This window comes from Oncorhynchus tshawytscha, linkage group LG19, assembly GCF_018296145.1.
Source record: "Oncorhynchus tshawytscha isolate Ot180627B linkage group LG19, Otsh_v2.0, whole genome shotgun sequence".
NCBI lineage: Eukaryota > Metazoa > Chordata > Actinopteri > Salmoniformes > Salmonidae > Oncorhynchus > Oncorhynchus tshawytscha.
The window spans coordinates 43,263,479-43,315,914 of record NC_056447.1 but is presented as its reverse complement, the minus strand read 5'-3'; the positions used below and the strand labels follow the sequence as shown (position 1 = coordinate 43,315,914).

At 42.0% G+C, this 52,436-nt stretch overlaps 1 protein-coding gene across 4 annotated transcripts; it reads left to right on the top strand.

Annotated features, from left to right (window-relative positions):
* Positions 1–5,914: 5,914 nt before the first annotated feature.
* Positions 5,915–52,155, top strand: hipk3a (homeodomain interacting protein kinase 3a). 4 transcript variants are annotated; one of them, XM_024379993.2, is made up of 15 exons: positions 5,915–6,019; positions 8,435–9,602; positions 38,639–38,762; positions 43,229–43,348; positions 43,483–43,569; positions 43,733–43,917; positions 44,085–44,238; positions 46,984–47,104; positions 47,216–47,325; positions 47,503–47,621; positions 47,722–47,880; positions 48,775–49,224; positions 49,352–49,608; positions 51,199–51,317; positions 51,473–52,155. In XM_024379993.2, the coding sequence occupies exons 2-15, from the start codon at positions 8,911–8,913 to the stop codon at positions 51,893–51,895; spliced, it is 3,120 nt and encodes a 1,039-aa protein (XP_024235761.1). In that variant the 5' UTR covers positions 5,915–6,019; positions 8,435–8,910; the 3' UTR covers positions 51,896–52,155. The 4 variants fall into 4 exon arrangements, with proteins under 4 accessions (XP_024235761.1, XP_024235763.1, XP_024235760.1 ...); XM_024379995.2 differs by having other exon boundaries at positions 5,945–6,135; positions 48,778–49,224; XM_024379992.2 differs by having other exon boundaries at positions 5,945–6,135.
* The last annotated feature ends 281 nt before the right edge of the window (positions 52,156–52,436 follow it).

The window sequence follows — 52,436 nt, the reverse complement described above, 5'->3', positions numbered from 1 at the left end:
TGTAATGAGGGCCAGCCAACGAGCGCATACAGGTTGGGGTGTTGGGTAGTATATGGGACTTTGGTGACAAAACGGATGGCACTGTAATAGACTTCATCCAGTATGCTGAGTAGAGTGTTGGAGGCTATTTTTGTTAATGACATCGCCGAAGTCAAGGACCGGTAGAATAGTTTTACAAGGGTATGTTTGGCAGCATGAGTGAAGGACACTTTCTTGCAAAATAGGAAGCAGATTCTAGATTTAATTTTGGATTGGAGATGCTTAATGTGCGTCTGGAAGGAGAGTGTACAGTCTAACCAGACACCTAGGTATTTGTAGTTGTCCAGAGTAGTGATGCTGGACGGGAAGGCAGGTGCGGGCAGCGATCGGTTGAAGAGCATGCATTTAGTTTTACTTGCATTTAAAAGCAGTTGGAGGCCACGGAAGGAGAGTTGTATGGCATTGAAGCTCGTCTGGAGGTGACTTAACACAGTGTCCAAAGAAGGGCCAGAGGTATACAGAATGGAGTCGTATGCGTAGAGGTGGATCAGAGAATCACCAGCAGCAAGAGCGACATCATTGATGTATACAGAGAAGAGAGTCGGCCCGAGAATTGAACCCTGTGGCACTCCCATAGAGACTTCCAGAGGTCCGGACAACAGGCCCTCCGATTTTACACACTGAACTCTATCAGAGAAGTAGTTGGTGAACCAGGCGAGGCAATCATTTGAGAAACCAAGGCTGTTGAGTCTGCCGAAAATGATGTGGTGATTGACAGAATCGAAAGCCTTGGCTAGGTTGATGAATACGGCTGCACAGTAATGTCTCTTATCGATGGCGGTTATGATATCGTTTAGGATCTTGAGTGTGGCTGAGGTGCACCCATGACCAGCTCTGAAACCAGATTGCATAGCGGAGAAGGTGTGGTGGGATTCGAAATGGTCAGTGATCTGTTTGTTAACTTGGCTTTCGAAGACCTTAGAAAGGCAGGGTAGGATAGATATAGGTCTGTAGCAGTTTGGGTCTAGAGTGTCTCCCCTTTTGAAGAGGGGGATGACCGCTGCAGCTTTCCAATCTTTGGGAATCTCAGACGATACGAAAGAGAGGTTGAACAGGCTAGTAATAGTGGTTGCAACAATTTCGGCAGATAATTTTAGAAAGAGAGGGTCCATATTGTCTAGCCCGGCAGATATGTAGGGGTCCAGATTTTGCAGCTCTTTCAGAACATCAGCTGTCTGGATTTGGGTGAAGGAGAAATGGGGAGGCTTGGGCGAGTTGCTGTATTTAGTGTAATGTGTGATGCTGTAATCACATATCAGTAAAGCGATTATCAGCACCCAGCATTAAGCACTTCAATCCTGAGAATATTTTTTGCTTTTACATTTATGTAAAATTTGCTTACTGCCCCAATAGGTCCACAGACAACGCAATCACACTGCACACTGCCCTAACCCATCTGTACAAGATGAATACCTATGTAATAATGCTGTGCATCGATTACAGCTCAGCATTTAACATCATAGTACCCTCCAAAGTTGTTATTAAGCTCGAGACCCTGGGTCTTGACCCACCCTGTGCAACTGGGTCCTGGACTTTCTGACGGGCCGCCTCCAGGTGGTGAGGGTAGGAAACAACATCTCCACCCCGCTGATCCTCAACACTGGGGCCCCACAAGGGTGCGTTCACAGCCCCCTCCTGTACTCCCTGTTCAACCATGACTGCGTGGCCATGCACGCCTCCAACTCAATCATCAAGTTTACAGACGACACAACAGTGGTAGGCTTGATTACCAACAACGACGAGGTGGCCTACAGGGAGGAGGTGAGGGCCCTCGGAGTGTGGTGTCAGGAAAATAACCTCACACTCAATATAAACAAAACAAAGGAGATGATTGTGGACTTCAGGAAACAGCAGAGGGAACACCCTCCTATCCACATCGACCGGACAGTAGTGGAGAAGGTGGAAAGTTTTAAGTTCCTCGGCATACACATTACGGACAAACTGAATTGGTCCACCCACACAGACAGCGTGGTGAAGAAGGTGCAGCAGCGCCTCTTCAACCTCAGGAGGCTGAAGAAATTTGGCTTGTCACCAAAAACACTCACAAACTTTTACAGATGCACAATCGAGAGCATCCTGTTGGGCTGTATCACCGCCTGGTACAGCAACTGCTCCGCCCACAACCGTAAGGCTCTCCAGAGGGTAGTGAGGTCTGCACAACGCATCACCAGGGGTAAACTACCTGCCCTCCAGGACACCTACACCACCCGATGTCACAGGAAGGCCAAAAAGATCATCAAGGAGAACAACCACCCGAGCCACTTCCTGTTCACCCCGCTATTGTCCAGAAGGCGAGGTCAGTACAGGTGCATCAAAGCTGGGACCGAGACTGAAAAACAGCTTCTATCTCAAGGCCATCAGACTGTTAAACAGCAATCACTAACATTGAGTGGCTGCTGCCAACATACTGACTCAAATCTCTAGCCACTTTAATAATTAAAAATTGGATGCAATAAATGTATCACTAGTCACTTTAAACAATGACACTTTATAAAATGTTTACATACCCTACATTACTCATCTCGTATATACTTTACCATCTACTGCATCTTGCCTATGCCGTTCAGCCATCATCTTCCATATATTCTTATTCATTCCTTTACACTTATTACTGCACGGTCGGAACTAGAAGCACAAGCCTTTAATGTGAGTGTAGCATTTCGCTACACTCGCATTAACATCTGCTAACCATGTATGTGACCAATAAAATTGATGTTGGTTGCCAAGCCTTTGCTGAATTTAATTCACTGCCTTTTTGTGACTTTGAAGGTGAGAATGGTAAAAAATATATATATTTAGAGGAATTAAATACTATGTATAAAACCAAAACGTGTATAAAACCTAAATATATATATACTGAATAAGTAAGATCTGTGTTGTGTAGGCTTGCCCTGGTGTGACATTTTGATAACTGTGTAAATCTCTCTAGGACAAGGTGACTTGTATCAATATATTCTGCTCTATTATCTCCGATTCGAAAATGCTAATTAGCATCAAAGTAGACATCATGCAAAGCTATAAATCTCTGCATGTCATCGCTAGCTGGCACATTTGCTAACAGGTATTGTGTCAATTTAAAATTTGCAGAAGACAGTTCAAAGAATTGTCCATTTAAATAAATTTTGCCAATTTATGAATTTCTACATTTAGCTATCATAGTTAATCCAGAGATTCTTACATTTTCCTCGATTCGGCAGCCTCAGTAAGATCATCACGGCATTTGTAGTACTTCATGATAGCCACTTTAGCAGCTAATTAGCATTTCATTTTTCGAGGGTAAATACAGGCGAATATATTGATAAAGGTCACCTTGTCCGAGTGGGATTTACGTTATCAAAATGTCAGACCAGGGCAAGCATACACAGACCTTATTTGAAGTGTTTTAATAGAAAACTATGTGGAAAAATGAATGTTGGAAAAACTATTGGAACTATTTCCCTGTTTGACCGCTAGCTTTTATAGGTATAATGACACTTCCACTGTGTGGCTCTATTAATTTTGAGTTTCACATATCTAACAGCAGAGGGAAACAGAACACTTTCAATATTGGCCCAGACATTGGCTATGTTCGAGAGGATCAAAACCGCAATGTATGGGTAAATTGTGACTGACTGATGTACAAATAATAATGAGTCTTTATTTATATATTAGTTAATCGTCAGTCATCTGGATGCTCTCGGACACGGCTATTAACTTCAAGTTACTGTGGGAAAATTATCAAGTTTCGGAGACCTTCTGAGGGTCTTGGAGAGTTATTTCCCCTGGTGCTTCACAACTGTTAGTTACCACATCACTAGACAGCTACAACCCAGTTATTCTACACTGCACCTTACTATTTATTTGACTAGGCAAGTCAGTTAAGAACAAATTCTTATTTTCAATGACAGCCTAGGAACAATGGGTTAACTGCCTTGTTCAGGGGCAGAACAACAGATTTGTTTTTACCTTGTCAGCTTAGGGATTTGATCTTGCAACCTTTCAGTTACTAGTCCAACTCTCTAACCACTAGGCTGCCTGCCACCCCTACAAGTGGCTGCTTCACTATATACAGACATGGAATCACTGGCCACTTTAATAATGTTTACATGCTGCTTTACTCATCTCATATGTATATACTGTATTCTACTCTATTGTATTTTAGTCAATGCCACTCCGACATTGCTCGTACTAATATTTATATATTTATTATTTCCATTCTTTTACTTTCAGATTTGTGTGTATTGTTGTGAATTGTTAGATATTACTGCACTGTTAGAGCTAGGAACACAAGCATTTTGCTACACCCACAATAACATCTGCTAAAAATGTGTATGTGACCAATACAATTTGATTTGATCAGATGAATAAAGTTATTGTTTATTGCCAGTCGCATGCAGGTTTAGGCTGTCAATGCCCTGTCTAGTGTCTATCAATGTTTATTTGTGAAAAGTATTTCTTGCTGTCCTTTGGAAGCATGAAGACAAGGTCCTTATGCTTCCAAAACCGTACCGCAAGCGATGCGTTTTAATGTTCAGACCTGATCGTTAACAATATACCCCGACAGAACAATATCCCCTACAGAAGACGCCTTCATCCAATGACTTATGCCTTGAAAACACCTACAGTGTTTTTGCGCAAATATACGCAGCATCATCTGGATATGTGTGCAACAAAAGTTCAACTTTCACCTAACGCCTAGATGACACCGACATCGTTGCATTTTGGTACACCAGAAGTACATTAATTTCCAATGGAATGCTGCATTTGCCGTGCAGCATTGGGGTGCAGAGGCAGTTTCAGTGCGTTCTGTGGTGCATATGCTGGATTTATCGAACTTCTGCATCAAATTGTATGCATAGACAGCTTGACATAAATAGTAGCAGATGGTGAATGTTTAACTGTTGTTGCACATATATGCTGCATACCATTTTGTGTAATGATGCTGTAGGTGTGATCAAGGCATCTGCTACCATTTCAGTCAAGCCATCTATGCAGACAATGTGATAAATCCAATGTATGCACCACACAGAATGCACAGCAACTGCCTCTACAAAACAATGCTGCAAGGCAAATGCAGTGTTCCATCGGAAATGAATGTACTTCTGGTGTACCAAAACGCAACCGCGGTGTCGGTGTATTCGAGACTTTATGTGTAACGTATTGTAACACCTTGATCACACCGATAGTGTAAGGGGGCAAAATAGTATGCAGCATCATCTGGATATGTGTGCAACAAATGTTCAACACTCACCTTCTGCTACTATTTCTGTCAAGCCGTCTACACATACAGTTTGACGCATACGTTCGATAAATACAACGTATGTACCACACAGAACGCACTGCAACTGCCTCTGGCAATGCTGCAAGGCAAACGCAGCGTTTCATTGGAAAATAATGTAATTCTGGGGTACCAAAATGCCTTCCCTGTCGGTGTGATTGAAGCGTAATGAGAGCCATGATCAAAGGCTAGCTTGCAGGCAGCTCTTGATTTAAAAAAAATTGTGTACATTTTAGAATTGCCCAGAATATAAAATTAATTGTTATGGATAGAATGCAGAGTCCTTATCAATTGTGTCTAAAAACAGATTCAATTTATATTTTATGTGGTGGGGTCACCCCCATGACATTGAAAATACATTTGATAGAATTGCATTAGAGTTCAATTAAGGATATTGGTGGTAAATTAAATTCATTTTGAAATTGGTACTATAATTGGATTGCTGTAACTGATCACATGAGGCTATGGGGAATGTCCACATTTGCACAAATCTGTCATAGTTTTTTGTTTTTATCTTTAATAAATGTTAATGGTTGTAGTTTAAATGTAGTTTTGATGATGTTACGCACATTTCTCAAAAATCAGCTCATGGTGAGTCGATTTCTCTGCTCTTGTTCCATGACTCTCAAACATTCCACACGCAACAGGGGTGGGGAGGGACTCAGCAACAACGAGCAAAGTGCTGGAACAGTGCGGTCTCTGGAACAACTGGTCCCCACAAAGGTTAGAAATATGGGTTTCGTGGCCCTTGAAACGAAAACAAGAGCCAATTTTTCCCGAAACTGGCAGTTGTTAACTACGCAGTGGACGAAGACTGGTTTCATTTAATGGTGTAATACGTGAGTTATTTGGAGTTTGACATGTGGGAGATGGTGGGTTTGTCGAGATCCTCGTTGTCTAAGAGAACAAGATGGCAGCATTGCAGGCAAACCGAGCATGGTGTGGGTACTTGTTAACTCGTTAGCATGTTCAGAGAAGCCCCGGATTCTGTCATTTACTATTGTTTATAAAGATGTGTGCGCTACAATAATATCAAGCCCAATTTATATCTTTATGCATTTCGTCGGTAGTTAGATATCTAGCAAACAGTTCGTTTCACGTTAGCTAGCAAATATGTCAAGCTAGCTAACGTTAGCAAAAAGTTTGTTCGTCAGCCTGGGTTGACTTTTTGATTTTTGATTCGTCCTTTGGTTTTTAACTACATTTCGTTAATTGTTTTTTTTTTTTGAGGGGGGTTAGCTAATTATTGCCATCTCCATTCTCCTACCCATACTGTACATCGTTTAGTTAGCGAGCTAATCTTTAATTTAGATACCAATATTTGCTGTTTAGCAAACGTTAGCTAGCTAATGTTACAACTTTAACTTACTAGCTACAACTTGAATTTACAAGCTAACTAGCCAACGTTCATGTTTAATAGCTAGCTACATTTTGTGGACTAGCCACATACCAAATATACTGTGACAGTACTGCACACTATCAGTGAGGGGGGGGGGGCGTTTAATCCCATGTCCTTCCTATAGCTATACCATTTCTGACAAGCTAACATTAAACGCTTAGCTAGCTAACGTTACATTCACCAGCCAGATAGCTTATAATAACCATATTTTATAACTCGGTCATATAACTAGATAAAATATTCGCTGCATAATATACATACTAGTGGATTTCTGCCTTGACACTACTAGTTACTTCCTTGAAGCCACGTAGTCAGGTGTTTTATCAATCACCCATACCCCTCAGTCTACTCTGCAACTCACCCATTTGTTGATGATTTACACGTGGCCTTTTATAGCAGGCAGCCTTCTAATCCAGAAATGGTGAGGAGTGTAATTCAATACTGGGCCAGGGTCTCCTACCATTGCTGGGGTGTGGTGTAGGGACAGCAGGCATTGCAGCTGGCTCTGTTTTGGTACTTAGTGTGGTAGCTACTAAGTGTCTGACAAGCATATGAAAATAATGATAAAGAAAGGGGGAACCCCGGAGTGTGAACCTTTTTTTAATGGGGGTTTTGTTTTGCACAGTTCCTTTCGGTAGGATGACATGCTTTAGTTATAGTGTTATACAACTAGCCATGTTTTATATTTTGTTTTCAATATTACTTCAATTAGGAACTGAAGTAATGTAGATCCTTTTGATACAGAAGACACCCATTAGCCTGCCTGAACTTGGCATATTTGTACCCTAAGGTGTAACTACTTTATCTGGCTGATGTGACTCACAGTGAGGGAGTTGTAAGTGCAGTACTTGCACAGAAGTGTGCTCCTGAATGTGGTCATTTTTGTTTGATTCTATCAATGTTTTTTTCCCCCTTGGGGTTGAGACCACCGGTCATTTGGATTTGAAAATCCAGTTATATTGGCTGGGGCTTTGTGGTTTTCCATGTGGGCGTTTGAGTGGGAACGAGACAGAATAAACAATCAGTAAAAAAACATCCCCTTCATTATTGGTGCATCGTGCCTATATCAAAATAGCCTTTCCATACATGCCAGGAGGACTTTGAGTTAGGTGTTAGTAACTCTAGTTGTAACTAGTGCAATGTCAGCATAAAACCTTCCCATACTTTGAAGCAAACACTAACTATAATCAGCAGGACAGCTAAACCTGTCATATTTCGCAACTTTGCTGGTACTCCAACAGAGACTATAGAGGCAAGCTTACATTTTAAACAGTTTATGCTGAATGCTTATCTTTTGACGTGCAAGCAATGGTCTGTCTCTGTTTGCCTGTGGTCTATAGTGTCACAGTTTGCTGGTTGAATAAAGCTGCTCTTATCTGCTGTAGTTACCTTTTTGCTTTCTCTGCTTTTCCTGCCTGAGTGACAGGCAGCATAGCTCGCCCACAGAGTTATGCGATCCCCCTCATTACGTTTAGTTTTGAGTTTTTTGCTGAATGCCCCAGTATAGCTTGCTATTGAACAAATAGCATGCCTGCCTTTCCCCCAATTTCTATCTGATCTAACTGAAATGTTTGAGTGCATCCTCATTAACATGCTTTGTTATCCTTCTCAATACAACTTCCACCAATCACCCACATAACAACAACGTGGCTGGCTAAATTGCATTTAACTCCCTAAAGATGAATTTACAGAAATGAAGTAGTTCAAGTAAACTAATCATTCCCCTTTCTTTCTTACAGGTATGACCTCACACGTTTTGGTCTACCCACCACACGTTTATCAAACCCAAACAAGTGCCTTTTGCAGTGTGAAGAAACCCACAGTTGAGCTCAATCGCTGTGTTTTTCATAGGAGGACCCTGCAGACCTATATAATTGGAGTAAACCTTGGCATTGCTAAGCCTACCAATATCCTCCTTTCAATTAAGACGAAAGTGTCTTGTAGACCCCAGAGTGGGCAGGACTTATCTTTGCAGGCAGCTACATCCCTGAAAGAAGTACCCCCCCCCCCCTGTCAAGGCAAGGGTCCAGAGAAGCTGAGGCTGCAGGGGGACAGCAGTGTAGGTGCAGTCACCCTGGGTTTCGGGGACTGTGGCTAGAGAAGCAGCAGTGAACAAGGTGAAGGAGGTAGTTCAAACCTCCACTGTGCTCTAATTGGACAGCTTCCTGCGATGTGGGCTGAACTGTAAGGGTGAGTGGAGAACAGTGGGAAAGCCATGCAGATAGTGGAGGACATTTCCATGATACCTGCCATGTTGCAAACTAATGTAGGGAACAAGAACACCATGGGGGCAGTGTCCCCCAAACAGAATGTTGTTGGGACTGGGGCTCGTAATGCGGCAGGGGATGGGGACTACCAGTTGGTGCAGCACGAGGTCTTGTGCTCCATGAAGAACACTTATGAGGTGCTGGAGTTCCTAGGTCGTGGCACCTTCGGACAGGTGGTGAAGTGTTGGAAGCGAGGCACAGGGGAGGTTGTGGCTATCAAGATCTTGAAGAACCACCCATCGTATGCAAGGCAGGGCCAGATTGAGGTGGGCATCCTTGCCCGTCTGAGTGGGGAGAACGCTGATGAGCACAACCTGGTGCGGGCATTCGAGTGCTTCCAGCACCGCAGCCACACTTGCCTGGTGTTTGAAATGCTGGAGCAAAACCTCTATGACTTTCTCAAGCAGAACAAGTTCAGCCCGCTGCCATTGAAGGTGATCAGACCGGTCTTACAGCAGGTGGCCACTGCGCTGAAGAAGCTCAAGAGCTTGGGCCTGATCCACGCTGACCTGAAGCCGGAGAACATTATGCTGGTGGACCCGGTGCGACAGCCTTACCGGGTGAAAGTGATCGACTTTGGCTCTGCCAGCCACGTGTCCAAAGCCGTGTGCTCCACGTACCTGCAGTCACGCTACTACAGGTAGGTCGGGCCTGCTCCTTTACTAATAGGGTCTTCTTCATGCCTTTATCTTGCTAGAAACACATTTTAAAAGTTAACAGAATTCAGGACAACCCCAGTAAGGCTACTAAGTAAGCACTAACCAGTTTGAGATACAGGGGCAGCATTTCACAAGGGTTAGCATCTTTTCCAGAGCTTTAAGGTATTTAGGCTATTATGTTATGTAATGTGAACAAATGGCCCTGTAATAATCTACAGGTTTTTGATGGAGCTTGACAGCATTCAAACACTTCTTCTGCACTGCCTCTGTTAACCATCAGTCACACCCAAATGAGCCTGGATTACGTAACCTGCTGAAGGAACAGAAATTACGTGCACGAGAATGCCTTATGTCTTGCGTGTTTCTGGATGAGACAAATGGAACATTCTCAGGAAGTATAACCCTTTTGGTCACTGCCCTATGTATACACAGGCATAAGCTTCCACTTGAACAATTATGTGAAATGTTTAACCAGTGTTGCATAACTTACAGCCGTGAGTGACCGCTTCCATGTTATGGTGTAGAGTTTCTCAGAAACTGTCCTGGTCTGAGGTGCTTACAAGACCAGTTTCCTCTCATGCAGGGCTCTACGCTGACCTTTTTTTACAAGGAGCACATGTGCGCCTAAGTAAAAAAATGTAGGCGCACAAAGTAATTTAGGAGCAAATATTTTAGATATCAAGGATTCTTTCTAGGCACACTGGTGCTCCTAAATTCCATTTACAGGTGGCACAGTAAAGTATTTAGGAACAAATGCAAGTAAAATGGTCGCACTACACAGCCCTGTCATGGCGAGGCTGCATGTAGCCAGAGAGGTCAGTCAGGCGGGGGCATGAATGTTGCGTGTAAATGTGCATTTAAACACCGGAAATCAGGTGTTCGGGCATTCCTCTGTTTAGTGTACAGCACATGGCACCCAGAAGTGTTTTTAGAACTCTGTATGCTTCATGGTATTGGGAACAACATCCACGTGTCTTTAAAAATATATATTTTTTATTTATGTATTTTTATTTAACCTTTATTTAACCAGGTAGGCAAGTTGAGAACAAGTTCTCATTTACAATTGCGACCTGGCCAAGATAAAGCAAAGCAGTTCGACACATACGACACAGTTACACATGAAGTAAAACAAACATACAGTCAATAATACAGTATAAACAAGTCTATATACAATGTGAGCAAATGAGGTGAGATAAGGGAGGTAAAGGCAAAAAAAGGCCATGGTGGCAAAGTAAATACAATATAGCAAGTAAAACACTGGAATGGTAGATTTGCAGTGGAAGGTGCAAAGTAGAAATAAAAATAATGGGGTGCAGAGGAGCAAAATAAATACTGTAGGGAAAGAGGTAGTTGTTTGGGCTAAATTATAGGTGGGCTATGTACAGGTGCAGTAATCTGTGAGCTGCTCTGACAGTTGGTGCTTAAAGCTAGTGAGGGAGATAAGTGTTTCCAGTTTCAGAGATTTTTGTAGTTCGTTCCAGTCATTGGCAGCAGAGAACTGTAAGGAGAGGCGGCCAAAGAAATAATTGGTTTTGGGGGTGACCAGAGAGATATACCTGCTGGAGCGCGTGCTACAGGTGGGTGATGCTATGGTGACAAAATATAATAATTTATAATATAATAATTTATCAATCCTACAAGCAATACAAAAATCTTATTATTGTGGGATATTATAACAGTTTTAAATACCTCAATGGACCGTAAAGGAAATCAAATTATCACTTAAGGAAATCACGAATGTCATGGATATACAGTTTAGGTCGGAAGTTTACATACACTTAGGTTGGAGTCATTAAACCTCTTAAGCCTACCCCCTACTTTTTTGAACATTCTGTTAAAAATCGCGCAACATTTCAGCGTCCTGCTACTCATGCCAGGAATATAGTATATGCATATGATTAGTATGTGTGGATAGAAAACACTCTCACGTTTCTAAAACTGGTTAAATCACGGCTGTGACTATAACAGAGCGTGTGTTTCATCGAAAGGCGCAAGAAAAACTGATCACTGAAAACTGGAAAAAATATCAATGCGCCACTTGCATGTATTGTTTAAGGGACACCAAATTAAATGGGGCCGAGATTGCAAGTCCTACAGCTTCCACACGATGTCGCTAGTCTTGTCAATTGCCTGCCCGTTGTTTCTTGGTCAAACGAAGAAGAGAGACCACTTTCCATCCGGTCTCCGACAGGAAGTTTTGGAAGAGAGATTTCGGAACATGATTTGAAAACGTGGAGCTATTGAATACACATTGCCCCGTGATCAATTTGATAGATTATTAACATTTACTAATACCTAAAGTTGGATTACAAAAGTGTTTCGAAGTGTTTTGTGAAAGTTTATCGTCAACTTTTTTAATTTAAAAAAATGACGTAGCGTTTTGAAACAGTGTTTTTTTCTGAATCACACAGTTTCCATAGATTGATATTTTGGGTATATATGGACCGATTTAATCGAAAAAAAAAGACCCAATAGTGATGTTTATGGGACATATAGGAGTGCCAACAAAGAAGCTCGTCAAAGGTAATGAAAGTTTTATATTTTATTTCTGCTATTTGTGTAGCGCCGGCTACGCTAATTATTTTGTTTACGTCGCATTCAGGTATTTCGGGGTGTTGCATGCTATCAGATAATAGCTTCTCATGCTTTCGCCGAAAAGCATTTTAATAATCTGACTTGTTGGCTAGATTCACAACGAGTGTAGCTTTAATTCAGTACCCTGCATGTGTGTTTTAATTAACGTTTGAGTTTTAACGAGTGCTATTAAGCATTAGGCGTAGCGCATTTGCATTTGCTGATGGCTAGATGAGACGATTGCGTCTCGGGTGGGCTTAAGAGGTTTTAAAACACGGTTTTCAAACACTCCACAAATTTCTTGTTAACTTCTTGCGTCGAGCAATCCCGTATCCGGGAGCGTAATCATAGCCTCAAGCTCATTACCATAACGCAACGTTAACTATTTATGAAAATCGCAAATGAAATGAAATAAATATATTGGCTCACAAGCTTACTTTTATGGCTGCTGTCCCTGTACAGGGATCAACATCAGCGGAAATTTCAGAGTGACAACTAATAGTACTCGATACAACTCAAACTTTCATTAAAACACACATGCAGGGTACTCAATTAAAGCTACACTCGTTGTGAATCTAGCCAACATGTCAGATTTTTAAAATGCTTTTCGGTGAAAGCATGAGAAGCTATTATCTGATAGCATGCAACCCCCCGAAATACCTAAAGGGGACGTAAACAAAAGAATTAGCGTAGCCGGCGCTACACAAAACGCAGAAATAAAATATAAAACATTAATTACCTTTGACGAGCTTCTTTGTTGGCACTCCTATATGTCCCATAAACATCACAATTGGGTCTTTTTTTTCGATTAAATCCGTCCATGTATACCCAAAATGTCCATTTATGAAGCCCGTCTGATCCAGGAAAAAACTGCTTTCCAAAACGCAACATCATTTTTTAAAATTAAAAAAGTTGCCTATAAACTTTGACAAAACACTTCAAACTACTTTTGTAATCCAACTTTAGGTATTAGTAAACGTTAATAATCAATCAAATTGATCACGGGGCGATCTGTATTCAATAGCAGCAAGTCTTGAAATCATGGTCCATATTCTCTCTTTCATAACTTCCCCCGGTGTACTCGATGACAGGAAGTGCCTATTTCTCATTTCACCAAGGATTAACTTCAACCCAATTGCCAAGACTGGTGACATCGTGTGGAAGCTGTAGGAACTGTAAACTGGGCCCTATCTATTTTCCCTTGCCATAGACAATACAGAGACTGGCGGAGGGATATTTTTTGTTTGTTTTTTGTGAACAGTTTTCCTTGGGATTTTGCCTGCTACACACGTTCTGTTATAGTCACAGACATGATTTAACCAGTTTTAGAAACTTCAGAGTGTTTTCTATCCACACATACTAATCTTATGCATATACTATATTCCTGGCATGAGTAGCAGGACGTTGAAATTTTGCGCGATTTAACAAAAAGCTGAAAAAATTCACAGCCTCTTTAAGAGGTTTTAACAACACTGTCATCTCAGATTTTCAAAATATGCTTTTCAACCATAGCTACACAAACATTTGTGTAAGAGTATTGATAGCTAGCATAGCATTAAGCCTAGCATTCAGCAGGCAACATTTTCACAAGAAAAGCATTAAAATAAAATCATTTACCTTTTGAAGAACTTTGGATGTTTTCAATGAGGAGACTCTCAGTTAGATAGCAAATGTTCAGTTTTTCCAAAAATATTATTTGTGTAGGAGAAATCGCTCCGTTTTGTTCATCATGTTTGGCTAAGAAAAAATCCAGAAAATTCAGTCATTACAACGCCAAACTTTTTTCCAAATTAACTCCATAATATCGACAAACATGACAAACGTTGTTTAGAATCGATCCTGAAGGTGTTTTTCACATATCTATTCGATGATAAATCATTCGTGGCAGTTTGGTTTCTCCTCTGAACCAAATGGAAAAATGCACGCAGCTGGAGATTACGCAATAAATTTGACGGAGGACACCAAGCGGGCACCTGGTAAATGTAGTCTCTTATGGTCAATCTTCCAATGATATGCCTACAAATGCGTCACAATGCTGCAGACACCTTGGAGAAACGACAGAAGGTGTAGGCTCATTCCTGGCGCATTCACAGCCATATAAGGAGACATTGGAACACAGCGCCTTCAGAATCTGGGGCATTTCCTGTTTGAAATTTCATCTTGGTTTCGCCTGTAGCATCAGTTCTGTGGCACTCACAGATAATATCTTTGCAGTTTTGGAAACGTCAGTGTTTTCTTTCCAAAGCTGTCAATTATATACATAGTCGAGCATCTTTTCGTGACAAAATATCTTGTTTAAAACGGGAACATTTTTTTATCCAAAAATTAAAAGAGCGCCCCCTATATCGAAGAAGTTAACAAACTATAGTTTTGTCAAGTTGGTTAAGACATCTACTTTGTGCATGACAAAAGTGTTTTTTTCCCAGCAATTGTTTAGACAGATTATTTCACTCATAATTAACTGTATCACAATTCTAGTGGGTCAGAGGTTTACATACACTAAGTTGACTGTGCCTTTAAACAGCTTGGAAAATTCCAGAAAATGATGTCATGGCTTTAGAAGCTTCTGATAGGCTAATTGACAATTTGAGTCAATTGGAGGTGTGCCTGTGGATGTATTTCAAGGCCTACCTTCAAACTCATTGCCTGTTTGCTTGACATCATGGGAAAATCTAAAGAAATCTGCCAAGACCTCAGGAAAAAATTGTAGACCTTCACAAGTCAATTTCCAAACGCCTGAAGATATCACGTTCATCTGTACAAACAGTAGTTCGCAAGTATAAACACCATTGGACCACGCAGCCGTCATACCACTCAAGAAGGAGACGTGTCCTGTCTCCTAGAGATGAATATACTTTGGTGCAGAAAGTGCTGATCAACAGCAAAGAACCTTGTGAAGATGCAGTAGAAAACGGGTACAAAAGTATCTATATCCACAGTAAAACGAGTCATATATCGACATAACCTGAAAGGCCGTTCAGCAAGGAAGAAGCCACTTCTCTAAAACCCCCATTAAAAAAGGCAGACTACGGTTTGAAACTGCACATGGGGACAAAGATCATACTTTTTGTAGAAATTCCTCTGGTCTGATGAAACAAAAATAGAACCGTTTGGCCTTAATGACCAACGTTATGTTTAAAGGAAAAAGGGGGAGGCTTGCAAGCTGAAGAACACCATCCCAACCGTGAATCACGGGGGTGGCAGCATCATGTTGTGGGGATGCTTTGCTGCAGGGGGGACTGGTGCACTTCACAAAATAGTTGGCATCATGAGGAAAGGAGAAGTGTGTACAGTCGTGGCCAAAAGTTTTGAATTACACAAATATGAATTTTCACAAAGTTTGCTGCTTCACTGTCTTTAGATATATGTCAGATGTTACTATGGAATACTGAAGTATATTTACAAGCATTTCCTAAGTGTCAAAGGCTTTTATTGACAATTACATGAAGTTGATGCAAAGAGTCAATATGTGCAGTGTTGACCCTTCATTTTCAAGACCTCTGCAATCTGCCCTGGCATGCTGTCAATTAACTTCTGGGCCACATCCTGACTGGTGGCAGCCCATTCTTGCATAATCGATGCTTGGAGTTTGTCAGAATTTGTCAGAGTTTTTGTTTGTCCATCCGTCTCTTGAGGATTGACCACAAGTTCTCAATGGGATTAAGGTCTGGGGAGTTTCCTGGCCATGGACCCAAAATATCGATGTTTTGTTCCCCGAGCCACTTAGTTATCACTTTTGCCTTATGGCAAGGTGCTCCATCATGTGGAAAGGCATTGTTCTTCACCAAACTGTTCCTGGATGGTTGGGAGTAGTTGCTCTTGGAGGATGTGTTGGTACCATTCTTTATTTATGGTTGTGTTCTTAGGCAAAATTGAGTGAGCCCACTCCCTTGGCTGAGAAACAACCCCACACATGAATGGTCTCAGGGTGCTTTACTGTTGGCATGACACAGGACTGATGGTAGCGCTCACCTTGTCTTCTCTGGACAAGCTTTTTTCCAGATGCCCCAAACAATCGGGAAAGGGGATTCATCAGAGAAAATGACTTCACCCCAGTCCTCAGCAGTCCAATTCCTGTACCTTTTGCAGAATATCAGTCTGTCCCTGATGTTTTTCCTGGAGAGAAGTGGCTTCTTTGCTGCCCTTCTTGACACCAAGCCATCCTCCAAAAGTCTTTGCCTCACTGTGCGTGCAGATGCACTCACATCTGCCTGCTGCCATTCCTGAGCAAGCTCTGTACTGGTGCCCCGATCCTGCAGCTGAATCAACTTTAGGAAACGGTCCTGGCGCTTGCTGGACTTTCTTGGTCGCCCTGAAGCCTTCTTCACAACACTTGAACCTCTCTCCTCTCCATCTTACTGGCAGCAATATCCTTGCCTGTGAAACCCTTTTTGTGCAAAGCAATGATGACGGCACGTGTTTCCTTGCAGGTAACCATGATTGACAGAGTAAGAACAATGATTCCAAGCACCACCCTCCTTTTAAAGCTTCCAGTCTGTTATTTGAACTCAATCTGCATGATCAGATTGCTCTCCAGCCTTGTCCTCGTCAACTCTCACACCTGTGTTAATGAGAGAATCAGTGACATGATGTCAGCTGGTCCTTTTGTGACCGGGCTGAAACGTAGTGGAAATGTTTATTTTGGGATTCAGTTCATTTGCATGGCAAAGAGGGACTTTGCAATTAATTGCAATTCATCTGATCACTCTTAATAACATCCTTGAGTATATGCAAATTGCCATCATACAAACTGAGGCAGCAGACTTTTGGCCACGACTGTATATATTGAAGCAACATGTCAAGACATCAGTCAGGAAGTTAAAGCTTGGTCGCAAATGGGTCTTCCAAAGTTGTGGCAAAATTGCTTAAGGACAACAAAGTCAAGGTATTGGAGTTGCCATCACAAAGCCCTTACCTCAATCCTATAGAAAATGTGTGAGCAGAACTGAAAAAGCGTGCGAGCAAGGAGGCCTACAAACCTGACTCAGTTACACCAGCTCTGTCAGGAGAAATGGGCCAAAATTCACCCAACTTATTGGGGGAAGCTTGTGGAAGGCTACCCAAAACATTTGACCCATGTTAAACAATTTAAAGGCAATGCTACCAAATACTAATTGGGTGTATGTGTAACTTCTGACCCATCTGGGAATGTGATGAAAGAAATAAAAGCTGAAAGAAATAATTCTCTCTATTATTATTCTGACATTTCACATTCTTAAAATAAAGTGGTGATCCTAAGAATTTTTACTTGGATTAAATGTCAGGAATTGTGAAACTGAGTTTAAATGGATTCGGCCAACACGGAACCCAAACTGTCTTGCGTGCACCATGCATACATTTATTTTGTCCCACTACACAACTTGATCGCGACTCGTAGGTTAAAATATCAATAGCTAGTACTTGCTAGCTAATTTGTCCTATTTAGCTAGCTTGCTGCTGCTAGTTAATTTGTCCTGGGATATAAACGTTAGGTTGTTATTTTATCTGAAATGCACAAGGTCCTCTACTGCGACAATTAATCCACACACAAAACGGTCAACCAAATAGTTTCTAGTAATTTCTCCTCTTTCCAGGCGTTTTCTTCTTTGGACTTATATGGTGATTGGAATCTAAACTTTAATAGTATTACTACACCGACCGGCAACACAGTTCGTCATTCAATCACCCACGTGGGTATAACCAATGAGGAGATGGCACGTGCTTCTATAAACCAATTATGAGATGGGAGAGGCAGAACTTTCATCGCAATCTACGTCAGAAATAGGAATTACTTAAATTTGAGCTCTTGTCAACGCAGACGCTCAATAATTGAATAACACAGATTCCTCAATGTATTTTGCAATGCTCGAGCACAAGATGCTGAGCGGTGTGGTCAGCCTATAAGGTATATGTAAACTTCCGACTTCAACTGTATTGGAACTAGTGGCGGCTTAAATATATTATATATGGAGGCTTAAATATCCTGACCTAGTGAGATATACATGGCAGAGGCTCAATCAAGCTTGTCGTCTTGACTACTTTTAAGTAATTCTCGCTGTCACCAAATGTTCATGGGGGACAGAATGCGGTCGGCCCATCAAATAACAACATTACTGTTACAGAATTTCCACATGGGCGAGGATATTGGAAATTTAATCGAGCCTATTGGATGACAACTTGTTTTAAACAAGGACAGAAGACTTTATAACTGACTTTTTCCAGCATAATATACAGTGCACTCAAAGTATGCAGATCCCTTTTTCCACATTTTGTTACATTACAGCCTTATTCTAAAATGTTTTAAATTCCCCCCCCCCAAATCAATCTACACACACTACTCCACATGACAAAGCAAACACACAGAAATATCACATTTACAAAAGTATTCAGACCCTTTGCTCAGTACTTTTTTGAAGCACCTTTGGCAGCAATTACAGCCTAGTGTCTTCTTGGGTATGATGCTACTATCTTGGCACACCTGTATTTGGGGAGCTATTCCCATTCTTCTATGCAGATCCTCTCAAGCTCTGTCAGGTTGGATGGGGAGCGTAGCTGCACAGCTATTTTCAGGTCTGTCCAGAGTAGAGGTCGACCGATTTAATCGGAATGGCCAATTAATTAGGGCCGATTTCAAGTTTTCAAAACAATCGGAAATCTGTATTTTTGGACGCCGATTTTAAATTTTTTAATTTATTTAAATGTATTTTAATTTTATTTGAGAACATATATAGATTTAAACGTTTACTTACCTAGGCAAGTCAGTTAACTTCTTGACGCACCCATCCCTTTAGCGGGATCATTTTCATCAACACCCGCTGAATTGCAGCGCGCCAAATTCAAATTAAATTACAAAAAATATTAAATTTTTATGAAATCACAAGTGCAATATAACAAAACACAGCTTAACTTGTTGTTAATCCACCTGGCGTGTCAGATTTCAATACAGCTTTTCAGCGAAAGCATAACAAGCGTTTTATGTAAGAACATCTCTCTCAGTAAAACAAAATATTACAAACACTAGCAGCCAAGTAGACTGGTCACGAAAGTCAGAAAAGCAATAGATTAAATTGCTTACCTTTGATCTTCGGATGTTTGCACTCACGAGACTCAGTTACACAATAAATGTTCCTTTTGTTCCATAAAGATTATTTTTATATCCAAAATACCTCCATTTGTTTGGCACGTTATGTTCAGTAATCCACAGGCTCGAGCGGTCATGACATCGCAGACGAAAATTCCAAAAAGTGTCCGTAATGTCCACAGAAACACGTCAAGCGTTTATTTATAATCAGGTTCAACCGGGACTGTCGCTTTTTCAATAGGAGAGGGAGAAACAATGGCTGCCCCACTCTGCGCAAGCAAAACTCTGCGAACACCCAGCTATCCACTGATGCAATGCTATCTTTCTCGCTCATTTTTCAAAATAAAAGCCTGAAACTATGTCTAAAGACTGACACCTTGAGGAAGCCATAGGAAAAGGAATCTGGTTGATATCCCTTTTAAATTGAGGCAAGGCATCCAATGGAACAGAGCTTTCAGGAAAAACAGCACTTCCTGGTTTGATTTTCCTCAGGTTTTCGCCTGCAATATCAGTTCTCTTACACTCACAGACAATATTTTGACAGTTTTGGAAACTTTGAGTGTTTTCTATCCTAATCTGACAAATATATGCATATTCTAGTATCTGGGCCTGAGAAATAGGCCGTTTCAAATGGGTACGGTTTTTAGCCAAAAATGAAAATCCTGCCCCCTACACTCAAGAAATTAAGAACACATTCTTATTTTCAATGACGGCCTAGGAACAGTGGGTTAACTGCCTTGTTCAGGCGCAGAACGACAGATTTTTACCTTCTCAGCTCTGGGATTCAATCTCGCAACCTTACGGTTAACTAGTCCAACGCTCTAACCACCTGCCTCTCATTGCACTCCACGAGGAGCCTGCCTGTTACGCGAATGCAGTTGAAGCCAAGGTAAGTTGCTAGCTAGCATTAAACTTATCTTATAAAAAATTATCAATCAATCATAATCATTAGTTAACTGCACATGGTTTATGATATTACTAGTTTATATAGCGTGTCCTGCGTTGCATATAATCGATGCAACACTGGGGGATGATTTAACAAAAGTGCATTTGAGAATAAAGCATAATTGAAGCACGACTGTACCTAACCATAAACACCAATGCCTTTCTTAATATCAATACACAGAAGTATATATTTTTAAACCTGCATATTTAGCTAAAAGAAATCCAGGTTAGCAGGCAATTTTAACTCTGTGAAATTGTGTCACTTCTCTTGCGTTCATTTTACTCAGAGTCGGGGTATATGCAACAGTTTGGGCAGCCTGGCTCATTGCGAACTAATTTGCCAGAATTTTGCGTAATTATGACATGACATTTGAAGGTTGCACAATGTAACAAGAATATTTAGACTTAGAGATGCCACCCGTTAGATAAAATACGGAACGGTTCCGTATTTCACTGAAAGAATAAACGTTTTGTTTTCGAAATGATAGTTTCCGGATTCGACCATATTAATGACCAAAGGCTCGTACTTCTGTGTGTTATAATTAAGTCTATGATTTGATATTTGATAGAGCAGTCTGACTGAGCGATGGTAGGCAGCAGCAGGCTCGTAATCATTAATTCAAACAGCACTTTAGTGTGTTTTGCCAGCAGCTCTTTGCAAGCACAGCGCTGTTTGACTTCAAGCCTATCAATGGCAGGTGTAACCAATGTGAAATGGCTAGCTAGTTAGCGGGGTGCGTGCTAATAGCGTTTCACTCGCTCAGAGATTTGGAGTAGTTATTCCCCTTGCTCTGCAAGGGCCGCGGCTTTTGTGGAGCGATTGGGTAATGCTGCTTCGAGCGTGGCTGTTGATATGTTCCTGGTTCGGGCCCAGGGAGGAGCGAGGAGGGGGACGGAAGCTATACTGTTACACTGGCAATACTACATCTGCATTGTTTGGGGTTTTAGGCTGGGTTTCTGTACAGCACTTTGAGATATCAGCTGATGTACGCAGGGCTATATAAATAAATTTGATTTGAATACTAAAGTGCCTATTAGAACATTAATTCGACAAAGGTTAATGAAATACAAATGGTATAGAGAGAAATAGTCCTATAAATACTATATTAACTACAACCTAAAGCCTCTTACCTGGGAATATTGAAGTCTCATGTTAAAAGGAACCACCAACTTTCATATGTTCTCATGTTCTGAGCAAGGAACTCAAACTTGAGCTTTTTTACATGGCACATATTGCACTTTTACTTCTCCAACACTTTGTTTTTGCATTATTTAAACCAATTTGAACATGTTTCATTATTTATTTGAGGCTAAATAGATTTTATTGGGGTACTATATTAAGTTAAAATAAGTGTTCATTCAGTATTGTTGTAATTGTCATTATTACAAATTGTAAAAAATCGGCAGATTAACCTGTCTGGGAACGGAACCCCGTTCCGCTAGAGGAACCCCTCGCCAACAGCCAATGAAATTGCAGGGCGCCAAATTCAATCAACAGAAATCTCATAAATCAAACACATAAGTATTAGGCACCATTTTAAAGATGACATTCTCGTTAATCCAGCCACAGTGTCTGATTTCAAAAAGGCTTTACAGCGAAAGCTCTACAAACGATTGTTAGGTCACCACCAAGTCACAGAAAAACACAGCCATTTTTCCAGCCAAAGAGAGGAGTCCCAAAAAGCAGAAATATAGATAGAATTCATCACTAACCTTTGATAATCTTCATCAGATGACACTCATAGGACTTAATGTTACACAAAACATGTATGTTTTGTTCGATAAAGTGAATATTTATATCCAAAAATCTATGTTCAGTAGTTCCAAAACATGCGGTGATTTTGCAGAGAGCCACATCAATTCACAGAAATACTCATAATAGACATTGATAATAGATACAACTATTATACATGGAACTTTAGATAAAATTATCCTTAATGCAACCGCTGTGTCAGATTTCAAATTTTTTTAACTGAAAAAGCAAAACGTGCAGTAATCTGCGTACGGCGCTCAGACACACAAACCTGCCATGCAGATACCCGCCATGTTGTGGAGTCAACAGAAGTCAGAAATAGCATTATAAATATTCACTTTGATGATCTTCATCAGAATGTACTCCCCAGGAATCCCAGTTCTACAATAAATGTTTGTTTTGTTCTATAAAGTCCATCATTTATGTCCAAATACCTCCTTTTTGTTCTCGCGTTTAGTACACAAATCCAAACTCAGGAGGCGCGGGCAAGTCCAGGCGAAAGTTCAGATGTAAAGTCATATTGCAGTTCGTAGAAACATGTCAAACGAAGTATAGAATCAATCTTTAGGATGTTTTTATCATAAATCTTCAATAATGTTTCGACCGGAAAGTTCCTTTGTCTGTAGAAATGCAATGGAATGCAGCTAACTCTCATCGGAGCGAGCGAGACTGAGCTCATGGCACTCTGCCAGACACCTGACTCAATCAGCTCTCAATCCCCCCTCCTTCACAGTAGAAGTCTCAAACGAGGTTCTATTGACTGTTGACATCTATTGGAAGCTTTAGGAAGTGCATATGACCCCATAGACACTGTATATTCGATAGGCAATGACTTAAACTACAAACCTCAGATTTCCCACTTCCTGGTTGGATTTTTCTCAGGTTTTTGCCTGCCATATGAGTTCTGTTATACTCCGACATCCTTCAGTTTTAGAAACTTCAGAGTGTTTTCTATCCAAATCTGCTAATTATATGCCTATTCTAGCTTTTAGGCCTGAGTAGCAGGCAGTTTACTCTGGGCACCTTTTTATCCAAGCTACTCAATACTGCCCCCCCAGTCCCAAAGAAGTTGAGGCAAACTTAAATCAGTTTTACCACATTTTTACCAGCATGTCGCATGTGCAAGCAGGGGGGGAAAAAATCCTAGACCACCTTTACTCCACACACACCGATGAATACAAAGCTCTCCCCCACCCTCCATTTGGCAAATCCGAACTTAATTCAATTTTCCTGATTCCTGCTTACAAGCAAAAACTAAAGCAGGACGTACCAGTGACTCGCCAGACGCGAGCCTACCAGGTGAGCTAAATGCCTTTTATGCTCGCTTCGAGGCAAGCAACACTGAAGCATGGATGTAAGCACCAGCTGTTCTGGATGACTGTGTGATAACGCTCTCGGTAGCCGATGAGAGCAAGACCTTTAAACAGGTCGACATTCACAAAGCTGCTGGGCCAGATGGATTACCAGGATGTGTACTCAAAGCATGTGCGCACCAACTGTCAAGTGTCTTCACTGACATTTTCAACCTCTCCCTGACCAAGTCTGTAATACCTACATGTTTCAAGCAGACCATCATAGTCCCTGTGCCCAAGGAAGCAAAGGTAACCTGCCTAAATGATTACTGCCCCGTGGTACTCATGTCAGTAGCCATGAGGTGCTTTGAAAGGCTGGTCATGGCTCACATCAACAGCATCCTCCCGGACACCCTAGACCCACTCCAATTTGCGTACCGCCCCAACAGATCCACAGATGACGCAATCTCAATGGTACTCCACACTGCCCTTTCCCACCTGGACAAAAGGAACACCTATATGAAAATGCTATTCATTGACTACAGCTCAGCATTCAACACCATAGTGCCCTCAAAGCTCATCAGTAAGCCAAGGATCCTGGGACTAAACACCTCCCTCTGCAACTGGATCCTGGACTTCCTTACGGGCTGCCCCCAGCTGGTAAGGGTAGGCAACAACACATCTGCCATGCTGATCCTCAACACTGGGGCCCCTCAGGGGTGTGTACTTAGTCCCCTCCTGTATTCCCTGTTCACCCATGACTGCGTGGCCAAACACGACTCCAACGCCACCATTAAGTTTGCTGACGACACAACAGTGGTAGGCCTGATCACCGACAATGATGAGATGGCCTATAGGGAGGTCAGAGATCTGGCAGCGTGGTGCCAGGACCACAACCTCTCCCTCAATGTGAGCAAGACAAAGGAGCTGATCGTGGACTGCAGGAATAGGTGGGCCGATCAGGCCCCTCATCGATTGAGTTGTAGTGGAGCAGGTTGAGAGCTTCAAGTTCCTTGGCATCCACATCACCAACGAACTATCATGGTCCGAACATACCAAGATGGTTGTGAAGAGGGTGCAACAAAACCTTTTCCCTCTCAGGAGACTGAAAACATTTGGCATGGGCCCCCAGATCCTCAAAAGGTTCTACAGCTGCACCCTCGAGAGCATCCTGACCGGTTGCATCACCGCCTGGTATGGCAACTGCTCGGCATCTGACCATAAGACGGTACAGAGGGTAGTGCGAACGGCCCAGTACATCACTGGGGCCAAGCTTCCTGCCATCCAGGACCTATATACTAGGTGGTGTCAGAGGAAAGCCCTAAATATTGTCAGAGACTCCAGTCACCTGAGTTATTGACTGTTTTCTCTTCTACCACACCGCAAGCGGTACTAGAGTGCCAAGTCTATGACCAAAAGGCTCCTCAACAGCTTCTACCCCCAAGCCATTAGACTGCTAAAAATGGCCACCGGACAATTTACATTGACCCCCCTCCTCTTGTACATTTGTACACTGCTGCTTCTCACTGTTTGCTTGTTACCTATGCATAGTCACTTCGCCCCCACCTACATGTAGAGTTTACCTCAAATAGCCTGTACCCCTGCACACTGACTCGTTACCGATACCCCCTGTATATAGCGTCGTTATTCTTATTGTGTTACTTTTTTATTTTAGCCTACTTGGTAAATATTTTCTTCTTGAACTGCACCATTGGTTAAGAGCTTGTAAGCATTTCGCGGTAAAGTCTGCACTTGTTTTATTCGGCGCATGTGGCAAAGTTTGATTTGATTCTAGGTTTAACTTCAAGAAAATTATTAAGAAATGTAGCCAGTTACATTCTTTCTATGACAATCATTAGAAATATGATGGCCATGCATAATTTTTGCAATAAAGACTGCAATTTCATTGTAAGCAATAGAAAATGCAGGTTTATATGGTCTGTGTTTTGGAAATTGATATTTTTTTTCAACTTTAAAGTGACCCCTGTAAAGAGGGAGAGGTTGTAACGGAGGGTGTTTCATGAGAGATTTTACCTCTTTCATGGTGTTTCTTATTGGTGACTAAAGCTTAGCTTTTATCTACTAGGCCTAAATGTAGTCAAACTGCTTTGTGAATCCAGTCAAGTGTGCAGCCCATGACTATTACTGTTGGATTAGATCAGAAATGTGTTCAAATTATACTGCTGCCTGTGACATGTATTTTAGGCCTTATTGTTTTATAGGAACATGTAAAGTGATTTCTCTGGAGAACCATACTTTGCCTAAAAGCTCTTTTTTCAAAGTCACTACCCTGACTTTTGTCTCTACTCTCAATTGTTGTTCCTGCTGTGTACAGGCTGCTTCACTTCACCTGCCATAAAGCTTACCTATATTCCTGGCATGTTTCTAAACTTATGGTAACCCCGGTTCTGACATCAATGATTGTTAATCCAAGGACTGCAGGAAAACCCTAGTTTTAAGAGCTTGGCTGGCTGGGCTGATGGGACAGTGGATGAGCAGTGCTCTCTCAGCTGGAACAGAAAACAATATTCCAATTTTTGCGTCAAAGGCTTACCCATGCTAAACGTGTTTTTAGTATGGCTTAGAGCACGTCTCAACCAATCACAATGCTTTCTTTTGACCAACCCGTTGTAGAATTTCTCCCTTTAAATGTGGTCAATACCATAAACACACAGACACGATCAAGAACAATTATTAGAGGGAAAACACAGGAACAGATTTTGTAAATTATTTTCTAGCTGACGTCCTGGTAACTTGTCTTTTTTTTTTTTAAACAAAAAAAGTAAAACTTCCCAGTTGTATCTATCTTTTGTTGTTGCATTAGTAAAACCATAAGGGTGGCATATATTTCAAAATATATAGTGCGAACGGCCCAGTACATCAAGGTATAAAAATTATTATATTTTAAAATCTATTTTTGGGCTTAGTTGTGGTCAATTTGCAGTGTACAAATGTATTATTTATCTTCCAACCATCTACTGTAGTTGCCTACCCTCCCTTGTTATTGATTGCCCTCAGTTTGTTAGATTGACCACGGTGGAGATCCTAGTGAAGAGCAGGCTTTATTCATAGTCATGCTCGTATGCTGGGTTGTCATGACAAAGCACACTTTGGTAGGGTATTTACAAAGTAATGCCCTTACGAAGATGACCTGTGTTTTCCTTTCTCCAACATTTTAAAGCTAGATTTATATTGCCAAGTTTGAACGACAGTTCCAGCATCCATCCGACGCGCGGTCACACTGCTCCTAACTCTAATTCACATATGAGACGATACCTGTTAGGTGTTAACTAGCTTACAGGTTTGCACTCTCCTTTCCTTTCTTCAACTATGGTTTGAGGTACATTACAGTTTGGATGAAGGAGTGTGTAAGAGATGAAGCATGATCCACTGCTGCTAGAAATAGCCCTCTGGTGTTGGACAGTGTTGTCTGACTCCCGTAGATGGTGAGCTGCTGGCAGGGGCCTCAGTAAGACATGCCAGAAGTTTATCCCTGTGAGGTCACTGTCTCTTCTGGCTGATTTCAGATCAGTTTCTAGATTAAAAGATATGTTCCAGGCCACACTTTTTTTTGTGGGGGTGTTTTTGTTCTCTTAAAAGTAGAATAATTTGCCTGTCACCAGACCTTTGAGGAATTTAGTCACTGGGTGTGTTTTCACTGCCCTGCATTTCAGGTTTGGATGTTCTTTGGGCATGTGTGCTCTTGATCAGTTCCCACATGTAGTGAAAGTTCTTATGAGAAAATAAAATGTAACCCATTGAGATGGGAGAAAATGGAAACAATTGCATAAAAATGTGGATACATTTCCTAATTTAGATCTAATCATGAACACTGGTAACATGTACATATTTTCAAACTATATATTTTGAAATATATGCCACCCCTATGGTTTTACTAATGCAACAACAACAACAGGCCTGATCCTATATAGATACAACACAACTGGGAAGTTAGACTTTTTTTGTAAAAAAAAAAGACAAGTCACCAGGACGTCAGCTAGAAAATAATTTACTTTAGGAAATCTGTTCCTGTGTTTTCCCTCTAATAATTGTTCTTGATCGTGTCTGTGTAATCAAGGTATAAAATGATTATATTTGAACATCTATTTTTGGGCTTAGTTGTGGTCAATTTGCAGTGTACAAATGTATTATAATTATCTTCCAACTATCTACTGTAGTTGCCTATGCTTGCAGTAGGAACATTAGGATACCTGTAAATATGACATTATAAAGGTACTCCAGTAATGCAGGGTTTGCTCGTCAGTTAACCATTCTCTTGTGAGATTTAAGTTTTGAATTGTGTGGTTAGGATTTGGTTTAGGTGTAGTGTTTTTAGCGTACATTCCCTTTTGGATGTAGCGGTAGTTGCCTGTGTTCCTCCTGAGGTGCTTATTCCTATAATGCCTCAGAGTAAATGGAGCACTGTACTCTTTGAATAATTCAGCCAGCAGCTTGTGTGTGTGTGTGTGTGTGTGTGTGTTGATTAGGTTTCCTGGACAAGAGGAGAGGTCTGGAGTTACACAGCCCAAAAGTTTCCCTCCATGCAAGGATCTAAAGCAGCAGGCTATAACAGGCATCGTAGTGTACGTTCTGTTAACCTACTCGCCTGAATTTTCTTTGTATTTTTTTCTTCTTTTTTTTTGGTAGAGCATGGCACTTGTAACTCTGGGGCAGTGGGTTTGATTGTTGGGACCACCCATAAAATAGGCACGCATGACTAAGGCTGTGTCTACACTTGACAGTTCATGCAGCTTTTGTATTCTGAACACATCATGCGTCTACAGTATTCAGAGCCCCTCTTTCCACATTTTGTTACTTTACAGCCTTGTTCTACAACTGATTAAGTGTCCCCCCTATCTAAATACAATACCTCATAATGACAAAGCAAAATCAGGTTTCATAGAAATTGTTTAAAATTTTTATTCATATATAAGTATTCAAACCCTTTACTCAGTACTTTGTTAAAACACCTTTGGCCGCGATTACAGCCTCGAGTCTTGGGTTTGACGCTACAAGCTTGGTACACCTGTAGTTTGGGAGTTTCTCCCATTCTCTGCATATCCTCTTAAGCTCTGTCAGGTTGGATGGGGAGCATCACTGCACAGCTATTTTCAGCTCTCTCCAGAGATGTTCAAGTCCAGGCTCTGGCTGGGCCACTCAAAGAGTTGTCCCGAAGCCACTTCTGTGTTGTCTTGGCTGTGTGCTTAGGGTCATTGTCATGTTGGAAGGTGAACCTTCGCTCCAGTCTGAGGTCCTGAGCGCAGGTTTTCATCAAGGATCTCTGTACTTTGCTCTGTTCATCTTTCCCTCGATCCTGACTAGTCTCCCAGTCCCTGCTGATGAAAAAACATCCCCACAGCATGATGCTGCCACCACCATGCTTCACCGTAGGGATGGTGCTAGGATTCCTCCAGATGTGACTTTTGGCATTCATGCCAAAGAATTCAATCAGGGTTTCATCAGGACAGAGAATTGTGTTTCTCATGGTCTGAGTCATTTGGGCTATTAGGTGCCTTTTGGCAAACTCCAAGCTGGCTGTCATGTGCCTTCTACTAAGGAGAGATTTCCATCTGGCCACTCTACCATAAAGGCCTGATTGGTGGGATACTGCAGAGATGGTTGTCCTTCTGGAAGGTTCTCCCATCTCCACAGCAGAACTTTGGAGCTCTGTCAGAGTGACCATTGGGTTCTTTGATTGCTCAAGGCCCTTCTCCCCTGATTTCTCAGTTTGGCCAGCTCGAGGAAGAGTCTTGGTGGTTCCAAACTTCTTCCATTAAAGAATGATGGAGGCCACTATGTTCTTGGAGCTTCAATGCTGCATAAATGTTTTGGTATCTTTCCCCAGATCTGTGCCTCGACACAATCCTGTCTCTGAGCTCTACGGACAATTTCTTCTACCTCATGGCTTGGTTTATGCTTTGACATGCACTGTCAACTGTGGGAACTTTTATATAGAATGGTATATGCCTTTTCAAATCATGTCCAATCAATTGAATTTACCGCAGGTGGACTCCGATAAAGTTGAAGAAACTTCTCAAGGATGATCAATGGAAAAAGGATGCATCCTAGCTCAATTTCGAGTCTCATAGCAAAGGTTCTGAATACTTAAGTAAATAAGGTATTTCTGTATTTTTTGTATACATTTGTCTAAATGTCTAAATCTGTTCGCTTTGTCATTATTTTAGAACAAGGCTAACAAAATGTGGAAAAGTCAACGGGTCTGAATACTTTTGGAATGCATTGTACATTCAAATGTCTACCGTGTCCTGTTTTTCTTTTCTTGTGCTATATTCAAATGTCTGTATGCATTTTGCAAATGGTGGAACAGTCTCTAAGTCTGTCAGTAGCCAACTACTGTAGCCAACTAGCCAGCTAATCTCTGTATCTATCCAGCTAGCTAGCAAAGCTAATGGGATTGCAAACTGGCTAGCATTTATGAAGCCAGCAAACACGTTCCTAACCTGCTAGTATTCATTATTATAATATTTTTGAGCGCAAGGCTATTTTTGGATGGTAGATTTGTGGTCCAGCCCACAGGGCTGTCAAATGCACGGTTTGCTGTGTCCGTGATGTTATTTTACAGCTGTTGTTGTTAGCAGTGCACTAAGCCCTGGCCCACTGAGGTTAGTGAGCAGGATATGAGCTGTGTACTTTTGGAGTGTTACGTCATGCCCATTTAAGGCTGGCACAATTACAGTATAATTATGTAACGTGATTATGGATGAAGGACCGTCATAACCGTTATTTAAATAATTCCTGTTTTTTGTGTATGGAACGAACCGCTGACTGAAGATGGGGCGGCTGGGCATTTGTGTGGTTAAGACCGTTTCCGCAGTTACATGGCCACTTTACAACATGATGAAACTTTGCTCATTTTTGAAACAACAAGGTGTTGTAGAAAACTAGTCATGTTGCCTAGGCAACACCCCCCTCCCTACAGCAGCAGCAGCACATGCAGTCTGGAGTGGAGAAGAGAAAAAATGGGTTTACCCTTTTTTTTTTTCCCCATGTATGTTATAATGCAGCCATTTGTCTGAACAAAAACGGTCATCCATAATTCCATTACGGTCACAGCCCTGCCATTAAGCTAATGCTATGTATCATGTACTTATGCACTCATTCCTGATGGTGAACCACTTTTAATCTGCCGCTTCACTGCTAAGGCCTCCTGGAGGACTACCACAAGGGGCATCACTGCTCAGTCTCTCTTTTTTGTTGTTTGATATGACAAAAATATCTTTGTCATGTTAGTGAAAAGGTAAACTGATGAATTTTGGCCAACGTCTACTATTGGCTTTGTATCGGCTCCTAGATCACATCTTGATAATGCTGTATCTGAAATAAAATGCACCCCACACCATATTGTGAAATACAATTGATTCCTTTTATTTCCATGACTTTGGAGTTGTGTAACAGTTAGGCTAGCACCACTGACAGCTAATTAGACTATTAGAACAAAGCTGAAACGGCAAGAAAAATGATATTTACAGGGGAGTGCATAACGGGCCACTCACATTTGCGAGTGCAGAGAGATGAAGCCCAGGTCTCTTATGCCTGAATGGATCGTGTGTGTGCTTTCCACATAACCAGCTTCTTGTGCCTGCTCAGAAAACCTTGCTGTTGCCTCTGGAGGATTCCTCCCAAATGATGGAATACTTCTGTCCTGTCGTCTAGCCGTTTCTGCATTCCTAGTTTAGACCTTGGAGAATCGTATTGTACCATGTGCCTTTTTCATTGATAAAACACAGATTTCTTACATCATGCTTATTGGTCTAGTGCTGATAGCTGTGATATAGGCCTATTGGTGCAGTTTTTCTAATCTAGGCCTAATGCTATTCTTGAACTGGAAAGCTAGGCTAAATTCTATTGGCTATGAAACTAGTCAACAATGTTTTCTTGCTTTGAGCCAGATGGTAAAATGTTGATAGTCCAGTCCTCAATTCTGTATTGTTAACCAGGAGGCACTGGTGTCTTATTGCCAAGTATCCTATAGGGTACTAGGGATATTGGTTCTGTACCATTTTGTAGTATTTTTAAAGCCATAAGCTTCCTAGAAAAACACATTCGGGGCAGTCTTCTTTGGGTACATAGATGCCTTGTGAAATGCTTGCATGCAGGCCTAGGCAGGATCAGTGTGGGTGCTGCTAGACAAAATGATAGGCCTAGCATTCACCAGAGAGATTTGCCTTTGCCACAGTAAAAAAACTGAAATCCCTCACCATTATGCAACAGCACTGTTTTTCTTTCTCCTCCTCCCTCTGGTTCACAAAGCTCATTTTAATTTCTGCAGCTCATGCTCTCTCATGGCATACTTGATTGGTCTTAACATGTGCTGTTTTAGGTTGGACCTCATTCCATAGATCCAGGAATTTGAATGCTGCATCCTTAAAATCTGTACATTATGTACTTGTACTTCATGTTTGCAGTTTGTTGGCCATTTTGTTTTTACTTCAGCTCCAGTAAATTTTAAAATGTTCAGGGTATAATGTTTTACCACTTTCCCATGTGCCTACTAAACACTTCATTTGATTTCAATGCAAACTACTTTTCATGACCTAAGTTTTGGTTTGTATCTAATCCACGGCCTGCATACATATTTCTTCTGATCTTATGTCAACAGATCTCAGAACTGTGGGATAACAAGCTGCCTCCGATGACCTAATCATGGGTTCAGCATCCTTTGACCAGAGGCCAGTCTGTCTAGCCAAGGCCTGGTAAATGACTTGAGGCTTGGTGTAATGAAATGCCTGGCGGGAATGAGAGCAATTGATTTGGCATGGCGTTGATGATCAAACCGTGAAGACCAAACAGAAGATTTACACCAAAGTGTGTAGTAGAAACCATCCATGTAGCCACCAATTAGTTACTAATAGTGCACCTCATCTTGGTGTAGAGCTCTCGACCCATTTGCTCTACTTTGCATTTAGTGGTTCGTGTGATTTTGGCCCAGTAAGCATGTTGGCTGTCATGGTACTGTTGCTGGTATTATTTATTTCTGTGATAAACCGTGCGTATTGCCTACATTCATATCCCTTGGATTCATTCCCTTTCGGTACCTATGCCGCTTAGAAAAGCTGCTGTCCTCTGATGACCCAGGCTATGTTTTGAAAACCAAGCTGATCTTTTTTTGTGCTGGTATCCTTTGATGTCTGCTACAGATCCTAGCCGATGTTGTTGCTGTGTGGCTTCCTGTAATGCTGGAAACATGGGATGCTATTGCCCGCATTAAAGGGATACTTTGGGATTTTAGCATGCTAGCAGATACCCATAGACTTCAAGTCAGTGCTAACGCTAGTTAGCGAAACTACCTCTAACTTCCTTCATACTGGACACAGAGACAACAATGATAACCACATATTAATCTAACACTGGGAAGTAGATAAAGGGCCTCATTGCCAAAATCCTGAAGTATCCTTTTAAACCCTGGAGATTGTTAGTACTCTACCCTCCTGTTTGATGTTTGAGCTGGGGTTTAGTTTTACAGGTATGAAGTGGGTTTGTATGCTTAGTTGTCAGGGTCAATCAGACCAGTGGCACACTTACCGACGTGCTTATATTTACTCTACCACATTGTTTTAATGCATTGCCTAACTCCCTTTTAGATAAAGATGGAAGTTTCTATGGCTGTCTGAACCCACAGTAGAACGAAGGCTGTGTGGTCAGATCAACCAGGGCTGCTGTTTGATCAGCGAAACATGCCCTTGGCGGTATACATCATTAAAGTAGAAATGATCAGGAACACAATGGTATGTGGCTGCATGATTAGGACCTTTTTTAAATTGGCACGTTAAATCAGGTCTTGTGATCATGGTTGGGCTGATGCCCTTCTGAAGTTAGTCTGAATGTCCTGTGTTGACAGACAGCAGATGGGGTCAATGGAGTGCTATTCTACAGTCTGAATGCTGCCTTAGGGCTGATCCTCAGGCTGGAATGCATCTTCCATGCCTTACCGCTCTCAACGAGATGTCATGTGACTTGAGTCTTAGGCACAGCCCTATAAAAGCTCTGACACACCAGTAGGATTGTCAAATGTTTGCCTGCCAACAGTAGATAGCACCTCTGAACAGTGTTGGCAGTCACTCTTGTGTTCATCCTTGTTTGCCATATCTGTGCTCTTTGCTTATGGTCTAGATTCCAAGTTATCTGTGCTAATGTTGCTATTTTGTAGAAAGCCCTTGTTGATACTAGCCAAGAAACAATTGAATTCACACTTCATAATCCCATACTGCCAGCCTATAGCCAAATGTTTAGCTAGCTGACGTTAGCATATTCGCTATCTACCACAATATAGAATCGCTAAGGACACTGCATTAACTCGGCAGCTAACACGCCTGTTTCAGGGAAACTAGAGAATTCATTGTGATTTTTAAATATGCCAATACTAGCTACAGTGATTTGCTAGCTTGGAGGAACTATTTGGTGTTGTGTGCATTGTCTGTGCATTTGGCTAGCTACCCATCCCATAGCTACATTGCATATGTAGTGTGACTGGCTCATCTGTGGATGTACGTAGAAAATGCCCCCCCCCGTGCTCTCTGATTGGCAAAAAGTCCAGTTGTTGGCCACTGACGAGCATTACAATGCTACAAGTAGAATCGTTAGGTTTGTTGCTACCGGGTTGGCACTCAGCAGGTACCATTTTTTTGTTCTAGCAAGAGAAGGAACGGCCTCCCACTATGATAAGTATCTATCGGCATTTATAGGTTCTCGGTGTGTTTCATGCTCAAGACCGACTTACATTAGGATGTGACGGGGAGCAGGTGTCACGTGCAATGACAGTTCCTTTCTCATCCCCTCCAGCTTGATGACCAGGCTGTGTATTTATCTTCACAATCTGCAGACCAATATAAGTCAGACACAGGAAAAAATAAATCAAGGCATTTCCTCGTTGCGTGATTAGAAATAGAAACCCATTTCCTTCTGTTCTGTTGATTTTAGCCCCGACTTTCTAATGGAACCGCGTTGCTCTGAGGTTATGTTTGTGGTTCTGCCCTTCATTTGAATGGGTGGTCACAGCCCGACTCCCAGGCCCCAGACCAGCAGTTCATTATAATTAGGGCTGGGAATTGCCAGGGACCTCGTGATAAGATACTTTGGTGCCGTTGCAAGATGTTTTGCGATTCTCACGATTCTATATGTATTGTGATTAGGGCTGGGTCGTATACCGTATTTACTATATACCGGTATTGATGCACGGACTGGTTTGGATTTTTACTAAAACGGTATTTGATTTTTTTAGTTTGTTAAATGTGATATGCGGTGTGTAACTATACAAATGGACGTTTTCTCTCACGCTCTCTCATATATGTGAGTGTGATGCTTTCCACATTGACCTAGTCCCACCCCCTGTCACTCAAGGATCGCATTTGTTGCTTGACCATGACACTTTCATTAAGTGTGCATGGTCAATGCAGCACATGCAATGTTGTTTCCACTTTGATCTTACTATAATTCCACAAGTGTTCTATAATTACAATATTAGTTTGTTTCTTACATCTGCAAATGGCTAGTTTGTATTTTCTTAGTAAGTTAAGCTAAATCTTATTAGCCACTAATGCTAATGGCTTGTTAGCTGGCTAGCTAATAAAAGTACTGAGTCAGAGCAAACGTAGCCAGCTAATACAGCCTGACACCAGTACTGGTGGAGGCTTAAATCAGCATGTTTGTGCAACAGTATCTTCTAAATCAAAGAGGAATAGGGGAAGCATGAATATATTGGCTACGTGAATAAAGATTTAATGAAGACAAAGATTATAGGGTCCACTAGGAAACACTGAACATCACTTTGGTTCCTACCCTGTCACAATAACTCATCCATGGCATTTTCATTTGTTGTCATGTCAAACACTGTATTCAAAGTGTCCACTGTAATTTATATTATAACTAGAATTATAAAAAAACATATTTCCATGATTCAAAAAGTTCACCCAAGTGTTTTGATCTAAATTGTAATTGCAATATTTGGTCAAATTAGGGCCTACTAGTTTTGCCCATATCAAGGCAGTATGGAAATTATCTCAAATTGAGTGCAGGAAATGCAGATATTGATGGAAATGCAGGAAATTATTTTTGGTTGAAGTTAAATTGAACAGTATAAACCAATCAGAATGGAGAAACTCATTGAAATAATTTAGACTTGTGTGTTGCCACCCTAGGATCACTTACTACTCAGAAAGCAAATGTAGAACCTTTGTTATTCAAAAACATAACATATTTTGGCCATATCGCCCAGCCCTATATGCGATTTATTTTTTTAATGTGCCAAACATTGCTTGCTATATTATGTCTGCTGCAGAGCGATATGAGCGAGCATGAGAAAACAAGTTTTGGTCAGTCTGGGAAATAAAAGCGCTGAAAACATGTTTGCTCATTATTTTAAAAGATGGAGAACAAGCTCCAGGATGAAAAATACTGACGTTCTGGCGCCGGCAGAGCCGATTTTAGCTCTAGCTTACACTACAGTTGCAAAAAAATCAATACCGAGTCAAATATTGATATAATATCATCCAAAAGTACTATTGCAAAATGTAACTTGCATATTTCCCCATCACTAGCGTCTTTATCCTGTGGCTTCTCCAGTAGGAGAGTGGTTATCTGCTGGTGCACAGGCACTACTCATTGTTTCTTTAATGACCCAATCAGGCATGGAGGATATTTAATGGCTGTTGAGTGAGAGTAAATGATGCCCCCTTCTGTGGCTTGAAAAGCTTCTAGCTAGCCATCTTCCCTCCCTGTTTATTCTAATTTTAAATTCTGATGTGCTGCTATTCCAACCGCTCTGTTGACATTGTGTTATATTAGCCATGTCAGGTCGGTCTGTTTTTACCCAGTTAATGCAGCTCTCATGTGAACGGTCCATTTTATTTTAATTCTGTAAATGGTTACCCCCTGGAGGCTTCACAAAGTGCTGTTCTCCATCAAATATAGTGTGTGTTGTGCAGGCAGCTTCTAGAAAGGCAGGCCATGGTTGCAGCCTTTATCACACTGCCAGAGTTGAGTTATGAGTGGTAGGCTGTCCCCGCTGGGAGTGAGCAACACACACACACACACACACACACACACACACACAGTCCAATACGTATACGCACACACAGGTTCAGCCACACACACTCCAGCCCCAACCCATGAAGAATGCACTAGCTTAGAGGAGATATGATCATGCCATTTTTCAAAATACCCAACTTCTTTCTTTTTTATTTATTTATTGGAAGCAGTGAACTCGTCTGTTTCTGGGTACTGGTGCATTTGTATGGGGGAATTTTGGTCTCTCTGTGAATTTGGAGGGCAGTGAAATTAGTCTCCTGTTCTGCTGCAAGAGATAAGATATGCAATCGGGTGGTATTTGCTTCAAAGAGAGCAATGGATGGTTGATGTACCATATTTTAAGCTCTCCAGTTTCCAAGGTTTTCCGAAGAACACATGGCAGTGATGATCCGCTGTGGAGATCACTAGCTAGTCACCCAATGAGTAATGTTTGAGAACCATGGCAGGAGAGCAGCATGCTGTAGGGATGGGAGGGCTAATGTCACTCAGATTGTCAGCACAGCTGGGTGCAGGTGAAGACAGAGGTTGAGAAACCCCCTCACAGCTCCCCCCTAATCTCCATTCCCCTGACACATGTAGTGTTTATTTCAGTAGATGGTTTGTTAGGACTATGGTTCGATATATTCTGCTCCTGGGCCTGTGGAAGACACTTGTTTCCCCCAGATCAGCTGCATTTTTCAGAGTTCTCCTGACCCTCAGGCCTGGTTGACCTGGTGGTCAGATACACGAGTGTCACAGTAGCAAAGATTTTTTTATAACTAACCCAAGATTGACCACAGCCTGTCGTTTCCAATGGGAGCAAATGTAATGGATGGGCAGAACAAGCAAGGAGGTTGGCAGAGCCAGGCACAAGGTAGCGAGATCCTATTGTCGCGTTCTAGCACATATTTCCGTTAGGTAACGCCTACTCTGTGAAATGCACGTGTGCAGTAACTTAAATCGCCCTTGCACTCCTAAACAACGGCATTTTTCTTTTTTACTTTGGCAAATGGTAGTCTATTTAGTCCACTCTGATCGTAACAGATTGCAGGCTTCCCATATTTGGTGGTGAGTGGAAATGCCAACTAGATGCTTCAGATTTATACATTGGTTCTATCTGTGACAGTACCCAAGGAAGCATGTTCTCTGGAGACTGACTGGGGCTACCCACCATTAGCACATTAACATCCTGCTCAAACCTGGACGAATCTAATGTCTCGCATGATATCTAGGCAATATTAGTTAATGCTGTTGTGATTTAGGCGTTGGCGTAATAGAACATTTTGTAATAGACTCGTCTGAACTTGGCAGTAAGCACACTATGTACAGGAGTGATTTTCCCTCCACCCTTCCCCTTTTTACAGAACTTTAAAAGAATGGAGAAGTCTGTCTCTTCTCTGGGTAACACTGACTTAATTTCCACATTAAGACAAACACTGAAATGAAGTTGATATTGAGTTTGTCAGTTTCCTCTCCTTTCCTTTAACTTCCTGCTCTAACAGGAAGTTGTTAATTGTTGCTTCTTGTTTCAACCCATGGTCGAAAAACATGAACTATACTTATGTTCCTTTTAGACAGTCCTCTTTAACGGGCGTTGCTGCAAAACCTCAGCTATCGGGAAGTATGCGTTATCTCTTCACACAATGGTGCCTGAGGAGGCTAACGTTGAGCAGCAGTCCCCCTGTGGGTGTACATGATCTCCTCAGCTGTTGCCAGTGTGGTCCATGGCTGGATATAGAGTACACATCTGCCTCTGTGTTGTCTTATACTTAGGCTGTGAGCTGGGTGTCTGCTCATTTTGCACTTCTTTAGTCATTCTTTTGTCATGCCTGAATTTGTTTTCAGCATTTATCCGCAGACAGAGATTTCCTGTCAGCAGGTGGTCATTTGGCTGGGAGGTGAAACGTGTTAAACCGAGTGACGACAGTGTCACTCTATAATGGTTTCATTAGGGTGTTGTGTCCGACCATCGCTAGGCAACGGATGTTTCCTCTCTGTTGTCAAGGCTGCCACGTTGCATAGCCTTGGTTTTAAACTGGTAACTGATTGGCCATTCTTTTTAAAGGAAGTGGAATGCAGTAATGCCTGCAAAATTGCTTAATGGCCATCAAAGGCCACAAGTGTCATTCTTCAGCTTGATGTAACCAGTGTGTTCTCAATCCCAATATTTGAAGAAGAAATTCACATACTGAATTTTGTTTGTGTGACGTCATACATGAGGCCCCACAATAAATCATGTTAGATAATATCTTGAGTTTCCTGCCCCCTGATTTAAAACAAATCGAAAGCCTGCTGTGTGTTCTGGTCTCAGAATGGTTGTTGAAACTGCTCCCCGCTAACCTCTGTCCTGTTTGTCTTCCTTGTATACAGGGCTCCAGAGATCATCCTGGGCCTGCCGTTCTGTGAGGCCATCGACATGTGGTCCCTGGGCTGTGTCATCGCTGAGCTCTTCCTGGGATGGCCCCTCTACCCAGGTGCACTGGAGTATGACCAGGTAAATAAAAGTACCTGCTTAATAACCTCTAAAAGTTTGGGGAGGAGGGGGGTACTAAGCTAACATGTATCATAAGGCATAAGGTTTTGAAGTGCCTGTCCTATATCTAGGAGATATAACGAACACAGCTGTATCTGTCACATTCACCGCAGATGTGGAAGGGCAACATAGGTGGATGCGGTGGCTTGAGACACAGCAGCCCATGCAAAAAAACTATCTTAAATTGACCGATTTTATTTATCATTATTATTTATTTTAAAAAAATATTATTTATTTTTTAAAAATATTATTTTTTTTATATTTTATTTTTTAACTTTTTTTTTTTTTGAGGATTTAAAAAAAAAAAGTATTATGTTACTTTGATTGATGTACATGTTTGTCAATAGATTTAAGGATTATATGCTCAGACACACTGTTAGGATTGTCAAATGTTTGCCTGCTGAGAGTACTTAGCACCAACCTTGAAGCTGTCAGCCATGTTCAAATACTCCAGACCATGTGGCAGTAGCGTTGCCACTTTGGGATTTAACCCCTCTACTTACCTAGAGTCCAGTGAGCTCATGGATATCAGTATGAAAGAAGTTGGAGGTAGTTTTGTGAGCCAATGCTAGCTAGCATTTGTGCAATGACTTGAAGTCTCTTGTATCTACTAGCATGCTAGCAGTTACCATATACTTCCAGTCATTGTGCTAACGCTAATTAGCAACTTCATTAAAACTGCACACAGAGACATAAAAATGTTATCCATAAATTAATCCGGGTCCGGGGGAAGTCAAAAATCCTGAAGTATCCTTTTAAGCTTAGTTTGGCAATGCATGTTCCTGTGTGTGTTGCTTTGCCAATGTTGACTAACTAGTTCATAAGGATGTGCATATTTCCCTTTCAAGAAGATTTGATATCAAGATAGATGGGATACAATACAGGAATGATATGTTTTAGTTTGACATTATCACCCATTTGTCATTTTTACAGATTAAGTGTTTAAGATGGTTATGTATCACTATTGTTTACAAATGAGCTATGACGTAGCCAATGCATATACAGCACAACTTTGGATTTCACCCCCATCTCAAAATCTAATGGTTTTGACCGTTTGGAAGTTTTTATGGAGTGATCTATTTTCCACTTGCTTCGGCCATGCAGTGCTCCTAACAAAAGTGATTATGAAATGATCAACTTTACCCTGTATATCTAAAAATGACCATATAAACCTGTTTAAAGCAAAACTATAAAATCAATTGTATAGTCAGATGAGTCTCCGTTAGCTTACTTTTATTCCGGTAAAACACCATTTTCAACAGCGCATAGATGACCATAACCTAGCAAATTACATAGGTTTTATAGTTGAGTGACAACCTAATATCATACAAGCCATTTTAGAGTTCGAATGCTGATGGTGCGCAAGATCATAAATAGGCCGCCTATCTCGCATTGGTCAGTGCGTGAAGCTGGGCACAGTGCGCAGTTTGACTAAGCAACTGATAATGCCTGGGATCGTTCGGCGTGTCAAATTACTTTTAGATCAAAGACTGTCAACACCATTACAAAGGAAGCATCAGTTGTCACAAAAGATTTGTAACGTTCAAAATTGTTTTTCTGACCGCATGTTACATTTGGACCGGTTTGGGGTCATACGCGCAAAAAGCTTATTTCTCAACAACAAAAAAACGCATTTGTTTACATCCCTGTTAGTGAGCATTTCTCCAAGATAATCCATCTGCCTGACAGGTGTGGCATGTCATGAAGCTGATTTAACAGCATGATCATTACACAGGTGCACCTTGTGCTGGGGACAAATAAAGGCCTCTCTAAAATGTGCAGTTTTGTCACACAATGCCACAGATGAGTCAAGTTTTGAGGGAGCGTGCAATTGGCATGCTGACTGCAGGAATGTCCAACGGAGCTATTGTCAGATAATTGTGTTTATTTCTTTACCATAGTCCACCTCCAATGTTGTTTTAGAATTTGGCAGTACATCCAACCGGCCTCACAACCGCAGACCCCATGTAACCACGCCAGCCCAGGACCTCCACATCCGACTTCACCTGCGGGATCACCTGAGGAGTATTTCTGCCTGTAATAAAGCCCTTTTTGTGTGGAAAAACAAATTCCGATTGGCTGGGTCTGGCTCCTCAGTGGATGGGCCTATGCCCTCCCAGGCCCATCCCGTCATGTGAAATCCAAACATTTAGGGCCTAATGAATTCATTTCAATTGAATGATTTCTAAACTGTAACTCAGTAAAATCTTTAAATTGTTGCATTTATATTTTTGTTCCTTTTTATATGATTTATGGACAAACTACAGCAACATATTTAGTTTTATTCACATAATTTAGTTTTTTTTTAAGTAAAATGTTTTAAAATGACCAGAGAATTTAATTGGGATGTATTTCGGTAATGAGAATTTGGGGTGAAAGTGTACAACATTTAGGCAAATGTATTTAAACTAAGACACTGTGCCATAAACTACTCATTTTAGTCTTCTGAATGATAATATATTGTTGCAGATGCCTCATGGTTTTCTAACTCAATTTGTTACTGCCATGGTTAACTGGTTTCATGAGAATCACCTGCCAGCCCATAGCCACATTAGCTAAACGGTTATGTAATTCACTAGCTAGCACAACATGGCTGGCTAGCTAGTCACAGACACTGCACGAACTCTCAGCAACTAACACAGGCAGCTGATTCATTGAAACAAATTACTTGTTTTAATTATAATTTCAATACTAGCTACAGTGGCCAGCTGGCTAGCTTGGAAGAAGTATTGTGTTGTGTGCACTTAGCTAGCTACCATCCCATAGTGTAGCCTATATGACTGTCTCATTTAGTAAGCTGCAAGGGGGTCGATGTCATCGGGAAAAGTATATATTTGTTGTTCTTGTTGGCTGGCCTTTCAGCACCCCGCTCGTGCTCTTTAGAGAGATGTCTTTACCGACGGGGAAACTGATTCCACATGTACAAACGCTAGCAAATGTCAGTCAGGTGCTATCGCCGACGGTCCCCAAAACAGACTACTCAGCAAGCGAACAAATGTCAAATGAATGCCAGATAATCGACAGATCAACATTCAGTGCGGTGTGTGTGGTCTATCATCTCCAAAGCTATCAGACTGTCAAGGGAAGAGAACAACACTAGCAGAACTGACAGCTCAGTGAAGACAGACCGATCAGTAGAGTAGGATAACAGTCCCTGATGCCTGTGTGCTGGTGGATTTTGATTCTGAATGCGAGGAAGGTTAAGGCATCCACTTTTCGTTTGATTTTAAAGCCTATTAATGCAATTGTCTGGGCCATGTCCCTCGGCTTAAAGGCCAGACCATGGGAAAGCTCTGGGGTTTGTCATTTTTGTGTCTAGTGGTCATTTGGACAGCGACCAAGCAGTAGTGCTTTGCTGATCAGAAGCCCCCTGACCGCTGCACCAAGCCGCCCCCACCATCAGCAGGTTCTCACTTCATTGCTCTCACTGTGTTTATGCAGGGTTGTGGTAACCTGATTGAGTCTCTATAACATCCAAATCATCAAGCCATTAACAAAGCCAGTGAAACTCACTGGTCTACTATCTGTTGTCAAGTGCTGGAACAGCGGCTTTGCACAGTGAGAAAAAGAGCCCTGTCTCATGGCCTAACTCATGCCTAGTCTTGTACTTGTAGCCGCTTTAAGGCACAGTGCTTTGACTGGGAGAGGGTAGCTATGATGTACCCTTTGTGAGAAAAAAGCCTTACTGGCTTTACGGTCAGGGACAGATGCTAATAGATGCTAGCTATATCTGTCATGCTGTCGGTGTCACTGCTCCCATGGCAGATCAAGTGTCAAAACATCAAAGTCAGGTCTATTGCTGTTTGAAAAATAATTTGAGTAATGATCTCATGGGCAGCAATGAAATTGTTTGAATAAGAAATAATTAAATCACCAAGTTACCAGATAAGCAACATGTTTTTGTATTAAGGTTGCCATGACAAATTTGGAGCACAAGTAGGCCTGTGTATTTTAAGTGGTGCTCAGTCAACATATCAAGGACCTCAGCCACCTGAGCCACAGCTTGTTCACCCCGCTACCATCTAGAATGCGGAGACCGTACAGGTGCATCAAAGCTGGGACCGAGAGACTGAGAAAAGGCTTCTATCTCCAGGCCATCAGACTGTTAGTCACCACTAGCCTACCTCCGCCCAGTACCCTGCCCTAAACCTTAGTCACTGTTCTAGCCGGCTACCACCCAGTACTCTACCCTGCAACTTCGACTGTCATTGTACATAGTCATTGAACACTGGTCACTTTGTAAACATTATTATACTGTTTCACCCACTTTATATGTACACTGTATATACTGTATTCTAGTCATGGCTAATGGAAATGACTTAATGTTGCTAATTCCTTTGTAAATATATAGGAGTAGGTCTGACACGCAAGATAATTATGTTAATGTTGTAATCACAATATTTTCTTCCTCTTTGTCTCCTCCACAGATTCGCTACATATCTCAGACACAAGGGTTGCCAGGGGAGCAACTGCTGAACGTGGGGACCAAGACTCCCCGCTTCTTCTGCAAAGAGTCTGACTCGCCTTATGCTCCCTGGAGACTGAAGGTAACGCGCACTGACACCGTGTGACTACTGAACATTGACATATACCATAAGCACACCCAGTTCTGAGTACGCTAGGCAGAATTCTAGAGAATGCATGTCTGAATTTTGAAGACTCCCATTTCCTGTTTCTGTAGCTGACAGGGGAACATGAAACTGAGACTGGGATGAAATCCAAAGAGGCCAGGAAGTACATCTTTAGCAGTCTAGATGACATGGCACATGTGAGTACAGAACTTTAAACGATGTGACACATTTAAGCAAAGTACGAAATTGCATACAAGTACATTTTTCATGAAAACTATCATATGACACTGCAGTGTGACCAGTGAACACCAGTGGATTTTAATAGAGTAGCTGGATGTTGGTTTTGTCCTGCCGCCTCAGGTGAATCTGGTGCTGAACATGAAGGGCAGTGACTCGTTGGCGGAGAAGGCTGACCGGAGGGAGTATGTGGGCCTGCTGAAGACCATGTTGCTAATTGATGCTGAGAAGAGGATTGCTCCCTCCGATGCCCTCAACCATCCCTTTGTCACCATGGAGCACCTCCTCGACTTCCCCCACAGCAATCAGTAAGTCTAACCAACAAAAGCTCTTACATCCACTACAAAGAAGTGGTGAACTACAAACTATGATTACAGATGGTCACAGATCAGAAGTAGGAAGTAGGCCACAATGTTTCATCTTGAATACCCTCTGCTTGATTCTTCATCTCACACGTTCTCTTTCTTCTCTCCAGTGTTCAATCATGTTTCCAAATCATGGATGCCTGTCAATCACGGCCCAACACGTACAACACACTCAACCGCAACAAAGCCCTGTTCCCCAGACCCTCAACCAACTCAGCTGGACTGCCGATGGCCTTCAGTAAGATGGGATCAGTTCGCTCTCAGGTAATCTATTAACCTCTCGGGTAGGCAGGACGATTTAGAAACTTCAGTGTGTTTTCTATCCAATACTAATAATAATATGCATATATTAGGTTCTGGGACAGAGTAGGATGCAGTTCAGTTTAGGCACGCTATTTATCGAAAAGTGAAAATGCTGCCCCCTACCCCAAACAGGTTAATCACAAGAAGCTTCACATATTGTCTGAATTAATGAACACTGGAAATCTATGATGTTACATTTATGGCTGTGGTACATAAACTTCTTACTGGACCAATGTTTCCACCTACAGGAATATTAAGGCCATTGCATAATATTTACATAATTTTAATGGCACTGCTAGCTCTCACTATTCATTGTCTGAAGTAAATGCTGAAAAACGATGGCAACGCTAGCTATTCTCTTGTTATTTGAAAAGCCTAAACTCACCTATTAAACTTTTCAGCTGTCTTGATATCCTAGCAAGAAACCATTTTATTATAGCAATGCTCCAAGAAACACACCTGCTCCAAAAAGAGAATAGAGAACCATTTTCAAACTCGCTGCTTTTTCATCTGCCCCAAGTAAAACTAAAGGTGTAATCATAATGATACATTAGTAACGCAATTAGCATTATTGAGTAATGGCAAAGACCAAGAAGGCAGAATCACTTCCTTTAATTGTATCCATAATGGAAAGAAAAATAGCCTTTATTAATGTGTGTACTACAAATTTGTATGATCCTACGTTTTTTGATTCTCTGAACAGCGTATTGTTAGAATTAACTGAATTCCATCTGGGTATTGGGACAGACATGAATGCCATTTTGGACATGCGTGACAAATCTAATAAGACCAACTCCAAAGTCCAATCCACATGCAACCAAGGCTCTCTAGCATATACTCTGATTACAACCTCATTGATGCCTGGTAATCCTGAAGCAAAACTACACTTTCTACTCGAACAGGCATAAGTCATTCTCACTAATCGAGGTCATACTATCTACACCTATTTTCTTTCATCAAGAAAATGTAAATTAGACATACGAGTCTGACCACCACGCTTACTACTGCCAACTTAACATTTCAAAATGTCCTAAAATGGCACGAAAGGTTTTATAAAAAAGAATGCAACTGCATTTGCATCTGGGTTGAATTAATCTTTTTGGACCAGGTAGCTATTACTATTTCCAATTTATTGATCGGATGGAGAGCAGAATTTGCCATCCATCGAGTAAAACTCAACCACTACTTCCGTGGTAATCGTCCCAATCGTTTACTGGCCAAAAAGCTATGCAGTTGTTATCAATTGACTGATAGAGCAACTATTGAATCTGAAAAGGGAATTACTATCAGAACCCAAATTAATCAAAGATTCTCCTGCTTCTATAAAGAAATGTACACCATTCAAAGGTTAATTTGGGAGAGATGTGAACACAGCAATTTCACTTTTTATTAAAACATTTTAAGGATGCCACCCAGTGTTCTCATTATCACCCCCTATCTTTGATAAACGCAGATATTAAACTGTATTTCAAAATGTTGTCGTCCCGAGACTTACCCACATGGATCCACACGGAACAAAGTGGGTTTGTTAAAGCCTTTATGCTCTGTCGACTACACCTCTGTCGACTATTACATATCTTATATGCTTCATGAGAAACAACAGCTCCTTGGGCTGTATTATCTCTCCATTCAGGAAACAGCTTTTGATAGACTAGAGTGGTCATATCTCTGGTCTGTCTTGGAACATATGGGAAGTGACTCCAATTTCATGAATATTATTTAAAATACTATATGCCAATTCCTCAGTCATAGTTATAACAGGCAATATCTGCTCTGTTCAGAATACCTAGAAGCAGCAGACAAGGCGATCCAATTTTGCCTCTGCTATTCTTATTATCCATGGAAAATCTGGCACGGGCAATTCCTCAACCGAAGGAAATAATATACATTTCTCTCAAATCTACTGATCACTTCATCTCATACTGCCTCAAGACCCCGATGGAGGACTACTTATGGAATCCCAATCGTTTCCCATTTGAAATATTTGGGAGTAGATATAGTCACTTTAGATAAAACCATTGCCAAAAACTTTAATAGAACGCTCAAATCAATTAAGCTAACATATGGAATTGTTTTAACATGGTCATCCCAAGGATCAATTAGCTATTTGATTTTTAATTTTAGGACCCCTTTAGGTATTTAAAAAAAAATATTTTAGGGAACATTGACTTTGGCCATACTGCTATTAGCCCATAGAAACGCGTTGTATTGTAACAGATTTTTAGGCACTAAACTACTTCCATATACACTGAGTGTATGAAACATTAAGAAAACGTTCCTCATATTGAGTTGCATCCACCCCCTTTTGCCCTCGGAACAGCCTCAATTCGTCGAAAGTGTTCCACAGGGAGGCTGTCCCATGTTGACTCCAATGCTTCCTACAGTTGTTAAGTTGGCTGGATGTCCTTTGGGTGATGGAGTATTGTTTATACACACCGGAAACTGTTAAGTGTGAAAAACCTAGTCACGTTGCAGTTCTTGACACACTGGTGTGCCTGGCACCTACTACCATACCCCGTTCAAAGGAACTTAAATCTTTTGTCTTGCCATTCACATACACAATCCATGTCTGAGTTGGATGCATTTTTAATGCATTTATTTGATTGTTTTTGTACCTGTTACTCCCCTCTGAAAAATAAATGACAAAATAAAAAGTTGGTCACCAATTTTAAAATAATGAAAATAATCTCTCCCACCTCTATACAGGCTTTGACGCAATCTGCTCCCTCTGTGATGCATCCTGGGATGCTGCAGACAGGAACCAGTCAGTTTGGATGTAATGACTCCTTTCAGCCAGCCCTCATCCTCTGCCCCCCAGCCATACAAGGTGAAGAGCTTTTCAAATTAGCGCCTAGTAATTTCATGAAAGATACAAAGTCATTGCTGGGTTTACAGTGACCATTCTCCGATCTTATGCTAGTGTGCTTATGTTTTTAAGGTAATCCAAACCAGCCAGGATATACAGTTAGGATGGAAAACACAATACCAATGGTGACCCAAGCCCCTCCCATACAGCCTTTACACATGCGACCCGGAGTCATAGCACAGGTGAGACACTGGCTCACATTAGTGACACTTGTATACAATACAGGAGTCCGATGCTTGTCTCCACACTGGTCAAAGAGGTCAAATTCAAGTTAGGCTATTTCAGGGGTTTGGTGTTTCCCTCACTTAGTCTTAAAGGTTTATGGTCCACTAATGATTTTCTGTCTTTGTCCTTTGCAGCAACCGTGGTCAAGTAGAAACCAGCAGATCCTAATACCAGCCTGGCAGCAAGTGGCTCCCCCTCCCACCACTATGGCTTCTGATACTGCGGGTGGCCCACAGAGGCTCAGTGACTGGGGGTGAGTTGGTTCACAAGAGAAGTTACTTTTTAACACGTACTTCACTGGCCCCTTCACATTGTGGAGATAAAACTTGTATCATGTTTTGACTTTTTTAAAGGAAAGTTCGGCAACACAGCAACCATTACAGCAACATGATGCAGCCTCTTCTAACCAACCAAATGGCCATGTCTGGTCCACAACCAATCAACATTGGCATTGCACACGTGGTGTGGCCACAGCCGCACGCCAACAATAGGAACCGGCCCAGTCAGAGCCGGTGAGAAGCACTATGTCTGCCCAATGTTTCTCCTCCACGCTCCAGTCACGTACAGGGTCTATGGCAAATCAATGCTGTTGAATTAACCTGAGTTCTTTGTGCCTGGTTTGATAAATTATAGATTTTACTCAAATCAAAACCTACTCCGTTTATTTGTCACCTGGTAGTTAAAGGTGCACTTTGCAGAAATCGCTCTGTCATTTCCTGGTTGCAAAAATTGTATTAGTTGGCCTAATTTCATTTTGTGACAAAATAAGCAAGTATAGTGTGTACCATCTAAAATATATAACCAAAAATGATTGTTTTCAGCTGTTTTGAAGCTGGTGTACAATACCAAAAGTAAAAGACGCAAAACAAAACTTAATGGAAGCAGAGAAATAGCGCATATAGAGCAGATCTACTGCTTCTTAGACTTACTTTCACTGAGCATGACAGCGCTTAACTCACATTTCTATGTGAATTTGGTCGGGTCGCCCAAAAAGTTACATATTGCAGCTTTAAAGGGATACTTCGGGATTTTGGCAAGGATGCCCTTTATTTACTTCAGCTGAACTTATGGATACCATTGTTATGCCTGTTCAGTATGAAGGAATTTGGTGGTAGTTTCTAAGTAACTTCCAGTCATTGTGCAATTGGTAACTAGCATTCGTGCAATGACTAAGTCTATGGGTATCTGCTAACGCTAAGTTAGCAACTTCCTTCAAACCGCATGCAGAGACAATGGTATCCACAAGATTATTTGACTCTAAGGACGTAGATAGAGCCTCATTGCCAAAATCCTGAAGTATCCCTTAAAGTGAATGTTCTACCAAATCGTAGATAATGTTGTTCTTACATAAACAATAGTGTTAAAATGTACTGACGAACAACTTCACTACTTTTACTTCATATTAGCAGCATGCACTACTCCCACAACAATGGCAACATCCAAATCTCAATGTGCCGCTCTCCAAAGATGGCCGACCGTGTTAGTCACACAGGAGGAGGAGGAGATGGTTCCCGTGGGGAGAGGCCTGAGGTGGAGGTTCAGCAGGAAAGACGACATGAGGAGGAGGTGAGCTGCTGTAAGGCAGTGGAGGATGAGAGGATAGACATGTCCCACCAGCAGCGAGAGTCTGTGGTCATCGACGACCTGCCCAGCCCCACCATCAGCGTCATCAGCAGTGACACGGACGGAGAGGAGGGTTCCTCTTGCAGGTTCAAAGGCAGCCCTGACTGCGAGGCGTGTAAGAGCTCTCTGAACATGGAGCGGGTGTGTTCCCTCAGCAGCCCAGACAGCACCCTGAGCACCAGCTCCTCTGCCTCGGTGCAGTCCAGCCCGTCCCCCTGTAAGAGGCCCAACAGGTACTGCCAACCTGCATGTTTAAACGTTAACAACTTTTTAAAACTTGCGTGAGCGGCCACAGTCTTGATCATCAGTATCAAACATGGACATTTAGTTCTGTTATTGATAGCTTTTGTCTGTTTTCAGCATGTCTGAGGACGATGGTCATGAGAGTGGCTGCGAGACGGTAGACGGTTCCCCTGCCTCGGACTCCAGCCGGAGCCAGAGCCCCTACCTGGAGAGCCGCTACCTAGGCAACCACAGCCATCAATCTCTGAGCATGAGTACGAGTGGCATGGCCCCCCAGAAGGAGCCCAGCAATCCCCCTGTGAGAACCATGGTGGTGCCACCTTTGAAGGTGGTGCTGAACAACAACAACATGGACCTGCACACAGACCGAACGGGTCAGTTTCTATTCACAGCGTTACATGTCAAAATTGGTTTAGTATTAACAGTAAGAATAGGCCTATACATTGTAATCTTTTGTTTCAGTTTTGTATAACATACAGGCCTGGTTGGAAGTGGTCTCTGTAGGAAAGAGGGTGCTTTGTGAGCCTGTTGATGTCTGAATGATGTGTGTCAGTCTGAGGAAATTAGGGAGAGTCTGTCACCTGTGCTGATGTCTGCCTTGCAGGTCACATGGGCGTGGCAGGCAGCTACCACTCCTTAGTTGGTCAGAGAGGCTATCACAGGTGAACATGGGTAACTTGCACTGGGCAGCCTGTCTCTGTGGCTGTGCTGATAGCTAGTTGCTGTTGAGTGAACACTTCTGATTTGATCTGCTGTTCCTCTTTTTCTCCGATTCTCATGGATATATATTACTTCCCCAGTTCATCTTGGTGTGTTTTGGATGCTAAAGAAGGTAATTCGGTAGACTCTTGAGTTAGACCAGCTAATTCATGTTGTAAGCATTATCGCAACCATAAAGCACTGTGGCAATGCTACAATCCAGACATGATTAACCTCAACTGTCCATCTGCACTGTCAGATGTTCTTGAGTGTTCATTTACAGCGCATCATGTAGGTTTGCTTTTGAGGTGTACAGGCTTTTATATGCACTGCAAATCAGGCTATGGGATGTGTACTGTAACTTGTGATTTATACTGAAGGTAACCTAGCTATACACAGAGCAAAGGACTGTCCACTAAATGGGATTGGATCTGATATGGGACATATCACAACATTTGTAAGTGGCATATTAATCCTGAAATGAAGGGACGCCTAGTCGGTTGTAAAACTGAATGCTTTCAACTGAAATGTCTTTGACATTTAACCCAACCCCTCTGAACCAGAGCGGTGCGGGGGGTGCTGCTTTAATCGACTTTCCACAACATCGGCGCCCGGGGAACAGTTGTTGGGGGTTCACTGCCTTGCTCAAGGGCAGAACTGCAGATTTTTCCACCTTGCCAGCTCAGGATTCAAACCAGTGACCTTCTGGTTACTGACCCAACGCTCTTAAACTTGATCAGGTATTTTTGAATGGGCTACGTCTCAATCCACCATATCGGCCTTCCACATCTGCAGTGAAAGGTGACAGAGCTACAGTGGTGTTTGTCAGACCATGAGACATCCCGAAAATCTTTCTTCTCACAAAAACGTATGTAGTGTCCGAATGGTTTTGCCTACGGTATGACCCCTCTATGGAAAGGTGAGAATCTCACCAACATGTACATAATAGCATTAAGGCCAAATTCAGTGTTTCATCAAATAATTGTTTTATATATTATTTTTTTATACCTAAAAGGGGCCCTAAAATTCTAAATCTAGTTGCTAAATGATCCTTGGTATGACTATCTGAAATCAATTCCATATGTTAGCTTAGTACAAAGAGCCTTTCTATCAGCCAAAGTGCGTCTCTAGCTCTCGCTCTCTGTCTGTTTGTTTTAGCAAGGCATGCTCTTGTTTCCTGTGGGTCCTTATTAGTCTTGTTACCCTGTCATTTTGAAAGACCCGTCTTATCTCAATCTGAGAGCCCTTTCTTGTTTCTCTTGCAGTCTTCGAATCCTCATGCCAGTCCAAAAGGCGCTGTGCCCCTGGACGACTGAACCACCACCACCCCCGGCAGCAACAGAAGATGACCACATTCCAGCAGCAGCCCCTGGGCTTTGGCCAGGTCAGTCCCCCTCCCTCTTCCAGGTTTTGGTTCATTCAAATCTAATTCTACATGTAATTTGACTTTGTTTACATTTGAGTATTTTAGCAAATGCTCTTATCTAGAGCGACTTAGTTTGTAGTGGTGTGTAAAGGTTTTTCCCTCTCCTTGGCCAGCCTCAGGTCCAGCAATACAGCTCCTGCCACAAGGAATGGAACGGAAATTATGGGCTGCATCGGCGGCCACACGCTTACATCCCTCCCACGGTACACGGCCACGCTTTCACCCCCACCCACAACTCGGGGCCTCACCCCCAGACCACCCTGCTCTCCTATCCTCCCTCTGCGCCCGTCGCCCACCTCCTGGCCTCGCCCTGCGCCCAGCGGCCCGTCCTACAACCCGCCTTTGGCATCTCCCACCCTGGCAGCATTGTCCACCAGGTGACCATGGGCATCAACCACCGCCTGCTGCCCTCACCCACCATCCACCACCAGGGCCAGTTTGGGCCCCTCTTTCCTCCACACTCCTACATCGCCTCGCCAGCCTATACAGGCTTCCCCCTCAGCCCCACCAAACTCAACCAGTACCCTTACCTCTGAGCACCAGCCGCCCAGGGCCATAGGCCAGCAAGGGCAGCCGAAGTGACAACGTTAACCAAGGCCTTCATCCGTCATCTCTCAAGTTATGACAGAGAAAGAACCCCCCCCCCCCTCCAGGCTTCAACAAATCATGTTGGTTGATGATGATAGGATTTAAACCTGGGGGAAAAAAATATTGAAAAAAGAATGAATCAACGATTAAGAAATTCTCACTTTTAATGGGTTTTTGCACTTTTTGTGCTACAGTGTCATTTGGAGCGTAAGTCTCACAGTACAGTCTCACGGTACACATTGTTCTCAGCCCTGTTTCTCCCCCTTTTTCTATATTGCCTTCTACCTAGCATGTGTGCTAGTCACATCACTCGTTAAGCCATCCCAGTCTCCAGTGCTAGGACAAATGTCTCCGTTGGTTCTTTGTGGCGTAAAGGTGTTCCCTAATGACCTAGGTGTTTTCACTGTGTACCGTCAGTGGTCTGAAAAGGTTGTTCCACACGCTGCATGCCTTCGCATGGGAAAAATAACTTAGTAAAGTTGTTGACAG

Excerpts from the sequence above, each read along its gene's own strand:
- hipk3a (XM_024379993.2), top strand. The coding sequence starts at position 8,911 with ATGCAGATAGTGGAGGACATTTCCATGATACCTGCCATGTTGCAAACT. Across the intron at positions 43,918-44,084 it reads GACTTCCCCCACAGCAATCA|TGTTCAATCATGTTTCCAAA; the intron begins GTAAGTCTAACC and ends TCTTCTCTCCAG. Across the intron at positions 47,881-48,774 it reads AACCGGCCCAGTCAGAGCCG|CAGCATGCACTACTCCCACA; the intron begins GTGAGAAGCACT and ends ACTTCATATTAG.